We start from the raw sequence: 65025 nt of genomic DNA, 5'->3' as shown, positions 1-65025 counted from the left end.
CATGCCTTGAGTGCTAGTATAGACTATGATGGGAGTAGAGAGAACGCTTGGTTGCGACCTTACATTTTGTAGTATGGTTTGTCAGTACGAAAGGATACTAGTGGCCGTAGTGGGATCACTAAGGACCCGGGAGTCCTAAGGGACTGCTTGGGTAACTTCGAGTGTGATTCATGTGATGACACTTGCCCGCTTACATAGTAGGTTTCCTAAGTGTCTTTGTGTGCCTCTAGGAATAAGATGTCGATCTATCTTAGAACCTTTGAGTTAGATTACTTTTACGATTTCTTGGACTTAGAGAATATTTTGATAATGGTTTGATATCATGTTTGGGACTTGAGACTATCTCCTCAACGTGGTGGGAGTGGGCCATTTAGGTTCCATGCGGTCGGGTGGTAGTGCTTTTTACACTCTTACCATTGAGATTCGTCCATAGTCGCCATGGCTGGAGCTTCTTGGGATGCTTATTTATCACATTTAGATGACATTATTTACTAACATATTTTCTTATATTGATGATTAGCATGTGATGGGTAATGTTATCTAGTTTGTAAGGTCATCTTATGCTTTATTCTAGCATGTTAGATTTTCTTATGCAAACGTTGTAGCATGTTTTAGTAGTGAAGTCCCTATTACCATAGTACCGATGATCTGATCAGTGGCTTGGGATGTTACGTGTGGGGGATGGCTAGGGCTCACGATTGTCTTATGATGCTATTGATGGTTGGGAGGAACCGCACACTTAGTTACTTGTGTTTTATGATGGATAGTTGTGTTTTATGATGGATAGTTGTATTTCATGTTGGATGTCTATTTTTTTATGATGGATGGATGTATCATGTATGGTGGATGGTTTCATTTATCCTACTATACTTTGTATCATGGATCCAAGGAGGATGATGTATTTCTATATCTACATATGTATATTCTTTTAGCCTTTCATACCTTGTGACATGTACAGTGAATGATCGAGCATTCTAAATTAATTTGCCAAGAGGCATCTGGAACAAACGTATATTATGGACTTTGGTCTTTTCAAGTATTCTTTCATATGGATGTGGTAGTTGTTAGAGTTAGTAATAGTTAAATTTAAATGTAATTCAACATCATGGGATCCTTAAGGAATGTAACCTGTTATGCATGCTTTAGTTGATTGTATGTTATTGCTTCCGCTACTTTTTGTTTGATGTGTATGTTATTCTTCTTGTTTCAAAAAAAAAATGTTGGCAAACTTAACTTTAGGTCATTTCTTTTGGGTCCCTTGGTGGGGTGTTACATAAGGATAGAGATAGGCATATGATGGTGGAGAGAGAGAGAGAGAGAGAGATTAGGGGTTGTATCTAGAGAGTAAGGAAGGAGAGAGAGATATTACAAAGGGAGATGGGCAAAGACAGAGGATAGATTAAAGGAAATCTCTAGAGAGAATTATATAAGGGATGGTAGAGTCATTATTGTAACATGACTAATCCACATAGAAAATAACTAGACAGTTACGCTAACAGTAGCCTAGAAAGTCTAATAATAGCACTAACATCAGTTGTAATAGAAGTAGAATAATAACAAAAATCACCTTAACCACAATAATAATACAAACCTAATTCTAACTCTAATCCTAACTATAACTCTAACTCTTACTCTAATCATAACCCTAACCCTAATGTTAACTCTAATACTAGCCCTAACACAACCCTAACTCTAACTCTTTCTACCCCCAATCCAAACCCTAACATTTTATATATATATCCCTAACTCTAGTCCTAATTCTAACCCTAACACTATTTTAACTATAGCTCTATCTCTAACCCTAACTCTAGCTCTAACCCAAATTCATATTCTAACCCCAATTCTAACTCTTACTCTAACTCTAACTAGAACTCAAACCCTAACTCTAACTGTAACTCAAATCCTAACAATAAAGATAACCCTAACACTAATTACAATCCTAAATCTAACCCTAATTCTAACCCTAACCCTAATTCTAACTCTAACTCTATCTTAATTATAACACTAACCCTACCACTGATTTTAACACTAACACCACCACTAATTCTAACCCTAACTCTAAATCTAACTCTAACCCTAACTTTAGGTATAAACCTGACCCTAACCGTAACCTTAATCCCAACCCTTACTCGAACCCTAAATTTAAAATTCTACACCTAACTCTAACTCTAATTCTAACCCTAACCCTAATTCTAATCCTAACCATAACCATAAGTCTAACTCTAACTCTAATTCCAACCATAAACCTAACCCTAACTCTAACTCGAACTTGAACTCTAACTCTAACAACTCTAACCCTAACTCTAATTTAATTCTAGCCCTAACTCTAAATGTAACTCTAACCCTAACCCTAAACCTAATCCTAAACCTAACCCTAATGCTAACCCTAACCCTATCAATAACCTTGAACCTAATTCTAACCCAAACTCTAACTTTAACTATAACTCTAAATTTAATACTAACTCTAACTCACTCTCTAAGTCTAGTTATAAAACACTAATGTTAGCCCTAACTCTAACCGTAACCCTAAGTCTAACTGTAAATTATATCCTTAACCCTAACCCTAACCCTAATTCTAGCCCTTATTATAATCCTAAATCTGACCCTGACACTAACCCTAACTCTAATTCTAACCCCAACCATAACTCTAACTCTAAATAAAACCTTAACTCTAACTCCGGTTAACCTTAGCCCAATCGTAATTCTACCCCTAACTCGAACACCAATTTAACCCTAACCCTAATATGTGTCACAAAAGCACTAATCATAGTCATTATAACAGGACTAACCCACAAAAAGGATTAACCTGAGAGTTAGCCTAACACCAACCTAAAGTGTTATAATAGTACTAATGTTAATCGTGATTAGGACAAGTAACCTAGAACATAAACTTAATAGGAATGATTACACAAACCCTAACTCTTAATCCTAACTACCACTATAACTCTAACTCTAATTGTAACCCTTACTCTAATGTTAACCCTAACCCTAACCCTAACTTTAGCACTATCTCTAACTCTAATTCTAACCCTAACTCTAACTCTAATTCTACCCCTAATCCTAACCCTGACCCTATATATAACCCTAACTCTAATCCTAATTCTATACCTAACCCTAATTCTAACCCTAACCCTAACACTATTTCTAACCCTAACTCTACCCCAACTCTAACTCTAATTCTAACCCTAACTCTAATCCTAACCCTAACTCTAACTTTAACACTAACCCTAACCCTAACCCTAACCCTATATAGAAGCCTAACTTAAACCCTAATTCTAACCCTAACCATAATCCTAACCCTAACCCTAACCTTAACTATAACAATAACTCTAACTCTAACTCAGCTTTAACTCTATTTCTAACCCTAACCTTAATCCTAACCCCAACTCTAACTCTAACTCTAATTATAACTCTAACCCTAATGCTAACCCTAACCCTAATTCTAATGCTAACTCTAACCCTAACTATAACTCTAACCCTAACTCTAATTGTAACTCTAACTCTAACCCTAACTTAAGCTCTAACTAACTCTTCATAACCCTAACCCTAACCCTAATCCCAACCCTAATTCTAACCTTATTTTTAACCCAACTCTAATTTTAACCCTAATTATAACACAAACCCAAACCCTAATTCTAATTCTAACCCTAACCCTAACCCTGACTCTAACCCTAGCCCTAACACTAACACTAACTCTATATCTTTGTCTATTTCTAACCTTTACTGTAACCCTAACCCTATCTCTAACTCTACCTCTAACTAGCACTACTACACAGAGGTGGGGTTAAAGACAATTATAGAGACAATTGTTGAGTTAATTGTCTTAATTTGAGATGAAATAAAAGTTGTTTATTGTCGTAAATATTGTCTTTAATTATGTCTCTTGAAGACAATATAAAACCTTTAATAATTGTCTTTTAACGACATAAAACCAAGGTATTTATTGTCTTGTAGAGAAAATTTCTTTATCTAGAGACAATAAATATGTAATTGTAAAGAGAGATGATATCCTTTTAAATATCACCTATATGAACGAATGTAATACTAATATATTTAAAACTATTATTTAATATGTACAAATTAAATTAAAATTAAAATTTTATTATAATTAAAATATTTTTTAATAGATTAAATAAATATTAATTATTTACCTTTTATTTATCATAAACTAATAAATAAATAAAATTATATAATTTGTAACTTTTAATGTTTCCAAATATCAATAATATAATAAGCAAACATGAATTAAAAAATCATATTTATTGCATTTATTATCAATGTTGCCTTACAAAATAGTGTAGAAGTTAATCCATAAGAAAATGAACATCACATAAATATGACATTCAACACTAGCAGTTGAGTGTTTATGTACACACAAGAAAGAGCCTATAGGAGTATATTCTTTTCCACAATGAGAAATAATTATTCACAAGTGATTGAAGAACCATAAAGCCCACCACAATTTATACAAATGATTGAAGAACAATAAGAGTTGAAGTGAGTGCAAGTGTTGTCATCCTCAAGTCCTGAGAGTTGATTGTTTTTGTTCACAATTTTAGAGACTCTCTTATGTATATGTACTACAGTACTAAGAATGGTGCCAACATAAATAAGATTCATGCACTTAAAAGGGGATTTGATTTGCTGGCTATCAATGAAGCTTCCATATCTATCACCTGTATGAAAAAGATAGATTAAAGAGTTTAATATATAAGCTTCATAATCACTTGATAAGCTTGAAGTACAATGATAACATAAGATAAAATGACAATCACATCAATGATAAGCTAAGGTAAATACACTAGATAAGCTTGAAATCAAAGATTTTAATATATAAGCTTGATAATCACTTGATAAGATTGAAGTACAATGATAACATAAGATAAAATGACAATCACATCCATGATAAGCTAAGGTAAATGCATAAACCCAAGCCGAATCCAATCTTAAACAACAATCATTTCTTAAGTTGATGAAAGCTATTCCTACCTACACCCTTCCTATGAAAATGGGTGTTAAGAAACAATGTCAATTCTGCCCACAACCTGCTATTATGATTGGACCATCCCGAATAAAATAGGATTAAAAAGCTAATGGTATTGTCTCCACTTACAACCTTACATGATGTTGACAATCTGCTTGTATACCATTTTTAATACAATATATAGCTTGACAACTTCTGTACTGCAATGCAATTCAAGCCTAGTCATTAGATAATAAAAGGAAAAAAGGTTGCTAGAAATCATGACTTACAACCTTACCATCACGATACAATAAATGAAGCAACATATGATAGTATAATAGTTAAAAGATGAAACATATAACTATTTGAATAAAATAATATAATAGGTGGATATGTACATTTAAAATGGCTACATAATATATTAATGAGTCTCATTTGTTTTTTATATGCCCTACTGTGTGTCATATCCTGATCTTTCAATGATTTCATTGAGATTGTACGTTTTACAATGTTTTGCCCTAATTTGACATGGTCCTTTACCATTTATCTCTCCACACCATGGATCCTCCTAGGGTTTTGATGCATCTAGCATTTCTTTTGGTCATGTTGAATTTTTTCTTTCTTTCATGAAAGGTCTAATCTTAACTATATAGAATACCTTTATCACTGCTCACTCCTAGATTTGTGAAAGTGGCAGTGAAGATGATAGTAGTTATCAAAGTTACAACTATTGATAGCCTTTGAACTGATTCCTTATGGGAGTAGATGTCTTATGTTTTTTTCCTCACTTATTCTCAATCCCATTTGCATTCTCAAATAAATAGACTAAATTTTCAGGGATGACTCCAAATTCATCTTGAGATAAACTGTGATGCAAGGCTTGAAGCTGCTTTGTCCCATAGTAATCTATAGGAGAATAAACAACCCAGCTACTGGAGAATCTAAACATTAGTATTAGTGATCTCTTTGTAAGTTTGTTCTTGAATTTTGATTTGCTTCTTCCTCAATCTGAATATTTTTTATATGTCTAGATGATGTCAACCGATCCTTCCCTTGCATAATAATTCCATGGTATCAAATATAAATTTCCGTCTTTGTGTATGATTTATAGTTGCAATATCATGCATCAATCCTCTACTTGGACTATTGGTGATAAACATTCTAGAATTCTAATCACATCTCCTTAGATACGGTTTGTTTACAAGTAGTTCTTAAAGGACACCATCAAAAATCCTATTTTAAGTTCATTGTCTCGATTCACAACTCAAATTCTCCCTAGGTTCTACTGCACGCATCAAATTTCACTTCAATTTTGGAAAAGTTCTTACTGGATCCTTCTCTGCAAACCCACAGTGTAAATACAAGACCCAGGCTATATTTGGGTCTGAATGTATCCGAACCCATAGTTGGGCTTGACTGAAATCAAACCCATGTTTGGGCCAGACCAAACTGGGACCCTAGTTTTCTAGGGAAGAATTTGGTCAACTTATACCATTGATTTATAAAAAATTACAGCTCTGATTCACTTTTATGTTTTGATAGGTTTGGAATGTATTGAAATACATTTGTACTTTTTGGAGTATATTTGCATAAAATTATCATCATTTTGCCTACATTCTAGTTACATATTTGATGAAAATTGATACAAGTGTGAAAAACTCAATCTCTTGAAATCTACTAGGTGAACATGAAAACTAAACCAAATATTTTGTATTACTGAAATTAGGGCAAGTCAAAATACATTTGGCACGCTTCTGTGGTACTCGTCACTCCTCTCAGGTGTTATTGAATGTGATCAATTGATTGATTGATGAGACTAGTCTTGCATTCGAATTAGTTTTAGCTGAAAGCCCTAATTTACTATAATTAGGTTATGGATAATTGTGACTATGTTTGTGTGAAGTTGATTATTTTACATCCCCATTTGGGTACAGTAGAGAGCATAAAGCCATGCTAGAGATGTCTTGATAAACACTTTGATGAAACATTAAGAGTTCATTTTACCATGATTTTTTGGAGCTTTAAATGTTTTAGGGTGTTGTTGATCCTGTCTAACTATTACATTTCCTGATCCAAAGTCATCTATTCAATATCTAATGTTTCTAAAAACTCACGTTGTGAATTTGTGTTGATGATAATACTTGTATTATGTTTTACTAAATTTGCCCAGCTTCTTTCGATAAGAATGAGAATCTTTCTATAATAGCCCACTTAACAAAGTAGCATTATAAGGATGAAATTTGAATAATTGATGAATTACTAAGAGTCATGTTTATTGTAAGGTAATTCAGTATAGTTTAGCCTAGAAGTCTTTTTCAATATATTGTTCTCTAAATAACATCATAATTTCATGTTGTGATATATGATAAAGGTATGAACTATTTTGACTATAGCAATATTGAATGTTATAATGATACTACTATTAAAATAAAGGCTTAGCAGATCTATCATTTTCATAGCTTTCTTTCTTTGTGCAGTCGTCAATGATTGTGGTTCTTGATGTGCAAGATGTGTACACCCCTCTTCAGATAGAGCTCATCGTCCCAATTTTTGAGGTTTGTGTTTTTGTGTTGTCAAGCCCTTTTGAATTTAAAATGTTTTACCATTTTTTTCCAAGCATAACTTTTCAACCTTTTTACTTTTGAAAACATTAACCTTATCCATTGTTGGACAATCTCAACTTTAACTCTATAGGACACATTAACCTTATCTATTGTTATTGTACAATTTAATCTATCTGGTGAAGTGAATATTGTTATTAACTAAGCCATCCAATTAGAGATGGCTTTTGTGACATACCACTAATTTTCTACTTCTTTGATGACATCCCAATTTAGTTGGTTTTTGTTTAAGGTTTTTCAATTAATATGATGTGTTTTTTGAATTCATGCTAGTCAACTATATGGGCCATCTAGTTTTTCTGGACTAAAATGATCTGTATTATTGCCTATGCAACCCCTAAAGTCGTCCAAATTATACTTATTTTCCATACAACCAATCAACCTCCCTACATTCCTCATGCATTTTTCCTTCTTAGCCTCCACATCTAAAATGCCCAACATAACACTAGATCATGGATACTTTAGGATCCAGCTGATTGATTTGTCCAAAGCATCCTGACACTTAGATTAGATGATCTGCTAAGTAAATTGGAGCATCTAGAAGTCACCTAGCAATTACTCCAGTTGCTCAAATAGAGCCTCATGAATCATCATGAGTTGGTTCCTTAGACCATGCATTTGCATCAAGAATGTTGATAATCATGTCTCTACCTTCACATTTGCATCAACAATGTTGATAATCATGTTTCTATCCTCTTCATCTAGTAGTAAGAAGAGGAACACAACCTGCTCTTCTCTTGACTCCACTACACACCAACAGTGTGGGCCAAAGTAAAAATGCATTCCTTGTGTTGTTCAGTTCCCCTTTCAGTAAATTTTGTGAGCCCTTTACTACATGTTCTTATTCAGGAGGAAGCTTATTCCTGCACCAAATTCTACGATCCTAGATAGCTTTTTTTGGGCTATGAAGATCTCCATTATTGCTTGTGTAGCCCGAAAAATCCTCCAAATTATACTACTTTTCCATACCATTCCCAATCAAGCTCTCTTCCTTCCTCGTGCATTTTTCCTTCTTAGCCTGAAGATCCAAAATGTCCAACATGACACTAGATTCTATATGCTATGGGAGACAATTGATCAGTCTGTCCAAAGAATCCCAACAAACCACCCCAAATGCCCTTACACTTCAATTTTGGCCAACTCTTTAGGAAATTTGCAATGCTCTTATATTTTGGACCCATCTAGTTCAATTCATTAGAAACTACTTGCAATATTGTTTAAGGAAAGGACACAACATTAAGTGGTCTAATGTCACTTTCACACTTTTGCAGAGAACACACCAACTTGGGCCACTCATCTTTGTTTTATGTACCCTTTCTCTTGTAAGGACACCTTTGTTCAAAACGGTCCAAAGAAAAGCACTTGCTTTCACAAGAAACCTCTTACTCCAACAAAGCTCTATTGGCAGTCATCATTATTTTGTGTGTTACTAGTAGATATTGTCATTGTGTAGCCCAAGCAAGCATAGTATTGGCCTAATATGGTAGCACACCATTGAATCTCAACATTAGTATTAGTGATCTCTTCACAAGTTTGTTCTTGGATTTTGATTTGATTCTTCCTCAATCCGAATATTTTCAATGTTTGCCTATACCATCCTACCTTGAATGTGTACTTTGTCAATATAATGCACCACATTCTTCCTCTGAGTTTGAAGTAAGATCTCTTTTAATACTGCAGGAATCCATTCCACAGGTCAGCCCGAAAGTTTGTTATTCTCCAATTATTCACCCACAAGTTAGATAATTTATAATGTTGATTGACAATCCCACTCGAACCTTAATACAACTGAACTAGTGCTACTAACTACCAAAGTGAGTTTCCTACTTGGATTGAGACTATCCAAATACTAGTTTTGCATGATTTCACACCATAATTTCTTAGGGTGTTTGAACAACTTCCAGACCAATTTGGCACTCAATGCATCGCCTTTTTTACTTTATTTCTTTAATTCCCACCCCACCATATTCAAATGGTTTAGTCACGTTGTCCTAGTGCTCCAACGAGAATCTTTTGCTTTCATTCATCCCCTCCCATTAAAATTTCTTCCAACCTTCTTTCATGTTAGAGGCCTCCTACCAAGCAAGACATGATATATATATATATATATATATATATAATCCCATAACTGCTTTTAGCATGATTACTTGATTGATGAGTGACAACCATCTCCAATTCCACGTATTAGCGTTACCCAATTCTTTTCTATTGTATTATTTCATAATGATATTTTGGCAACCCCACTGAAAAATGAAACCTTCAAATGTTTAGCCGGAGTGGAATCCACTGTACATTGAAGTGTTGTAGCAATATGTTGCCTCTATTTAAGAGCACATAAATATACGGAGTGGCCGAGGGTGAATCAATAGATAAATAATTTGTAACCTTTCTAAAACTTGACTAAATATAACAACAATGTTTATAAAGCTCAATCATCACATATGTAAGATTTAACAAATTAGGACACTAAAGAACACAAAATTTATGTCAAACCCCTTAATGGAAAAACCCCATCCCAAGTAAATGTTTTCATATATCTTCTTTTACAACGTTTGTAGGCACCAACCTGCTAAATGCACCAACCCTCAATAAACTACAATTTCTTCACTTTGTAGGCACCAACCCCTAAACATGAAGCACCAACTTCACTAAAATGAGACGGTAACCTCACCAGTTCCATTGTACTGCAATGGTGATCATAAATCTGCCAGAAACTTGATTACAATATCCTCTTTTAATCTGCTATAAACCCCTCACATTCTTCTTCTTAAATATGGAGGTATTATTCTTATGTATAATACCTTCACTTTAATTCTGGTGTGTATGTGTCTGCGTGCGTAAATCTGCCAAAAACTTATTACAATATCCTCTTTTAATATGCTATAAACCCCTCACATTCTTCTTATTAAATATGGAGGTATTATTCTTATGTATAATACCTTCACTTTAAATCTGGTGTGTGTGTGTGTGTGCGCGCGCGTGTGTGCATGTGTGTGCGTGCGTGTGTGTGTGTGCCTGCACCAACTTCACTAAAATGAGACGGTAACTTCACCGATTCCATTGTATTGCAATGGTGATCATAAATCTGCCAAAAACTTGATTACAATATCCTCTTTTAATTTGCTATAAACCCCTTACATTCTTCTTAATTCAGAAGGTATTATTCTTGTGTATAATACTTTCACTTTAAATCTAGTGTGTGTGTGTGTGTGCGTGCATGTGTGGGCATGTGCATGTGTGTGTGTGCGCGTGCGCGTGCATGCGTGCGTGTGCGCGCGCTCACACAATGCACCCTCTCTTCACCCCTCATACAGTATTTATTTTTTACCTTTCCTTATGCTCTTTCATGAAGGGATGCATCCCTTAAAATTTACACACCTTTTACAAAAACACGATTGTTTGTAGACAAATTTCATTTACTCTCATATGATACATGCCTTTTAGTAACTTTATTAATCACCATTGTTTGTGAAAGTGCATCCTTTAATTAGCACATTTTGATCATTCTTGATTGCCATTTGTTTGTATTTTTTTGCTTTTGACAAGTCACCACCTTTATACTATAATCCACATCTCTTTTTTGATAAATATAAATCACTTCTCTTGCACACATATATAATCAAACAAGTTAATATATGTTCTTTATTGTTGTTTCTATGTTGATCATTGTCCATTGTATTTACCACTTTGAATTTTCATATATTATTACCTTTGAACAATTGTTATTCACTCAACCAATAATTTCTTCTTTTCAATGCTTAACTTGGGCAACAATGCTTACTATTATTTGACTGCCATAATTCAATGTAAATGTGGAATCATTGCTCTTCAAACCTTGAATTCTGCCACTAACATAATCTTAATCACTTCTTAGAACATTATCATTGTTCAATAGTTTACTTGTTTCTACCACAAGTACTGCCACAGTTATCATATAACGAGTGATGTGCTTGAGACAAGTACTCATTTAAAAAACACATTTCCTTGCAAACGAAGATCACACGCAAAAGTTTTTGTACTTGCATTCTCACTGCATCACATCAACCACTACAAATGAATGAAATATAAGCAAAACTCATTCCTAAATGCCATATAGCTTTTGAATTTATTTTTCAAGGTTGTGTAAATTAAACTTGTCTTTGTCATGCATTTGTTCAACATTTTTTCTTTCTTTCTAACAATGCGAATGATCATCTTGAGATCAATGAGAACATTTGAATAGCCATCTCTTGTTGGTGTTGAAGAAATGTACCTTCGACTCATCCTTATTTATTATTTGGCCAGAACTTTTGCTATATAGATCACTAGTATTTTAATTTTATAATGGTTTCGGCCCATCTGATGCCCACATCCCTAAAGAGCATTGTTTCCTCTACAAACTAGGTGTGTGTAATTAGATCCATACCTGTAGCCTTTGGAATGCCTCTCCAACAATAAATCCACTACCTTTGTTTTATGAGATATCCTAATTTAGCTTCTATGAGTATAATGAATAAAAATGGGTACATAGGGTCCCCCTTTTGTAATCCCTGTGAAGAATCAAAGAAGCCATAGAGGGGTCCATTGACTGCAATTCATATACGCATGGTGGATGTGCAATAAAATATATTATTTAGCCACTCCTTACAAAAACTAAATATTTTCAATATGCTGAGCAAAAATCTCCACTTAATCCCATTATAAGCCTGATAATGTGGAGTTTGATCATTGTATTACTCTCTTTATCCTAGTTTATTATCCTTAATTGAATTAATTATTCCATTTACTATTATTATGTTGTCCATTGTGTGTCTTCGTGGAGTAAATCCATATTGCTCTTCTGATATCAACTACCCCAAAATCTTTTTAACCTGTAAGTGATATCTTTTGATATGATTTTGTATGATGTATTGCATAGGGATATCGGTCTAAAATCTGCCATTGATTTGCATTCTGTCTTATTGGGTATCAATGTGATCATTATATTTTTTATTTCCTTCACATATTTATTCTTTTTCTTGAATATATACAAAACAAAATACTTAAGAGGAAAGGAAAGGGTTCTGACAAGTGATATATTCAATGTTGCTCCATGTGGTGCCACCCTACAAGTTATGAAATATAAAGCAAATAAGATAAAAATAGGAAGCATATAACCTTAAAATGGGTGAAAAGTGCTTGGAGATAAACTATCGTTTGGATGGTCGCTAATGCTATATGACATCGCTATTGTCTGCATTGCAGGGTTTTCTACCGCTAATGATATTTAAGCGTGAAGCATATCCAATGTCACTGCTAGATATGGACAAACCTTCAATATCAAACTGTAGACATATATTGATCAACAATCACATACTTCAAGTGGATTTTTATTATTAGTAGGTTGGTTGTTTGCATGTACATAATCAAAATAATTGGTTATTGTCGTTGACTCTGTACATCTGCATCACTTGATTAGATTTTGTTCAACTGTTGAAGGCTCCTAATGTCCTCTGCAATTTGATTTGATTTTGCCAGTAGTTACTGGGTGTCTTTCATGTGAAAAATAAATCACAACCTATTAAAATTTCGCTTGGCACAAGGCAATGTCGATTGACAGACTTGCTCGGCACAAGAGGGTGCCGAGTGATAGGAAGATGTTGTCGAGTAAGCTTGGCACAAGGAGTTGAGTGACTCGACAGTAAGGGCAACTTGGCACAATGTATGCCGAGTGAGCTTGGTCACCATTGCAAGGTGATGCTCAGCAACAAACGATGTCGAGTGAGCTCGACAGTAATAGCAGAGAGTGAGCTCGGCCAAAGATTAAACCGAAAGAGCTATTCAGCAGCCTTGCAGTCTGGACATTTCCACCATTAAAACTCAGAGGGAAAAACTTCAAAACTTGCAAGTATGGATACCTTAAATGCAAAACATGTAATGTTAAGTAGAAGGAAGACAACTATAAGCCAAGTATGCCTGCTAGCTTGCTTGCTTATATTCTATTCAACAAAACTATTACAAAATCTGGGAGCATTTGACTTCAACCAGAAAAACCCTAAAACTTTAAACTAATAAAACTTAAACTTCAAACTTACAGCTCTAATGGTTGCATACAACAATGCCTACAACAATCACTGCTTCACAAGTCGAATCAATAAGAACTTACAGAATAACAAAAGAGTTCAACTCGTGCTGAAACTTCCTTCTGTCTTCTGACCTTTCTGCACTTTTCTTCCTTTGCTTTGATCTACTTCTTTTCTTCTCCTCTCTGCTCTGCAACTGATTTAACTCTTCTACTCTACTCTCTTCAACTGATCGAATGAATCAAATACATTCCTTTTTGTCTCTTGGCAAAACCGTTTTCCCTCTCATTTCAAATTTGAACTCACCTATCGTGCATTCAATGTTCTTGATTGTTGTGTAGGCCATCAAGGTGGTAGGTGGGCGTTTGGCTCCAGGGGCAACCGACCTACTACATTAAATTTTTGACACTCCCCCTTTGTCCCGAGCCAAAAAAAAACAAGGATTACTCTTGATCCAAATCAACTACACCAAGACTCTCTCTTAGGTGCACAAAAGTTCCAATGCCTAAAAGCTTAGTGAATATGTCTACTAGTTGCTACTCAAACTTGCAAAATTCCATCTTGATATCCCCGTTCTCCACCAACTCTCTGATGAAGTGATATTTGATCTCTATATGCTTGCTTCTCCCATGAAAAATTGGATTCTTAGATAGTGCAATTGAGGAGATGTTGTCACAAAAGATTGTGGTTCCATCCTCTTGCCTTTCATTCAAATCTATCAGGATTCTGCTTAACCAAATAGCTTGACATGTTGCTGCATTCACTGCTATGTATTTAGCCTCTGTTGTAGATTGAGCAACAATAAGTTGCTTCTTGGATGCCCATGAAATTGCACCCGATCCCATATGGAACATGTGTCCGAAAGTGCTCTTCCTATCATCTAAGCTTCCAACCCAATCACTACCCGTGTAACCAACCAATTTGAAATCATTTTCTATAGTATACAAAATTTCAAATCCCTTGGTACCATTCACATACTTTAGGATCCTCTTTCCTGCTTGCCAATGGGAATCCTTTGGTGTTTCCATAAATCTAAAAATAAAACTTACTGCATGCATCATGTTTGGTCGAGTTGCAATGAAATACATCAGACTTCCAACCATACTCTTGTATAATGTTGGATTCACAATTTTGCTACAATCTTCCTTGCTCAACTTCAGACCTGTTGTTGTTGGTGTTGGGGTTGTCTTGTTGTCCTGCATTTTGAATCTCTCCAAAATTTGCTTTGCATATTTTTCTTAAGAGATGAAGATGCCATCATGCATTTGTTTTACTTCTATGCCTAGAAAGTACTTCAAGAGACCTAGATCTATTATTTCAAGTTCATTTTTTATGACCTCTTTGAACTCACCAATTAGGAAATTGTCATTTCCAGTGAAGATTAAGTCATCAACATACAAGACAAAAATCAACACTTTACCACTTATTGCCTTGATGTAGAAAGTGGACTCACCATTGCTTTTGCTAAAGCCATTGCTCATCAATTATGAGTCAATCCTACTATACCATGCCCATGGAGCTTGCTTGAGCCCATATAGAGCTCTTTTCAATCTATACACCTTGTGTTCTTCACTTGCAATTTCATAACCAAGTGGCTGCTCCACATATACTTCTTCCTTCAATACACCATTCAAGAAAGCGTACTTCACATCTATTTGATATACCTTTCATTTGTGTTGGGCTACAATTGCTATGACAACACACACGGTTTCCATTTTTGCAACCAGGGTATATGTCTCATCATAATCTCTGCCATATTATTGCTTGTACTCTTTGACCACTAAACATGCCTTATGTCTATCTATTTTTCCTTCAACATTGCACTTGATCTTGTAAACCCATCTCACTCCAATTACTTGCTTTTTGGGAAGCAAAGTATTTAACTCTCATGTCTCATTTTTTTCAATAGCATCTATCTCCTCATCCATGACATTACATCATTTCTCTTCATTCACAACTCCCTCAAAATAAATCGGATCATTATGAGAAAATAATGCAAAATTTGCACTCTCATCATACCTTTCATCTTAGTATATCTCCTTTAAACTTTTAGTCTTTCTTGGCAATAGGGAGGCGAGAGTGGGATTTGAATTTTCAATATTGTTACTGCTACTGTTTTGCATTCTAGCTCAAGGTTGCCTTGATGTGCTTGGAGCTGTTGTTGGGCATGTTAAGGGCTACTTGCCTTTTTGCCTTTGTCTGTAATCCTTGTTCGCTGCTCCATTTTCTTGCTGATCACCAATGTCATCTTCTTCCTCTTCAATGGTAGGCATTTTACTTGAAGTGTTTGAGTATTCATCTACCAAGCCATCCCATGATCGATTCTCAAGAAACTCCACATCTCTTGAGATGATGATCTTCTTGTCAATTGGCTCATATAGCCCATAAGCCTTTGGTTCTGAGTTGTACTCTATGAAAGTACACTTCACACCTTTGTCATCCAGCTTTTGCCTTTGTTCTTTGGGCACATGTGCATATGCTACACATCCGAACACTCTCAAGATTTCAATTGTCCATTTGTTTCTTGACCAAGCCTCAAGAGGTATCTTGTCACGAGCTGATTTTGTAGGGACACCTGTTGATCAAATATATTGTTGTCACTACAACTTCTCCCAATATTCATTTGGGAGTCCTTTTGCTTTCATCAGGCTTCTAACCATTTCAAAAATGGTCCTGTTTTTCCTCTCAACCACTCCATCTTTCTGCGGAGCATAACTAGTTGTAAGCTTTTTTCTTATGCCATTTTTCCTGCAAAAATTTACAAATATGTTAGAGGTATACTCCCCTCCTCTATCTGATCTAAGGACTTTTACATAGTGTCCACATTCTTTTTCAGACAGGGCTTTAAATTCAATAAATTTGTCAAATGCCTCATATTTGTTCTTCAAAAAATACACCCATGTCCTACAACTGAAGTTATCTATGAATGTCATAAAATAAGTACCCCTCCTAATAGAAGTAGTTTGCATAGGGCCTACCAAATCAGAATGCACCAATTCTAATGATGCTCTCGCCTTTCTAAAATTTTCAAAATTAAAAGGAAGTCTATGTTGCTTAGCCAAAATGCAAGCCTCACACTTGTCATAAGAATCTACTATGCTTGGCAAACCATCTACCATTCTTTTCTTGGACAACAAATTTAAACCAGCAAGGCCAAGATGCCCATACCTAAGATGCCAAAGCTTGGATGGGTTTGCAATCATGCTTCTAATAGCTTATTATTGATCTGCTGCTGTACATGCATGTTTGGGAAGTGCAGCACTAACTTGAGAAGAGAAACATGTCTCTATCTTCAACAGGAACATCGAGTTCTTTGTCATTTGGATTGTTGCAAGTAGTCTATTACTCCCATCCTTCTCGTGAATGACACACTTGTCATTTTCCATTAGCACTTTACATCCATTTTGAATGAGTTGTCCAACACTCATCAAATTGTGTTTCATACTGGGGGCAAAATACACATTCTGTATCTCCTTCCTCTCACCTTGTTTGGTGCAGACCATGATAGATCCTTTGCCCACTATGGGAACAATTCCATTGTTTCCCATCTTAATTTGAAACTTGAAAGTCTTGTCAATGAAATAGAATATACTTTCATTACCACTCATGTGGTTGCTACGATCGATGTCCAGGTACCATACCTTACAGCTGCCCTGTTCAACAATGTTACACATGATGAAAGTTGCGGGATTGTTTGCATTTCCAATATTCACATCAGCCATATTAGCATTCTGCTTTGACCGATCACCCTGTTTCTTCCAGCATTCACTTGCATAACGCCCATACTTATGACAATATTGGCATTCACCATTAGTCTTATTGGAATTTAATTCTTCTTACCTCCTCTAGAGTTGTTTTGAGAGGTGTTTGCTCCCTCTTGGTTGCTTGCTCTCCCTGAGCCTTCTGCACCAGCATTCTTTTGACCATTCCTTCCACGACCTCTACTTCTTGAGCCTCTACTGGAGTCGTTTCTTCCTCTCCCCCTGCCTCTTGAATTCTCTTGAGCCTTGAAAGACTGCTCTTGGGAGGTGGTTGCTGATCTGTTAATCCGATGCTCATGGGTTTGGAGTGTTCCCATCAACTCATCCATGGTCAAGGTGGTGAGGTCCTTTGCTTCCTCAATGGTCATTACAAGGTTGTCATATTTCTGAGGTAAACTCCTCAGTATCTTCTCTATGATCCTCTACTCTAAATAATCTTCTCCATTTGACTTGAGTTGGTTTATCAAAGTGGAAATTCGTAAGTTGAACTTTGTAATAGGTTCATTGTCCTTCATCTAAAGGTTCTCAAACTCTCTTCTAATCATTTGTAGCTTCACTACTCTGACCTTATCAATCCCCTTGAAGTTCGTCTCAAGGATATCTCATGCTTCCTTTGCATAATTTGTTGTTGCAATCTTGGGATAAACTCTCTGTCATTGTTGTCTCAATCAGACTTAATGCCTTAGCATCCTTTCTCCTTGACTCTTTCAATTGAGTCTTCTGTGGGTTTGTGAAGGCAGCATACAATGTTGGGACTATAACATCATTGAATCCATTTACCACAAACTCCCACAAATCATTAGCTACTATTATGGTTTTCGTCTTCTTTGTCAATGTGTCATAATTTTGTCCATTAAAAGATGATGGTTGTTGTCATATCTTTCTTACATCTCCTGCCATATCAAATATCCCTAAAAACAAATGCCCTAACTCACTGTGGATGTGGGGCCTCAAAGCTCTGATACCATGTGAAAAATAAATCACAACATATTAAAATTTTGCTCGGCACAAGGCAATGCCGAGTGACAGACTTGCTCAACACAAGAGGGTGTCGAGTGACAAAAAGATGGTGCCGAGTAAGCTCGACAGAAGGAGCCAAGTGACTCGGCATTAAGGGCAACTTAGCACAATGTATGTCGAGTGAGCTCGATAGTGAAGATGCCGAGTGAGCTCGGTAGTGAAGATGCCGAGTGAGCTCGGTCATCGTTGCAAGGTGATGCTAAGCAATAGAGGATGTCGAGTGAGCTCGATAGTAATAGCAGAGAGTGAGCTCAGCCAAAGACTAAACTGAGTGAGCTATTTAGCAGACTTACAGTCTGGACATTTCCACCATTAAAACTCAGAGGGAAAAACTTCAAAACTTGCAAGTATGGATATCTTAAATGCAAAACATGTAACGTTAAGTAGAAGGAAGACAACTATAAGCCAAGTATGCTTGCTTGCTTATATTCTATTCAACAAAACTATTACAAAATGTGGGAGCATTCAGCGTCACCAGAAAAACCCTAAAACTTCAAGCTGATAAAACTTAAACTTAAAACTTATAGCGCTAATGGCTGCATACAACAATGCCTGAAGCAATCACTGCTTCACAAGTCGAATCAATAAGAATTTACAAAATAACAAAAGAGTTTAACTCGTGCTGAAACTTCCTATTGTCTTCTAACCTTTCTACGCTTTCTTCCTCTACTTTGATCTACTGATCTACTTCTTTTCTTCTTTTCTTCTCCTCTTTGCTCTGCAACTAATTTAACTCTTCTGCTCTACTCTCTTCAACTGATCAAATGAATCAAATATATTCCTTTTTATCTCTTAGCAAAACCGTTTTCCCTCTCATTTTAAATTTAAGCTCACCTACCATGAATTCAATGTTCTTGACTGTTGTGCAGGTCATCAGGGTGGTAGGTGGGCGTTTGGCTCCAAGGGCAACTGCCCTACTACATTAAATTTCTGACATTTCAGATATTCTATGCACAACATATGGCATTCGAATGGTGTACAGTCCTTGAATACACTTTTGCACCAATAATAATTTATCTCTATATCTCTGTGTCCACATATGGCATATGCATTTATCTCTCCAAAGTCATGATATGCTCAAAAAAAACTACATCATTACAATAGTCTTCACTTCATGTAATCTATGCTGATTGAGTGATGATTTGACAATTTTGACTCTGCCATATCAGCGTTTGGAAATTTGACTAGGCATAGAATTAACTGTTTACTTTTCACATAGAACTTATTTGTTTACTTTTCACACCAAGCTGCCCCATACAGATCCCTTAATTACATAGTTGCTCATCAAATAAATTTTTTATCTCCATCTCATCTACCAAACAATGTATTTATCATTGTCTCTATTTAGATCTCCCCAATGATACTTTTCACTTCTCCATGTTCTGCCACTAATTCTTCTTCTCAAGGTAATACGCACTAGTGTTATTAATTTATATATTCTCTTGTTTTCAAAACTCCAAACTATATAATAGCTTATGTAATTGAATATGATAGGATTTATTCAACATATATAACTGAAGAATATCTAATTCAATGCATTAGATTATGTCATATGATATGTGTAGATTCACTTTAATTTTAGCTAATCATTTCCTTAAACCTAGATATCTATTGTTAACTCTGCCTTCTAAGCAAAATATACCTTATATAAAGTATAGTACCTATTTTCAGTATAGGATACAGCTTGTTGACTGTTGTTTTGTGTTTTCAGGGTTGTTCGAGAGCCGAAGTTGATGATTTAGGATATAAAAGTTACTCTTCCACTATTTTTTAATATGTTATGTATTTTCATATATCTCAATGCCTATTTATGTAATGATACTAATAAATATGATGCTCTTTGCTGTGCCTTCACTATGAATATTGGAAATTATTTTGGCAACACTTACCAAATTATTTTGACAACACTTAGTAATGAATATCGTATTTGTGATTTATTATTTATTAGTAAAATATTCAATCTAAATTTGGTGAACAAACTGTCTAGACTATTCTGGTTCGTCATTAAGTCATTGATTATAAGAGACGGTCATATTTACTTTTTTGATTAGGTATTGTGGTGTCTAATTTTTCCATCAGTTTCTGTCCTTACAGGCTTAACTCAGCCTTCTCATTTGATGACTATGTATTACTTATGTGGTCTGTTGGGTGCACATTTCTGTATGGGGCATATTTTTCATCTTCAATATTATTTCAGCTACCTTAATAATTTTGATTTTACAGTACTACATTAGATATAACTTATAAGGTTACAGTTCTCATCCTGATTCTTTATTTGTTGTATAATTTTGATTATTCTCATTGTTGAAATCCATTGCTTCACACACTGCATATTTATAGCATCAACTTCTTTTAATATAACAAATATATCAATACCACACACCATAACTACCAAATGTTTTTAAAGTATGTTTGTCCTACATGCCACAACTAGTAGAATGGATTGGCCTGGCATTGGCACATAAAAGCAAGTCATGCTGCAATGAATCAGGTCTGCACATAAGAAACATATAGTTTAGAGCACAATTCTTCATTCAAGCCACTCTAAACAATATAGTCTTTTCTTGTACTTTAGCTGATTACCATTTTAATTGACTGGAAAAGAGAGATCCATAATTTATGAAGCCATTTAGAAAAACAAAGATAGGAGCCAGTAGAAAGAGTTGTAGACTCAATGAAATGACTCACCATCAATTACTTTTGAATGAACTCCAAGCCTATGCACATTAACGACAATAGCTTCACAACCTATCCAGATAACAAAGTTTGTCTGTTTCTGCTAATCTAGTCAGGATCTCATTCCACAGTCTGTTTCCCATATGTTAGTAAGGCCTTCTTTAATCTACTCAAAGTTACCCCATAAATAAATAAAAGTAATGACTTTATTGAGAATATTCACAACTGGTCTTGGAGGCTGATTAAATAGATTAAAAAATCATGCTTTTTCAATTTCTTGGTCAAATGCAGGCTACCTCAATAGTCCATGAAAAAGTACCTTTAAATCTTGAAGTCACAATTTCTTTTGGCTGATTAAGATAAAAATGCTCCATTTTATCTTACAACTGTTAAGATCATGCACAATTTTCTTTTGACTACTAATATCTGCTAAGATGGATTCAAATCAATCTTATGTTTAATCAGGTTATAGGAGTGGATCTTGTAGAACTTAATAATATAGGGGTGCATACGATATCTTGTTTAGTAATTGTAATAAAAAATGCCAGTATTGACATGTTGTGATGGTCTGGTATTTATTTTGTTGGTATTGTCATCAAGGTTCAAACCCTAGTGGGGGATGCTATTGTTAAATGTTTAACTGGGGATGATATCCCCCATTTGTGGCCTTACAGATTCGTAGCTCTGGGTCAAATGCATTCACCATTGATTCCAAAAATGAAGACTGATAAAATGATTGATATTACCGTGTCCATGCAAGTATAAGGAACAAGAGAACTTCTATGATAAACAATTTCAACTAACACCAAACTCAGGCACAAGTATTCCAGACCTAGGTCTCTAAAGATGTGCTTCAAATCGCTTAATAATCCTCAGCTACTTAATAGAAGATAACATAAAAGGAAAAGCTAATCAAAGAACAAATCTCAAAAATGATGTCTTTTTTTAAAATACCATTTCCCATATGATGGGATCAATTTGAGTGGAATGTCCTATTATATCACATTGCTATGTTCAAAAGCAATAAAATATTTGAATTTTCCTTGAGTAATCATATATTATTGCTCATGCCTATCATAATCGCAACTCAATCTTTGGGACGAGGATAGAAATCTGATGTCAGACTAAGCACAACTAGATATAAGTGGAGATAGTTTACATCAACAGCTTTATGTTTAAAACAATTCACAAAAAGAATATGACAATTTGTCATATCCTTGCTGTGCAAATCATATTTGAATGTCCAAAGATGAAGAAATTACATTATTAAGAGCAACCTTTTAGGTGACAACAATATGCTAATCATAAATGTGAAAAACCTTGCTGCTCTGTTAAAGAGTTTGAAAATAAAATTAACTATCACAAAAGATACTTGTACAATTTTTGTTCTACCTTATCCCTTTCCAAGAACTCCCATTCAAAAAGTGACTCAATCCATTTCTTTATCACTGAAGGGTATGGCAAAAAATGTGCCTCTAACTGTGTGTTTACCTCAGCAACAATATTGTTATGGTCTAAAATATGCCTTGCTTTCACAATTTTAACAATGACACTGTTAATTTGGGGCTTCCTATCTTCCTCCACCCTCTGATGGGTCTCCTATTATTCTATTTCACTCTCTCTTTGCAGCAATCATGCAAATTTCTACCTCGTAGAATTTGCAAGTAAAGTTCTTGTCGAAGTAGAAGTTATATTCTTCATCAACCTCCCTACCCATAGGTTCCTTAACAAGCACATTTCTTCCTCTTACACATGCAAGAGACAAAATGCATCTTTTTATGTCTGAAGCAGGCATTCCATTGCTTCTGCAATTTCATTATAACTCAAGTGTTGTGCAGAGTCAAAAAGAAGAAGGATACACATCTGATAGGTTCATGTCTGTGACAATTTGCAAAGACTACCTTCAAATCTGGTGTACCCATGTTTGTCTGCCATGTCAGGCTATGGCCAGTGTGAATGCTTAAGATAGTATGCCTTGAACTTGTCACACACTGCCAAAATTTCTTTTGGAAAGTTGCACTTTACACCAACTTGTCTTGGCCGTGAACCTGTAGTGAGATCCTGGACAACCAAAGTAGGACCTTCATTCACATCTCCAGATGCTCCCACCATTGAATTGAAACCTTGCAAAGCATCATTAGATATCTTCGTGTCTGTAAACATGCCTTCCAACTTTGAAGTGAACTGATAACCACACTCTGTTTTTAATCTCACCATAAGGCTTCTCTCTGCATCATCTCAAGCAGTCTTTCCTGATAGAAGTCTCTCAGCTAAGTGTTGCTTGTAATATTTTTCAAAGACATCCTTCTCTTGAAGATTAGGAAACAGTACCATCACTTTCTCCAAAAAAGCCTCCACATCATCTTTATTATTTAGCAAGCTGTCGCTTGATTCATTATTATTATGAAAGTATTGAATCTTGTAATAATAATTTTTTTAATCCACTCTTATGCAATGGGGAATGGATGTCGTGGTTTCTCCTTTTATCTTTCATCGGGTTTTATTTCGGTATGATGATTTGGAAATCTGGAAGTCTGATATTATGGGACCCGTCATCACTGAAAGATTCTTTTATATTCCTTATTCTTTATTGCTGTGTGAGACGATCTTTTCCACTCATGTGTGTCCTGGGGGCCGGAATAACAAATGCAAAGTTATAGTCACGTGTAGAACTAGGTATCTTTTTCCAATGAATGTCCATATATATGAAAAGGAATTTCTATCAAATAACGATAGTTGGAAGTTGTTCGACATTCATGCTTTCCCTAAGTCCAAGGGAAATAGACCACCAAAGTACACACTTTGGCTGGTTGCTGCATCTATGTCAAACTACAGTCTAGAAGGAGAGTGGGAGTTAAAATTGAAAGAAATGCTGATATCAAAGTAGCCCATCTTGAAAATTTTGAAGCCGAGTTATGACTCCCTGCATCGACATCTAAAAATCTGCTTTGCCTACTTTTTTTTCTTTCCCAAGGACTATATTATTGCACGTGAATATCTCATACATTTGTGGATAGAAAAGGGACTTATTACTCAATCACATCTAGGTGAAGATGAGTTGGACATTGGGTTGAGTTGCCTGAGTCAGCTTGCAAATATATGTTGAAAATATTGATTGGGTTTTCCCTATGTTTATGTGATAACAAACCTTCATTAGTGTCAATTTTTTCAAATTTGCCAAATGGATGAATTCTGTCTGAAAGCTGAAGCTATTTGTCTGGGATTTCCCTCAGCTGTATTAGAATTAGGCTAAGTTACCGATTCGGATGCAGATTCCAGAAGCGGATACGGGATGCGGGGATTTTTTTTTTTTTTTTTGGACGTGGATGCGGAAGGAAACGTGTGTATATATATATATATAGTATAATATTAACATATGCAAAGAAATGCAAGAAATATACAAAAACAAATCATTTGATAAATCATAATATGACTATGAATCTATGATACTTAACAGTTAACTGAACCCTTAAACAAAATTCAAGATATTTCAAAATTCATATGATATTCATATATCAATATCAATATGTGCTTGTCCAACATTAGCGTTTAGTCTTGACTCTTAAACAATAAGTTCAAACAGGTCATGTTCAAGATTCCAACAAAATAAAATTTAAAAACATGGTAAATGATTGAAGTTTGAAAATTCAATCAATCAGAGTCTGACTCTGAATCATAGGGATTTGCAAGAAAATCCACATTCTCATTGTCATCTCCAACTACTGAAAGATCATTTGAACCAAGCATGGTTCCACTTATGCTAGATGCACCACGTGCCACACTAACATCATCACCGTCTCCAACTGTAACAAGATCATGAAGTGTTGCATCCAAATCTGCACACTCAGGGGCTACATCCCAAAGCTTTGTTGCCCCTTCCTTGTAATGATCATTCTTACGTGACAAAAGACACAAGTTGGTGTGGACAAAGACCAAGTCCTCAGCTTTCTTGGAGCCTAACCGGTTGCGCTTCACCGAATGGATAAAGGAGTATGTACTCCAATTCCTTTCAGCAGCAGAAGAACTAGCAACCTATATAGTTGTCACAAAACATACAAATGAAAAGCAAATTAATTTTATAGAATGTGTGAAACACTAAATTCTACAATGCAAATGTAAACATAAAATTTTAAAACAAATTTACAAAACAAAATAAAAAATTTACTTGTGATGGGACTTTGATTGCAAGAGGTTGAAGATGCTTGAAAGGTTGACCATACATGTACCACCATGTGATAGCTCCCATTCTATTTTGGTCCTTTAGTGCAAATGGAGAATGCTTTAACCCCGAAGCAAACAACCCAAATTCTTCCCTCACTTTTTCATGCATTTCTTCTAGTGGAAAGAGTCTTGAAAGGGCTTTGTGGCACCCCTCAGCAACCTCCTCATCTGCAAATGGTGCAACTCTACCCGACATACCAGCTATCTCCTCACTATAGTACCTAGGAGATAAGGCATATGCAAGGAGGTGCAATGGGGTAGTCATCTTATTCCAGCGATGGTTGATAATTGCTTGCACTTGTTTGCATAAGGCTTCACATTGTGTGGGGTCACTCTCATGTGCTTGTATAGAATGTTTTACCTTCTCAACCATGGTGTCCATGCCATCATACACATCCCCTAAGCAAGGTGTATTTGTATCAGCAAAACGGAGCATAGTCATGATGGGCTCGGTGAAATCCAATACATATGCCACACGAGCCCACCAACTCTCATTCAAGATCACATTCCTGATCCTTTGTGCTCTTTCTGAATTTGAGATCTTCCATACACCCCATTGATGACCGATGACCATTTGACTTAATGCATCTTTTACCTTGAGGAGTCATCTCATAACGATTGTATGAGATACAAAACGGGTCTCAGCAACCTAAGCAAGTTAACAATATGTCAACTGACAATATAATTATAAATTTTAATTTTTAACTAAATTACAAAACCATGAAACTTAGTAATTTAAAAAAATTAATTTACCTTTAGCAACTCCAATTTGGGGTATGTTCTAAAAATGGATTGTGACATGTGGCGGTTGGTCACAAACATTTGTATGTCCTCCCCCTCTTCATATATTTTCTTCACCCAATCTACTTCAGTGCCAATCCTCTGCATGATCAAGTTAAGGGAGTGAACAGTGCATGGAGTCCAAAAAATATGATCCTACCGACTCTCAACTAAAGCACCCGCACCCCTGCAATTTTTCTCATTGTTAGTGACCACCTGTACCACATTCTCACTACCCACCATCTCGATGGCCTCAATGAGAATTCTAGAAATGAATTCTGAATCCTTCACTTGCCCTTCACAATCAATGACCTTCAAAAATATTGCCCCTTTGGGGGAAATTGCAATCACATTAATTAGTGGCCGGTTTCTTGTATCCTTCCAACCATCTAACACAATAGTTAGACCCAAAGTTTTCCAAGATTTTTTGATTGGTTGAAGGTCTCTCTATATGTGCCCTCTCTTGTTGCAATAAAGTTGTACGCACCTTTTCATAGCCTGGGCTTGTGTAGTCAGCTGGTGATTCTTTGATTGCTGCCACCATTTCCTTCCAATATGGTGATCTCACCAAGTTGAAAGAAAGCCCATTCGCATAGAGGTAACATGCAATAGCTTCATCAGCGCGGTCTCTTGCCCCCATTTTAAATGCAGTGTCCAATGGGCCTCTTTTGCGAGTTAAAATTTCCACTTCTTCCTCATCCTCTTCTAGCACAGTTACCTGCGAGAATGGGTGTTGGGAGGATGCAATTGGTTCAGTGGTTGTCTGTGGCTTGCTCTTTGAGGAAGGACCTTGATAGTAGCTTTTTTTTTTATCTATTGATCAATGCATCAGCAGCTTCTTGTTCTCTTACAAATGAAAGTATTTCCGCGCTAGTCATCCTAGTACCATTTTTGCCTTTGCACATTCCAAATCCTTTGCCAACAGGGCCCATAAAATGAAGCTTCACTCAAGAATATGAGCTACTGAAAGGTTTTCCTTTGTTACTTTGACAATAATTGCACTTCCAATAGTATGAGCCACCTCCTGAAACCTGTGATATCCGTGTTGTATGTCTCCACAAAGGAGAACCTACATCAATTTTGAAATTATCAGTCCCTTCCCCTCCTTGGCCCCCCAATGAACTTTGACTAGCACTACCACCGGTATCCATTCTTGCTTAGTTTTTTGCAACCTATTTTATAAGAAAATGAATAAATTTTAATTAGTTTCTAACAACTATGAACATCAATGATCATGCATACAAGTGGAAAGAAGTGAGAAAAACTACTAAAATAGATACCCAAAGTTGCTTCTACATATCTTTCAAAAAACAAAAAAATGGAAAAAAAACTTTAAAAAAATCTTCAAGAACTTGAAAAAAATCATCAAAAACTCAAAAACAATCATCTAAATACTCAAGCAAAGGATTGATCACTTACCTTGAATGGTTCAAACTTCTTTGAGAAAGCTATCTCTCCCTCTTCGATCGATCCTCTTTGAAAATGTTGAACTTAGCTTCACAATGAAGGAGTGGCTGTAGGTGCAAAAAAAATTCTAAAATGGCTCTTGTGAATGCTTCTATGTTGACTTCTAGGGTCGTTTTAGGGTATTATTGTGAAAAAACACTTTAAAAATGCTTTTAGTCACATGTTGTTATGGAAGTTTACGTTAAAATAAACTATATTTTATTGCTTTGCCAGTTAAGCCCCGCGGATGCGCCCGGATGCCCTGTGGATGCTGCCCGGAAGCCACCCGTAGGCATTCGGATGTGGGTGGAAGCTGAGGGCAGCACCCGCAGCGCATCCGGAGGCTTCCCGCATCTGTCCGCATCGGATGCGGAAGCCAGGCCCTATTGGCACGAATCGGTATCTGAGGAATTAGGTAAGGGTCGACTTTCAGTTTGAGGCCTAAAATCATATTCTTGAAACTCATCAACAACAATTTTGCTGTTAGAATTAAGGATCATCTTCAACTCCGTTGTCCTTTATATTGATGATTAATTGGGAATGAGCCGCCATTCAATGGAGTTGCCACTCATTGTTGGAAGGAGATTCATTACTCTGGTTTTTAATTTCAAGGCTTTTCCCCTTATCTAGAGTTGGGCTAGTAGGATCATGATTTCTCTGTCATTGCATAGATCTTCCTTTTTCACAGTCATTTTGAGTAGAATTTTAAATTATCTATTTGGTTATCTTTTTCTATGACTTATTGAGAAACTTATCTTTTTGAATCACCATCATTTAAGTCATGTAGGGTTACCATCATTTAAGTCGTGTAGGGTTAAAGCCAATTTAAGGCTTGCTTTGACATCAAATTCTTTGTATAGTGTGGACATCATTATGCTTTCACTTTTCATTGAACAACTAACATTAGTATGTTCTAGATCCTGTTACTAGATTTTATGAACATAATAGACTTATATTTATCTATAGATCCTTGCTAGGAGGATATCTAGGATCAGTTTATGAAGAACTTTTGCACTGCGCCCTCATGAATACAACTATTGACTATTCTCTTTTAAGCCTTAGGTATTCCTTATTTCAAGATATAACTTCTGAAGGCACCAACTACCCTTCGATTCTAGTTTAGTTTGTTAGCCAAGATAAAACACACAAGTAAAGGCAATGATTATGCTACATGTCTATAAATTATTTTTGTTGGCCATAGAAATTTATCATTTGCATAATTATTAGTTGGTATCGTGCTGAATTTTGTGTCTAATCTAAGTGCATTGTATGTATGATTTGAATAATAAAGCCATTATATCATTTTTATAATATAACTTCTGATTGATTCTCGCAGTCTATGCTTTAAAATTCAATTGCTGTTACTTGATTTGATTTTAACAGATCAAAATCATCTTTCACCATATACTGAAGCGTTGAGAATGCTTATGCATACCTTTAAAAGATTATGATTTACCCCTCAATTTCTAACCCAAACCAGTTTAGCAGTGCATATCTCTTGTCAAATGCAACTCTAAAAGAGCTCTTTGATTTCATTGAGGAAGGGTTGTCTGGGTTGTCTCTCATATTATAGGCATCCACAGACCACGTTTTATTCAGAAATATGTAATTAAAAAAGCCCAGAAAAGGCCTTATAAATTTATAATTTTGAGTGCCAAATCTTGAACATATGTGATAAAAACCATGCTTAAAAAAAAGAGCCTGAGGAACAGTAATAAAACCTCTCAGTCTGAATAGAAGCATTTTGTTAATGTTTATTTTTAATGAAATGGCTGTCAAAGAAAAGATAAAAACAACCATAGGGCCACAGAGAAATAAATTGAATGCTGAAGAAATGAGAAGAGTGTTCCTAGATTTGCGTGGAGATTAACACTCAGGAAATAGTTTTAATCTAATTCTTTTGGTTCGATGTGTGACTGGAGAGGCAATGAAGGGACTCCTTTATTTAGTATAACGATAAATTTTCATAAATGTTACAACTGGCGCATGCTATTTGTGATGTGCTCGTGGGGATTTAAACTTACCTGGCGCATGCCATTTGTGATGTGCTCGTGGGGATTTAAACTTACATATTGACCACAAATTTCACACATTAGAGCATACCCTGGCACCTTATAATAGGACTTATGAATAACCAGTGCCAGCGTAGTGTGGTTGTAGAACCTCAGCCGTTACCTCCTCTTAAACAAGAACTCGCCACATTTTGGCCTTTCACTTGAGAAGAAGTGGCCAGAGCCTGCAATAACTTCTCTAACGAAATCTCATGCAGCAATGGAGGTGCAGGGCCCATTTATGCTACTTCCTTGAGCAACACAGATGTAGACATTTCTCGCATTTCTTCGCCCGTCTCTAAGGAAGTATCCATTACATATAAATTATTAATATAGTTACATTCAATCCTTTGAACGATTCATTTTTTATAAAACACTTGGTATTCGGTATTTGCATCATCACATTTATTATTAACACTACTTTACAAATAGGTGGAAAAAGTTGTCATGTATGAAGAGATTGTGTGTTGATGTGTACAAGGAATTTTCGCATATCATCGATAAACATAATTCAATCCCTTTATTTTAATGTTTTACTGTTTCTGATGATGTGTAGCATAATATTGCAGAGTTTCTCTGTAACGTGAGACTTCCTGGCACATAGCAATTGACTGAGTGAACAATCTCTGTAGCATTCAACCATGCCGCTCTACGTACTCCTCAATCGCTGCTTCAATATATATTGATGTTGCAGTTATGTGACTGACTTGGCCTTTTCTAACTCAGGATTTGAAGGACATATATTTAAATTATTTGCAATTCATCTTCCCATGGTTACCGGATGTCTTTTCTTGGATGGTTTTCACCATATCTGACTTCATAAATGCCGCTTATTGTTATTCTGTAAAATGATATGATTCACATCTTTCACACAAGTTTTTGGTAATAGTCTCTGCCATTTTAAAACCTGGGATTTGTTATCCCGAAGAAGGGCTAAATCATGCATATTCTCTGTATGGTACTGGTTCTTTTCTATTCTTTCTTGACCTCAGGTGATGCCTCCTGCATGTGCTCAATTTCTGATTATTCTGTGTAACTGCAAATGGGTCTATATCCCTTTGAAAGTGCAGCATGTTCTTCATTGTCAATACTTTCATTTTCTGTTATGGCAAGTATGCACTATAATATTTTTCATCCACTTTTAACCCATTCTCCTCGGTGACCTTCTTAAACCCAATAAGAGCATTGTTTGCAGCCAGCTAATGGAGGTTTGGGCAAGATTCATAGATTTATTTCACTTTATTGGAATGAATGTCAGCCATTATTATTTCCTTCTTTTCCTTTTCTATGAGGGCTGGAAAGCTTCAAATAGTCAGGACCTCTGCAATGATTTCTTATCAACAAAACTTAGATCCTCAAAGCACAACTTTGTCTTTGTATGGATCTCTGACTGTGTAGTAAATAACTCAAGGAACTTGAGATAGACATCATCAACAGAGAAAAATGACTGCAACATCATCAGGAACCATTTCACTAAAACCATCAAGTGAACCCTATCCTTATCACCATGCTCCCCTTTGACAAATTTTGAACAGTTTTCTCATTCATGAAAATGGAGAGACTTTTAGTTTGTGAAATGATATCATGATGTATTCATAACTTTCTCCTTAACATCTGCTCTGTGATAACCTTATTCGTTTACTTATTTTCTCAACGCTAATCAAATAGAATCTAGATTTGTACATGTATATTGCAATTAAATTCTTACACTCACACATGTCTTGAAGATGCTTTATATATGGCAGGGGCCCTAGCTCAGTTGGCTAAATCTTCCCTGTTGCAGGGGGTTGGTCACGGGTTCTAGTCTCCCCCGTCCCCGTGGTACTGGTGGGCGTGTCGCGCCAGTGCTACCGGTCACGTTAAAAAGTTTATCCGGCACACTGCAGTTTATAGGGGGGCTGTGCTGCACCCGATTCCTGCAGTCTAATAATAATAATAAAAAAAAAAAAAATTTAAAAAAAAGATGCTTTATATATCACTTCTATATATTCATATCTCACTATGGAATTTGATGGAGGGATCACTTGTATAAATTGATGTGTTCGCTGAACTGCATTGCTCATATCTATTTCTGCATGCTTGATCATATTTAAGCAATAACATACTAATTATGTATTCCTGCACAGAAGCTTAAGTCACAGAGACTTTGATTTCCAACACTCCCTTATCACTGCTTCAAGCCTTTTAGACGTTTCACTCCATCTACTCCCAATAAAGACCTTCATTAGACTGTATGAATATATATTCTTTTGTTCTGAAATATTCCTTTTGCATCTTGGATAATGGTTTGGACACTCTTCATGATATGTTTGATATCAGTCAACTCTGTACAGTGCTGTAGTTCATATATATGTATAAAACAGCTTTCTCATACAACAATGTTATACAAGGGCTCTCATATCTTAAGAAATTGTGATTTTTCAAATTGAAATATTACCTCCCTTCCATATATACACAGCGATAAACAATAAGGAAGATAAAAGAAACTTTCAGTGATGACTGGCCCCGTAACATCAGACTTCTAGATTTCCAAATCATCTTACAGAAATAAAACCTGATGAAAGATAAAGGATAGTACACAAATGGAGGGCCATAGGATCAATATCTTTTTAAGTTCAGTAATAAAGTTCTGATATAGCTGAATAAGTGTATCACCATCTTGCAGAACCTAGGCAACTTTTAGGAAAATAATGGGAGATGACATTCAAATGGAAGCGCTAATTTGTCCAAATTAGGGCTCGATCATGCCCAAAACCCTGTATATGTAAAGTATGGTCCTATGTTTGTTGAATGGAGATGTGTACCCGGTCCTCAAAACTGGTGTCCCTATCTCCATGGAATTTTTGGGATGGCAGGACAAGAGGTAACATGCCCTGGCTGTCCCATTTTTTCCCCAAAACTTTAAATCTAAAAAATGTCCCCAAAATGGTCGAAAGTGTTATGAAATGTTTCTGATATGCCTGCCGATTTCAAGGGAGGACAAGGAGATCTAAGACGTGCCTTGACTAATTGGCATTTATCCAGGCATCATAGATGGGATAAAAGGCAATTTCCCATGTTCTAAATAGAAACACTTGAATTTATTTAAAATTCAGTTTTAAAAGGGGCATTATGTAAATTAAGTAGTTTGTGATGTTTCTGATGGGCGGTTCCCAAAAAGATAAGTCATAATCTTTGATTGATTATATTATTTCCATTAGTCATTATAAAATTTTAACTTTTCCGATCTGAGCATAACCATTTATTGAACTGCACTCTAAACAATGTTGCTTGATGATGATGGATTCTTGTTATTAAAGTAAAAATAGTAAGGTTCTTCGCTGAGTTATATTAATTAAGAGATGCTCTATATGGTGTCTGATCCAATTCTTTCTGTACACAAGTTGGCACAAAGAATTTTTAAAAATTTCCTTCCTTAGCATGTCGCCTTGCATAAATGTGGAAGCACAATGTTTGGATTGATGAGGCCTCCTTGCAAATAATCCTCTATTGATAGCCTAACTGCCATGAATGATCGTGGAATCTGAAGTAGCCTTTCAATTGTTTGCTTAGCCTTCCATTTCCCTATAGTTCCTAGCATTGAATCTGACAGTTAAAACCCCTGGAGCTGCTCCCTCCCAGTGATTGCTCCTGACTCTCATTTTCTGGTCATTGCAACAACTAACCGTTCGTAGTGTTGTGCGCTTGCCGACTGTATTTCTACATGTTCTTCAACTGCTATGAGATGTTCTTCACCTTGTTAAGAAACGATTTTTTGAAGTACAGGCATTGTATTGGAAAGATTGTTGCATCTTTTAACTATTGCTACATTTTTTATTCAAATAGTTATATGTTGCATCTTTTAAGTATTGTTGCATAATTTATTCAAATACTTGTATGTTGCATTTTAAATGTACATATCCACCTATTATATTATTACCTCAGTTAATGTGTTTGAGATGGTCCGAGGCTGTTAGCAGTCGACGTTTTCCAGCCTAAGCGATCTTTTCCGTTTGATTGAAAACCCAAAATCCCAAAGACTATATTCATTCCGCCAAACCAGAAAACTGTAATGCAAATACAGAGGAAATCGAGCGGAAAAGATTAAACATACAAGAGATCTTTAGGGTATTTACCTGTTTATTGTGCATATCAGAATCGTTCACGTTGAAGGCGCCGACGGCTAGGGCACGATAGATCAGGAAAACAAACGTGATATAAATGATGAACTCTCATGACTTACAATCTTATCCATGATGATCAACCCTTTTGCTTCTGTTGAGAACTGCCGATGACGGCTAGGGCAGGATAGATAAAGGGCAAAAACGTGATATAGGTCATGAACTTGTCATGACTTCCGGTCATATCCATGAGGAACCGGCCTTTTGCCTCTGTTGAAATCTGCAGATGATGCCCTGTTCAGAATTGCGGATGATGCCCTGTTCAGAACTGCAAATGATGCCCTGAATGAGCGCCAAAAGTTTGCGACTCTTAACCTAAACCTTATTCTAAATCTGACTCTAATGCAAATTCTAATTATAATTTCAACCCTAACTCTAACTATAATATTTTCTTTGATAGAGGGCTCAGACTTACGAGGCAACCCCAAGCCCGTTAGTTACCAACCAGTGAAGGGGCACGATCCCGGCCTCATTCCTTATGATGTCGAAACTTTGCACTCAGCAAGACTTGATCCCTAGTGGACTCTTTGTGAGGTAGACTAGACCAAGGACCCATTGACCTAACTATAATATTTTACATAAAAATTTCCTTAAATTAATAACAAATTAAAGTTATGCAAATTTAACACCATTTATATAATTAAATAATAAAATGTTGAAAAATAATTAATAGTAACTTTATACAACTACAATTTTAAGTAACTTTATACACCTATATTTAAAAATAAATAAATAATTTAATACTAACCTTATCAAAATTAGAAAAATGAAAAACTACTTTTATATATATATATAGAGTTCTCCGTACACCTATTTTCATATATATATATATAGTTCTCCATACACCTATTTTCATCAAATTGCAAGATAATTTTTTCACTGAGAATTAATGAAAAAAATAAACACCTAAGAACGAATAGTCATGTATCTTTCATTATATCTATATATGTGAATGTTTAAATAAGGCGCATATCTCTACTTAGACGCGTCACTTTCTTTCAATTCTAGCCGCACAAGTTAAAAACTATAGTTGTGCATTCGAGGGGAAAAGCTAGGTCATAATATTAAATCCGATACTTTAAAACGAGGAGGAACCTCTTATTTTTATTTTTTTATTTACAAAGAGCTACGTACGTTCAATAATACGTAGAGTTGGTCATAAAACATAGAAACTTTTTTACATATATGTTGTTCCTCCAACAAAAGCTGCTAGGAAAAGAGACTTTCTACAGCAACCTTTCGAAAATATACAATAACATTTCTGAAAATGGTTGAAAATTGTTCAAAGCTTGAAGAGATCGGCAACCATTACACACTAAATCTTTTACGTCTTATGCTGAATATGAGTTGTTTGGAAACATTGGCAGGCTTTCTCTATCAAAATACTCCTTCATTTGCTGGTTTGCCCATGGTGGTATTGTTTGTGCTTGGAGTCCCTGCGGCATGCTCATAAACCCATCATTCCATTGCCAAGGAATATTGTTTGTGCCCATTCTCCTCATATTCCTGCAACTCTGTCATGGGCAAAAGAAAGTATCCACAAGACGTAAACTAGCAATACATACATATTACTCGTTTTGAAAACATGATCAAGAATAACTAATAAACATAGAGCAACTTACCTGTAGCTGAAGTTGAAGCTGTTTGACGTACTGGATTGCTTCTTCAAGAATGGAGGCCGTGTCAGTCTATGCACAATAGTAGAAATAATTAGTAACATGAGAGATATTAGTCCAAAGATTCTGCCACTACATCATTAGATAAGAACCAACCTTATTACAACTGGGAACCAGAAGTTGAAGAGCTTTTATCTTCTCACTGATTCTCTTCCTTCGCCTCTGGTTTTCATAAAAACAAATATCTTAAATCTTTCTTCAAAAACAACACGTACGTGTCCAAATCAAATCTCTAAACTTGTCTCTAGATTTGATTGTGAATCAAATTTCTAAACTTGTCTCTAGATTTGATTGTGAATCAAATCTCGAAACTTGTCTCTAGATTTGATTGTGAATAAGATCTCATTAACCAAGTTTTCTCACATTCTATATATTATTAACTCTGTAAACATCTCTTTTACCTTTGAATATATGTTCATAACTATAAACATTATATACAATCAAATCACAAACAAACTGTAAGAATGTATTTTTAACGTTGAAATCTACATAAATATTGATAACTCAATAAAGGGTATGGGAGTTAGAGAAAAGGCCTGCTCCGACAAATTATGAACGTGAGGGTCTCTCTGTCGTTTGGATGAAGATTTTTTCTTCTCTCTTCGGGTACTGAGTGATTCAGTAGAACTCAGATGTAAATGCTGATTGTTGTCTTCTCCATGGATATCATTCATCTCCAACAAACAATCTTCAACTATGATGGGGTCGTTGTCTAAGAAAGCCATAATGTCGGCTTCATGTCCTCCTTCACTTGCTGTAAATGGATTTGCAGCCATTGCGATATCCTTTCATCTTGTTAGCAGAGGACATTTCATATGTATAAATAATCAGTTCAGTCACTCTGTGTCATTGATCCACCGCTTGAAGAACCATAGCTGTACAAAGGACAGGCAGCCTTTGGCAGGTATCCCAAAAAACAAAAATAAAGGTGGTGATGCTCCAATATTTCGCAAGATATTTTTAACCTGTTACAATTTCGATACTTTTGTAGATATTGTAGAAGTTTGAACAGACGCGGTGATGTTCTTAAATTGTGTTTTGAGTGATCAAATCTTGAAGTTGCTCCCAAATGATGATTACAGGTTAGCAAAACGTTTTGTAGTATAAATTAAAAATTAAAAGGAAAAGTTGTGTCCTTATGTTGTACATAAGATTGTTTCAATTAATATGCTCATTCTGTTTATAACAGTACTATTATGAAAAGACATAATGAAGATTAGGATTGTTATATTAGGTGATTAAGAGATTACAATTAGGTTTCTTATTTTGTATATTTTTTGAACATTTGTTAGGAATAATAAATGAAGAAACAATGGAGATAAGATTAGTAAATTTATTATTGTACAATTATTTAAAAGAATTTCAACTATATATTGACAATAAACAAATAAAAAATCAATTGAAAGCCTAACATATTTTAAGAATACCACCACTTTAAGTTCTACACCAAAAACACCAAACCCATGACAATCAAACCTATGGACATTATAAATTATACCATATCAATTTTCTCTATGAGAGACTTGATCCTAATTTGAAAGAGAGATTGATGTACTTCTAGTTATTGTACAATTTTAGAGAGGTTGAAGTAACTCTAGTAATTTTTCAAAGATGATTATTTGAGTTAAATTGTATTTGTAAAATTAAAAAATGAAAAATGAAAAGTAAGTTGTCAATTATTATATATAAGTTGATTAACTTGACATAAATATCTATTCTTCTACTTCTATTGAACATTAATAAAGAAAACAAAGTGCAAATCACATTAATTATGAGTTCGTACTTCTCAAAACGAAAAGTGACAATATATGACCATAATATCAAAACATTCTACATCAAAAGAAATAAATTATGCGTAGGTATGTGTTAAAGGGACAAATCATCATCCAGATCTTAAACAACATAATCTTGTGCATCATCCTAGTTTAAGATCAAAAGTATACATTTCATAGGGGACAATATTGCTAGAAACAATCTCAGAGTTTTTATTGCATTGATCCATTATGTGTGTGCGGTACCTATTGATGAACCAAATCTTGTTCCTCTCATCCACTATCCACTCTTTTTTAGTTTCTGTATGAATTCAACTAGAGTAATATAAAGTACACCTTTGTCTCAAGCTGAAACATAGCCATGTGTAATCTTTTGTTTCTCCACTACTTCTTTGCCTTCTTTTTGGATATGAAGTAATTTACTCTATTTAATTTTTTAAATTGAAATGACATGTAAGAAAATGTTAGTATAAATGAGTCTCTAAAGAGACTTTGTAAGGTGTCTCCCTACAAATTCATTATTATTCCTAATTTTTCAAATGTTCCATAACTAAATAAAAGAAAAAAAGTACATTGGAAGGTGTTAGAGAATTTTCTTCTATAGACAATGCTTCCATAGATATTATTATGTAATGAGAATCTCATTAAGAAATAGAACAAAGAGAACCCATATTTCTATTGGAAAAAGTACATTAAAAAAAGTCATAAAAAACTATATTATTTCTACAAAAAGAGAAAATGTTGTGTTCCCTACCAGAGATTTTGTAAGTGCAACTTGTGTACGAAAAGATTTCATAGAAAGTAGGACAATTTCTATTCAATGGGGCAATGTCAAAGATAAAATAAATACTTACATGAAATATATTCCTTGAGGTATACATTGTACTTGAGGCTTAGATGATTGATTATGTCTAGGTTATAGGTAAGAAAATACTACATATACTTATCTTTCACAAGGTGTAGGGGGTATTACTATCCAACAAAGATGAAGGGAATAAATATATTGGGAGAAAAAAATTATATCAAGGTTGAGGTTAGAGAAGGTAGCATTGAAGATAGAATGGGTTCTCCATTAAGGAATTAGGATGGCAAAGTCATTCATAAGAACAACCCAAAGAATTACTTCTCTACCTCTCATAACATAAGAAAAAGTTATGATACCCTTATCTACCCATTTCTTAGTTGAACAACCTTGAAAATTGTAAGATCCACTAGATTAATTTATGTCCACAAACAAGATGGCTACTTATAGCTTATCCACTCTCATAAAAGAAATTTTTGACATATCTTCATCCCTTCCGCATTAATTAAAATACATTTGATCCTTGAACCTTAAAATTGGAATACATAGCTAAGAGATTAGATATGTTTAAGCCAATCCAGCAATTGACATTTCAAGGATGGGCATGAGAAATATTATATCTAACAAGAACTTTGCATGTATCCCCCCTTCATTGGCTTCATAGATAAATTTAAAAGCAACCTCAATACCTTTATTCCTTATGTATTTTAGTTTCAAATTCCTTGTGTTTAGTACACCATTCTAAACAAAGAACATGGGTGTTCTTACTCCCTTTTCCATCCAACCACGGGAAGTCTCTTATAATATTTTGGGTGAATCCAAATCAATTCTAGTTAACTAACTAGGCCAAGGAGAAGTGAATTGAATAAGAGGATCTAATCTTTTATTTCAAATAATAGGAGACACATTTTTTAGATATAGGGAGAAAATGACATTATTGAAGGATAAATTAATTACTAATCAAAAGTATGAATATTAAAATGAATGTATATATTAAAATAAATTAATAAATAGAATTATGGTAACACATCAAATACTTATTTCTTATAACTCGTGCAAAAGGTGGTTAGTCTTTCCTAGCCGTTGTTTTCTTTGTGAAGCATAGTCTGAATCTTTTGATCATTTCTCACTTATCTATCATTTTACTAGGGAAATTTGTACTTATATTTTCCCGAAATGGAAACTATGTTTGATTATGCATGGCTCTCTATAAGAGTTCTAGATGTTGTGGAAATTGCACCATCCTAAAGTGGAAAATAATATTTTTATGATGGCAGCACCTCATGTAATGTGGAATTTATAAAAGGAGACAAATAATAGGGTTTACAAGTATTTGCCCCCATCTACCTTTCTCCTTGTCAAAATAATCAAGGAAAATATTATTAAAAAATTCCAAACTAATGTCTGCCATGATATTGGCTTTGATGTAGGTATTGGTGTTGGATCAATCATCAAAACCAAAAGGGAAGTGTTAGGTGGAGTTGCCCTTGTAGGGATGGATAAAATTGAAGCTTCGACTAGAGGTAATATCACCTCTACGGGGTGTGGGTATACTATAAAATATGCTAAAGGAAACGTAATTAAAGTTATTCAGAGGCCATAGGCCTCATTCGGGGAAATTAATTTGTTGAAACATTTTGATTTTGAAGTATTTGGATTGAGGGAGATTTACAAAATGTTATAAACTTCCTAACTAATAATATGTCTCCCTCTTGGATGATTGATAATATTACTATAGAAGGGAAAATTATAGTTAAGAATATTGAGAAAGTGTATGTATCACAAATGTATAGGGAAGCTAATGGGGTCATTCAAATATTAGCTAATGTGGTTGTCACTATCAACATTGTCATTCATTGGAATGATGCAAAATGCATTAATAAAAATTTAGAATCCCTTACTTATAATGACAAGACTTGCACAAAAAGTATCAATTCAACATATCTTTTTAATTGTGAAGAGTATGTATTGGAAGAAACATTAATTATTCCTCTATTTCAGAGGGTGTTAACTCAAATAATTGGAAATATTCCCACACTTTATGGGTATTAGATGACTTATTTTTACTATTTGCAATAGCTACATATTGTGATGAGCGAAATTTCAAAGCAAAGACAAAGATTTACTCGTCTAAATCTATTATAATTGGTGGGAATCTAAAAAGAAGAGAGCCCAATCTTGCACGAAAAAAAAATGAGATGGAAATCTCGAAAAAAATAGGAGAGTGGATGACTAGTCCCATATATTAACACAATGAAAGAGCCTAAGTCAGAGGTGGCATTACTATTTATAAAGTATCGAGATAATTGTTATATGACATTGGCAAGAAGGCATCTTCAATTGATAGGAAATTTCATTGCTAAGATAATTTGCTCGAATCCTAAGGGTATGCCCTTCATCTATGACACAAGTGTTTTTAAATTAGTGGTTTATATTTTTCCTAAGAAAGATGATGGAAAATTTTGAGGATGTTAGAGGTGAATGTGGTTGATTCTTTAAAACTTATCTAGTAAAAATTTCATGTGGTTGTGATGGAATATATAACCTTGGATGTCTAATATGATAGAGACCAATCCTACCACTTTGTGTTTCTTAATCACTTCAAGCACAAAATTGTGAGAGGCCTTCCTATTGTATCTTTTATGTTTGTTATCATACAATTTTAAGATTCATTAGGAGAATCCCAACAAGGCTATTTTGCATGAAGGGTCAATTATTTTGATTCTTGATTTCATAAGGAAAAGTGTCCCAGACCCTTTCTCTCCTAGAATTATAGAAAATAAGGATCTCCCTACTTGTAGTGGGAGTAGTAAGAATAAGTAGAAATATATTATCATTTAGTTGGAAGAGGTCTCATCTATCTCAACAAAAAATGGAAGCTTGTAGTGAATTATAAGAAATTGGAAATGGATTTAAAGGGGGAAAGTGTATAAGACATAATAAAGGGAAACTCTATTAAATAGGGTATCGACAACATCGATTAAGAGAAAGTTGAATGGGAAAATGCAGACTCCTATAGGTTAATGGATATATTTTTTCATCCTACCCTTTTTGCTCCTACCCCCAAATATCATCACTTGATTTAGAAGGAAGATATGAACCTCCTATTGGGAAGGATGATGACAAGACACAAATGAATATTGAAAAAAACATTGTCAATGAGGAAAAAAAGGTTTCTATTTTGGTGGACTTTATGGATTCTATGAAACATGATATACTTATTTCTCATTTAGGGCCATTAATTTGTAGAAACATTTTGAGTTTGAAGTATCTAGATGGAGTGAGATTTACAAAATGTTATAAAATTTCTAAGTAATAATATGTCTCCCTCTTGGATGATTGAAAATATTCGTACAAAAGGAAAAATTATTATTAAGAATATTGAGAAAGTGTATATATAACACATTTATAGGGAAGCTAATGGGGTCATTCAAATATTAGCCAATTTGGTTGTCACTATCAACATTGTCATTCATTGGAATGGTGCAGCATCCATTAATGAAAATTTAAAATCCCTTATCATTACAAGACTTGCACAAAAAGTATCAATTCAACATATCGTTTTAATTGTGAAGATTATGTATTGGAATAAAAAATAATTATTCCTCTATTCCAAAGGGTGTTAACTTTGATAATTGGAAATATTTCCACACTTTATGGGTATTATATGCTTTTTTTTCTTCTTCTTTTTCAATAGCTACATATTGTGATGAGGGCAATTTCAAAGCAAAGCCAGAGGTCTACTTATCTACATCTCCTATAATTAGTGGGAATTTAAAAAGAAGAGAGCCCAATCATTGCAAGAAACAAAAAAATGAGTGAAAAGTCTCAAAAAGATAGAAGAGTGGATGACTAGTCCCATATATTAAGATAACAAAAGAGCCTAAGTCAGAGGTCACATTACAATTTATAAAGGATTGGGATAATCATTATATGAAACTAGCAAGAAGGCATCTATAATTGATAGGAAATTTCATCGCTAAGATAATTTGTTTGAATCCTAAGGGTATGCACTTCATCCATGACACAAAGGTTTCTAGATTAGTGGTTTATATTTTTCTGAAGAAAGATGATGGAAAATGTTGAGGATGTTAGAGGTGAATGCAGTTGATTCTTTAAAAATTATCTATATAAATGTTCATGTGGTTGTGATCGAATATATAACCTTGGATGGCTGATATGACAGAGCCCAATCCTACCACTTTGTGTTTCTTAATCACTTCAAGCACAAAATGTGAGTGCTCTTCCTATTCTATCTTTTATGTTTTTTATCATACAATGTTAAGGTTCGTAGGGAGAATCCCAACAAGGCTATTTTGCATGAAGGGAAAATTATATTGATTCTTGATTTCATAAGGAAAATTATCTTGAACCCTTTGTCTCTAGAAATTATAAAAAATAAGGATCTCCCTACTTGTCGTGGGAGTAGTAAGAATAAGTAGAAATAGATTATGGTTTAGTTGGAAGAGGCCTCACCTTTCTCAACATAAAATGGAAGCCTGTAGTGAATTATTAAGGAATTGGAAATGGATTTAGAGGGGGGAAACTATATAAGACATATTAAAGGACAAATATATTGAATAGGGTATCAATAGAAATGATTGAGAGAAAGTTGAATGGGAAAGTGGAGACTCCTATAGGTTAGTGGATATATTATTTCATCCTACCCTTTCTGCTTCTATCCCCAAATATCATCACTTGATTTAGAAGGAAGATATTCTTCCTATTGGGAGGCATGATGACAAGACGAAAAATGAATATTGAAAAGAACGTTGGGTAAATGCACAAAGTTGTGGTGCCAAAAGGGGGGTATAAGTGGACACCTTTTTCCTGAAATCTGCAAATTTTGAACTTCAACAAGAATTTGAAGATAGTTACGCTCAAAATTTTCAGATATGAGAAAAAAAAAAGTCGTAGTCCTTTGAATCTAGTTTCTAAACTACTAATTTTTTTTCAAAATGGTTTAGTTTTAGGTCCTCAAAAAAGGGAGCCACAAAAAGTGGTACTGTTTATTCCAAAAAAACATAACACAGTACAAAGTGTGGCCCCCCTAAAATTTTAACTTTTTTTTTGAAATTTTTTAATCGCTCTGGTCAAAAGTTACTTAACACTATGTAGTTTATCCCATATTTTTCAGGTAATTTTATAATGTGTATTTTTTTTTATGATTTTTTTAACTAGACACATCCCAAAAACATGAAATATCTGTGTGCTCCCCCTTGAAATAATTGAAAAAAAATCTAAAATCAAAACTTTTTTTTTTCAAAGTGTGTAGAATGGAGTCTAGTTTCTAAAAAAACTAAGTTGTTATAAAATTCGATGAACGAGCTAAAATCTATAGCCCAATTAGTACGTGGTGGTTTTTGACAAAAAATGAACATACACTCAAAATAAATTATAGATGAAAGGCTTGAAATAGTTCAAATTAAAAATAAATTATATGGTTAGATAGCTAACACAGAGACCTATAATGCTTTGTAACTTGATCTTATCGATACCCAACCACGAGAAATCTTGAAGAGGAGCACAGAAGAAAAAATAATCATTTTTTGTATGTTTGCTGGAAAACACGTCTCAGGCCTGTTCATCAAATCCAAACCTTTGGGTTGGATCTCCAAGGCAAAACCAAGCCTTAGGCTTGGGTTTGATTAAGGTTTAAATAGCACGTGCACCCTATAGCGTGCATGCACTATACTGCGCACGCGCTATTTAAACCTCAGTTCTAAATAGTGCATGTGCGCTATAGAGCGCACACACTATAGTGCGCATGTACTATTAAGATGTAAGTTGCAAAAGAGAACTAGGGGGGGATAGGGGAATGGGTATGTGTGTGTGTGAAAGAGATAGAGAGAAAGTAGGGGATAGGAGAGGGGAGAGAGTACAGGATGGGAGAGAGAGAAAGTGAGAAAGAGTAGGGGTGGAAAAGAGAGTATAGGATATGAGAGAGAGAGAGAGAGAGAGAGAGAGAGAGAGAGAGAGAGTAGAGGTGGAAAAGAGAGGAAGTGTGAGAGAGAGTAGGGGTGGAAAAGAGAGAGTGTGGGATGGGGGAAAGAGATTCAAAGTAGGGGATGGGAGAGAGAGGAAGTGTGAGAGAGTACATGTTGGGAGAGAGAGATTAAGAGGAGGGGATAGGGGAGAGAGAGAGTAGGTGATGGGAGACGGAGTGGGAGAGGAAGAACTTGAGAGAGAGGAGGATGGGAGTGGATGTGTGTGAAAGAGAGAGAGTATGGAATGGGAGAGGGGGAAGACAAAGTAGCTCAAGAGAGAGTAGGGGATGGAAGATAAAGTAGGCGATGGGAGAGGGAGTGGGAGAGGGGGAGACGGGGGGGAATAGAAATGTGTGTTAGAGAGAGAGAGAGAGAGAGAGAGAGAGAGAGAGAGAGAGAGTGAAAATTTAAGAGAGACTAGAGGGTAGCAGAGAGAGAGAGAGAGAGAGGAGAGGGAGAGAGTGAGAGTGAGAGTGAGAGAGAGAGTAGGCAGTGGGAGAGGGAGAGCAAGTGAGAGAAAAAGTAGGGGATGGAAGAGGAGAGAGGGGGGATGGGTGCATGTGTGTGAAAGAGAGAGAGAGTCAAGAATGAGAGAGGGAAGAGAGAGATAGAGAGAGTAGGCAATGGTAGAGGGATGGGAGAGAGAGAGAGAGAGAGAGAGAGAGAGAGAGAGAGAGAGAGAGAGTAGGGGATAGGAGAGAGTGTGAAAATTTAAGAGAGACTAGAGGGTAGCAGAGAGAGAGAGAGAGAGTGAGAATGAGAGTGAGAGAGAGAGAGTAGGCAGTGGGAGAGGGAGAGCAAGTGAGAGAAAAAGTAGGGGATGGAAGAGGAGAGAGGGGGGATGGGTGTGTGTGTGTGTGTGTGTGTGTGTGAAAGAGAGAGAGTCAAGAATGAGAGAGGGGAGAGAGAGATAGAGAGAGTAGGCAATGGTAGAGGGATGGGAGAGAGAGGGACAAAGTGTGTGTGTGTGTGTGTGTGTGTGTGTGTGTGTGTGTGTGTGTGTGTGTGTGTGTGTGTGTGTGTGTGAGAGAGAGAGAGAGAGAGAGTAGGCAGTGGGAGAGGGAGTGGGAGGGAGAGAGAGGTGGAATGGAAGCATTTAAGAGAGATAGAGTAGGGGATGGGAGAGCGTAGGCAGTGGGACAAGGACTGTGAGAGAGAGAGAGGGGGGGAATGGGAATGTGTATTTATTTATAAGAGAGATAGAGTAAAGAATGGGAGAGAGTGTGAGAGTTTGAGAGAAAGTAGTAGGGGATGGGAGAGAGAGAGAGAGTAAGGGATGGGAGAGAGAGAGAGAGAGAGAGAGAGAGAGAGAGAGAGAGAGAGAGAGGAAGAAAGAGAACTTGAGAGAGATAGACAGTAGGCGGTAGGCGTGGGAGTGGGAGAGGGAGAGGGGGAGGGAGAGAAATAGGGGGGATGGGAGTGTGTGTGACAGATGTAGAGAGTAGGGGATGGGAGAGAAGAAGAAGAGTGGGGGGATAAGAGTGTGTGTATCTATGAAAGTGAGAGAGTAGGGGATGGGAGAGAGTGTGAAAGTGTGAAAGTAGGGGGTGGCAGAGAGAGAGTACGACGATGGGGGAGAGAAAGTAGGCGGTGGGAGAGGAAAAGAGAGAGGGGGGATGGGAGAGAGTGTGAGAGTGTGAGAGTAGGCGGTGGCAGAGAGAGAGAGTATGACGACGAGGGAGAGAAAGTAGGTAGTGGGAGAGGGAAAGGGAGAGGGGGGATGGGGGTGTACGTGTAAGAGAGATAGAGTAGGGGATGGGAAAGAGTGAGAGTGTGAGAGAGTAGGGGATGGGAGAGGACAGAGAGAGTAGGGGATGGGGGAGAGTGTGAGAGTGAGAGAGAGTAGGGGATGGGAGACGAGAGAGAGAGAGCAGGGGATGAAGGAGAGAAAGTAGGCAATGGGAGAGAGAGTGGGAGAGGTAGAGAGAGCTTGTACAAGATGGGGGAGAGAGAGAGTAGAGAGGGAGAGAGAGAACTTGAGAGAGAGAGAGAGAGATAGTAGGTAGTAGTAGTGTGAGTGTGAGAGAGAGTAGGGGGTGGTAGAGAGAGTACGACGATGGGGGAGAGAAAGTAGGCGGTGGGAGAGGGAGAGAGAGGGGGAATGGGAATGTGTGTAAGAGAGACAAAGTAGGGGATGGGAGAGAAGAGAGAGAGTAGGGGATGGGGGAGAGAAATTAGGTGGTAGGAGAGGGAGAGGGAGAGAGATGGGGGGGATAAGAGTGTGTGTGAGAGATCTAAAGAGCCGGGGATGGGAGAGGAGAGGGGGTGAGAGAGGTAGAGAGAGTAGGTGGTGGGAGAGGGAGAGTGAGAGAGAGTAAAGGATGGGAGAGAGTAGGAAGAGAGAGAGAGGGAGGGGATGGGAGAGAGAGTAGGGAGGATAGAGAGTAGGGAGGATGGGGAGTGATGTGTTTTGAGATAGTGTGTACGCACTATAGTGCGTACGCGCTTTATAGTGCATACGTGCTATAGTGCATACGCACTATCTCAAATCACCAAAAAATGGTCAAAAACCAACCTTGGGGTCCATTTCATCCATTTTTTACTTTTGGTCTATTATGCTCTTTGTTATTTTGACAGAAAACACGGGTTTCAACATCTAGCAAACACTATTTCAACACTTTTGGAAGTTAGCAAACACCAAATTCAATCATTGGATACGCGATTTGAAGAATTTTTGAATATTCCTTTAATAGAAAAGGTTATTGCAATCCATTTTAAATATTGTTTGTCGATATATAGATACAAATTTGATTATAATTTGATATGTTATGTAATATATAGTGAATTCATTGAAAATTGTATGTTTGAATGAAATGTTATTTTGAAATGGTTAGAAATTTGACAAGTCGTTTGATATATATTGTGTATTCATTCAAATAATTATAATTTTTAGATGTAATTGAATAATTTGTAATTTACACATTTTAAGTAATTCGGATGTTTGAATAATTTGACATGTAGAAATCATCATCATGCCAAGGAAGAAACCAAAGATTCAAACAAATGCAGATAGGGAGAGAGATTTGACAATTAAAAGAGATAAAATGAAATTACTATGTGAACAAAGAAAATTGCAAAGCAATGATGAAGAATTAACTTTCGAAGAGGATCAAGAACCACCAGTACAAAGAAACAAGGAGGAAGAATTAGAAAGACAAAGAGAACGAATGAGATTGTTACGCTCAAGAAGACAATTGAATTGTGAAGCTACACCATCCTCCAATGTTGGAGTCATATTGTCTGCTACACCATCTTCAAATGTTGGAGTCATATCATCCACTACACCATCTTCCAATGTTGAAGTCATATCATCCTCTCATGTTGAAGAGACACTGATTTATAGATCCAACGATATACACACTCCATCATGTCATGTTGAAAGCACAACATCAACACATCAAGTAGGTGATATTCCATCTTTTACATCTTATTGCCAAGGCACGTCATCTTCGGTTCAAGGTACGCAATACACTCAACCTTATATTGATGTTCAAAATGTTGAGAGAATTGAAGAGATTAGAACACCTTCTAGAATTCGTTTTAGAAAACTAAAATATTTGATTGATATTGATACTAACATTTTGAAATCAATGCTTGACAAGATTAGTAAGCATACTTGTCAAAGAAAAGTTAATCATATGTGGAGTTTTTTTTGAAGAATTAAATATTATAGGTCAATGCCAATTATTTGTTGAAATGATGAGGAATTTGAAATTTAGGCCTATCATGAAGATTCTTGGGCTAAGAACGATGGATGATTCAAATGAAAGAAATATTGTAAAGAATCTAATGAGTGCTTTTGACAAAGTGGGTTCTAAATCACACACCAAAGATAGTAATATCACAAGACGAGTACTCACATCGACAATAGTAAGTAGCCAAATGAAGAAAGCTCGACTCATGAGAAAGACAAGCAAAACATTAAAAATTGGTAGAGGTACCTTAAGGAGAGCCATGCTAAGGCATGAGAGATTAGAAGATCCAACAAAAAATGAGTTATGGACATTTATCGGTAGACTACCGTGAAAGGATAAAGAAATTAGTGAGGCCTTGAAATCATTGATCGAAGATTTTTGGAAAAATAACACACATGTTTCTCCTAATCAAAGAGATGTTGTAAGAAGGAGGATTGGTAGCCGAAATCACGAGCCACATGTGAAACATTTTTTCGACTCAACTCAGACATAATTTTTTGCAAAATTTATTGGTATGTATCCTCAAATTCGAATAAGTCAAAGATTTTTTGAGATGGGTAAACCTTTTTATGTGAAAATAAATCATGCACAACTTGTTGTTGTAGGATACATATTGAATTTTCTAAACATTTTGATGTTTTTAGGCACATATGTGTAGTTTTGCATTCTCAGTTTGTTTTGCAGGATTGTGACATAAAAGAGCCACCAAGATCTTCAAGGGAATTCATATCCAACATTTTATGTGAAATAGGGGATGGCCAACAATTTTACAAGACATCATGTTTGGATGGTACATGCTTATTTTGTGGTTCTTTGCAACTTTTATCAACTTGTCAACATATGGATAGTACACATGCGATTGGAAATGAAATAGTAGATTACGAAAAATTCAAGACAGTGACATATGCTCTAAAAGATGGGAAACATGGTAAAAGATGTGATCTAGTTATTGAAAAGATTCCAGTGTATGAGTTCATGAAAAGATTATGTACGAGTATGCAAGGCATACCCATAGAGCTCGATGGTTGGATTTGCAATTCAAGTTGTGCAAGGATATGTTTCCATTGGATACCATTGTTTCGGTTGTAGATTTTGCAAAGAACTACACACTACAACCACAAAATGAGGTGCAAGTAAAGTATTATACATCTCAATAGGTTTCCATATTTGTTCACATAACATTCATGCATTCACCTACAAGTACAGAGGATGACAGGAAGAGTTTGAGGGAGTACCATTTTTACATCAGCGATGATTGATCACATGCTACAGAGTTTGTACATGGTTGTTTTCAACTATTTTATGGAGATTTGGCTAACAGGGGCATATCATATCATCAACACATTATTTTGTCAAACAATTGTGCATCTCAATTCAAGAATGCATGGATGTTCTATTGGTTGAGCAAGATGCACAGGTTGTGTAGAATTCAATATATGTGGAATTTCACAGAGGCTGGTTATGGTAAGGGAGAGCACGATGGTGCAGGCACATGCATTAAAAGAGCCTTGGCTTGTGAAGAACTAAAGTACAAAGATGGAGCAATATTGATAGATGCAAAATTCGTCATCCAATGGTGTAACGCTATAATGGGTCTAGGTAAGGAAGGTGAGTCTATAGTTCATAGATTTTTTTTGTTGATAGATAATCCTAACATTGCACCATATCAGGATTGTTGTACACTAACAAGATCTAGTGAGTTACACTCTTTTAGAAGCTCTGATGCAGGTTCATGGAGTATCCACACATGAAAAATGGCATGCTATTGTCCATCATGTGCAGAGGAAAATTGGGATGACTGTGAGTAAACTGAATGGGTGGACAAATGGGATATACGGGTTATGGACCCAATTGACACCTATCGTCCCCCACAAGCATTGGAAATGGTAGAGATGGATTCATCTATTGACTTTGACCGCTTGTCAGATCTAGTGCAACTTGGTAATATATATATATATATATATATATATATATATATATATATATCTTTGTAATTTCAATATGTAACTTTATAACTTTTACCCAAGTATTTTCTAAATTAATGACCGCATTTTGTTCATTTGTCACTGCAGGCCATGTTTTTGCTGTTATTGCAACTGAAGACAATGAAGAAGGGACAGATTATTATTTGTGTCATTGTGTTGAAGCCAAACAAAAATTGGATCACTCGGTTATAGATGGTGAAGGTTTAGAGTACCATGTCAGTGCAATGGTTGTAACAGGCACATGGCTTAGATGATATCCTATGAAGAATCCTAACTTGTGGTTACTCGAGGATTGGCAAACAGAGAGGAAGATTCTTCATTATTCAAACCTTGTTGTCGCATCAAATGTCCACTTGATAAAATATGGTGGAAAACCACATAATAAGATTCTTTGGAAAGTTCGCGAGTCAGACCATGAGGCAATACTTGAGACATTAAAATGTTGAGCAGATCCAGTTGGCTCATTAGATTGAATTAGGAGAGAGAGAAAAAGTGATCAATTAGATCCAAATACAATGTTACAAGTTCTTCCCCAAGACTATCACATGACTAAGGTCGACCGTATTGTTATGATGTGTAAGTGATGAGATTTAGTTTTGATTTGTTTAGAATCTAGATACATTATTTGAATTTATATTAGATTCTTTAATAGGACCCTTTTTTTTAATCTTATCTTAGATTTTTTATTGTGCTAATTCTTCATTTGTAGGTCACCAAAGAAGAGGGCTAATAAAGTTGACGCACAAGTGATAAAGGGTGAGATGCCAAAATCATCTGCGAAATGGTATTATCAATTTACATCCTCAATATTCATTAGTGTTGTTTGTTCAAGTACCATTGTATGCTAATCATCTTATGCCTAGAGTTGCAGAGGTTAAATTATGTCAATACTAAGGTTTGTAGCATCAATACTAAGGTTTTTTGCATCAATTGGTCATGCTAAATATAGTAGTTGTATCATGAATCCTTCTGAACCAATATGACTAAGATTCTCGGAAGAAGACTAAACCATATCATTTGTCTACTCCCTCTTTATATAAGAGTTTTTCAAACAATGAGAATGAAACATTGATTATTACTCCCCCCTTAATGTAAAATTCTCATTGATTGAATTTTTCAAAGTTTTAAGTCACTATCAACCTCTATTTCATTGTATTCTTCTTATCATCAAATTACACAACAATGAGAATATGAACAATGGCTTCTTTACATGAACCTGACAATTATAAATGCTACACCTTAATAAATGTTTGGGCTTGGTCTTTACCATTCGAGCTTATAATACAATACATTGGCTTCATTTGTATTTGGAAGTATTTATTATGTTTGTTCCAAAAGTCATTCTTCATTTACCAATATGAAAATGTGACTATCATGAAAGGCATAGTCTTATAATTTGTAATTTGTATAATGGTATAAAATCTTGGTTGTGGGTTTGAATCCATACAACCTATGATGAGTGAATAGTGTCATGCAAAACACCCTTCGTTTCTTTTTCTATTTCAAACACATTCAACCATAATTACCACCATTACTACTACCAAGGGATGAAGTCTTGTAGGCTTATAGGTAAAATTCTGATTGGTAGTGATCTCCTTAACAAGGTCATCACCAACATTGATGATCTTGCTACGAGGTGGACTAGTATTAGTGTCCAATGCAATACTCTCCTTCTAGTTGAGAAGCATATTTGACCAATTCTCCTAATTGCTTCCCTCCCAAAATTTTCCATTGCCCCCATGACCCTCCTTCTCATGCATTTATTCTATTTATTCTTCTACCTCCTCCTCCGCTTGGCCATTTTGCAACACCATCTGGATGGAACTCTAGCCTTCCTCAAAACCATTATACATGACCTCTCCTTCTTCAAGATATTCTATAAAAAGTTCCTCAACCCTTGAACCTTTCAAAACCCCAATCTCAATGGAAGGCTTCTAGATCAAAGGAACTAGTAGATCCAGTTCTTTAAGAGAAAGAGACAACAAATCCAATTTTCTAGTGACTAGATAGAAAATTGGGGAAATCATTTCAATTAGTTGTGAATTGAAAGGAATTATAAGTAAACTATATCAATATAATAAGTAACTTAGTAATTATATCAATATAATTTAATTACTAAGAAAATGAATTTATTACTCTAACATATAGTACATTATTTTGCACACAAAGGTGTTAAATTTGATGCTTAACAGATTTACATACATGTGTAATAAATAATAAGTGTTGTAGCTTTGGGATCAACACTATAAAATGAAGGATGTCATACTACATTCACAGAGGTACCAAAATATTTTATTTGATATGGAGACAAAAGAAAATGTGTATTCTTCATAACTGCATTTGAGTCTCATGTATTATCATTTTCAGCTATTGACATCAGAGATTCCTTTACATCTTCATCATTGTATTGATCAATGAGTCCTTATTGCACTCACTAGTTCTAAGCCAATGACTAAGGTATGAAAGAGTTTACATTAAAATTTCATTAGTACTGAAATTCAATATAAAATTCATATATAATTTTAATTGTAACATGTCGAGTTACAGAAGATTCTAGACTAATGGACTAGTGAGCATGTTAGGAAGACCTCATTATATACACCATATCCCACTTGTTGGAAATTAAAGACAATTAGGGATTTATTTTGTTCCCCTAGTTGGAAAGAGTATATATCTAATGATGTACATTTTACACCTATATGGCGTTATTGGGCATATGTTTTGTATAATTTTTTCTATGTATGTCATTTTTTACATATATTTCATGTATGACATTATTAGAAATATTCTTATGATGTTTCAAATTATTGATAAATGAATTATATGATATTGTTAGACCTTATGGAATCAACTTTGATTTTTTGTTATCACATTGGTTTGATGCTTGTATTACTGGATTAGTTGATTGGATGCTAAGATTTGATGATTGTGAATTTTAAGATATAATATTTTGGAAAATCAAGAAATTTCATAATGCATATTACCTTAGACCCATACAAATGTTTTTATATTTAAAGATCAATAGTTATCCATAGCTTACAAAGTTTAGCACCTTTATGTTGGTTGAATTCTTTGTTGAAATTTGTGACTATGGCTACAGGAATGGTTTGAACATATGATTTTATCACATGTTCTAGATGTTTTTGCATGTGAATGGTTTTATGCCACTTTAATTTTATGCCTATAAAACACTATATACAATGATGCTTCTTGTTAGCTTCAATAAGACTCTATCTTGCGCAACATGCTAAAACCTCAATAATGATGTTTTTTTTGTTCATAGTTTGAATACCCATGTTTGTAGAGTTTGATTCTATTAGTTTGATTTTATTAATAGCCCCATGATATATTTTTAAATATTCCACATGTTTGGTTTTATATTCAATCAATCAACATATTTTCCTTTTAATTCTTCCACATTTGGCATATCCATCTAACAATGAACTTATGATACTCCCATCAAGAAGTGCATGATTGCATGATTTTATGGTGGATGTCCCTCTCTTTTTTAAATTCCAATTTTATTCATCTACATGAGTAAGGGAGATCAATTCCATTTCTTTCAATTGTATTTAAAGGTCATTAAAGTTTTTTCAAACAATGTGATTAAATAAATATTATTTAGCATTTACCTCTATCATCAAGGTTGATTCATTCCTCCTCTTATTTTACCAAATAATTTGGATGAATCACCCATGGCTCCTTACATTTCTTGAAGAAAATTTTCAAAGACTTTGCAACATGTCTTCTCTTCTTCCATATAGTTCATGTTCATTGAAGACATTTGGTCAAACAATATATATGCTTTGTATATTCTCACAACACCAATAGTCATGGTACAATGCTTACAAGATCCATAGTTGAAGAGAAGCTATGTGAAGCTTCTAGAACCATGGACCTATACTTAATTTAGTATTATTTCATCCATGTTACTTATGAAAGTGGAACTTTAACACAGATAAGTAGGGAAACCAAAATTGAAAGCCAAACTTAACATAGAAAAGTAAAGCAAGCCTCAACTATATTCTCATTAAACACTCTGAATTCAAATATCTTTGACGAGGCATATCTCGAAGCTCATGCAAGATATGGATGAGGTTCTAGTTCCTACAAGACTGTGTTGCAGAGACCTACAATAACCTTGCTCACCTTTTGGAGATCTCATTCCATTTTCATTCTACAATGCCATATCGGGTGGTGCTGAAACTTGCAGTGTTGGCCAGTACAAAGTTGCCAACTGCCAAATCTCTTTCATCTTTCATCGTGGGATCAAACTGTCTACTCCATTAGCTCCAGGTGGCTGGGTAAACCCTATCCCCAACCTTTTCCTATCCCCTTCAATGCTCGAACGTTATCCGACATGCCGCCAGAATGTCCGTAAAGGTCACTAAATGCCACAGGGCTGCAATCTTTGATGGGGCATATCTCAGAGCTCGTACAAGATATGGGTGAGATTCTAGTTCCTACAAGACCATGTTGCAAAGACCTACAATAACCTCTCTCACTTTTTGGAGATTACATTCTGTTTTCATTCTACAACGCCATCTCGGGTGATGCTGAAACTTGCAGTATTGGCGAGTACAGAGTTGCCAACTGCCAAATCTCTCTCATCTTTCATCGTGAGATCAAATTGTCTACTCCATTAGCTTCAGGTGGCTGGGTAAACCCTATCCCCAACCTCATCTTGTCCCCTTCAGTGCTCGAGCATTCTCAGGCACCTTGAACCGAAATGTCCCTAAGGGTAACTAAATGCCATAGGGCTACAATATTTGATGGGGCATATCTCAGAGCTCATGTGAGATATGGATGACATTCTAGTTCCTATAGGAGCATGTTGTAGAGACCTGCAATAACCTCTCTCACTTTTTGGAGATCACATTCTGTTTTCATTCTACAATGCCATCTCGGGTGATGCTGAAACTTGTAGTGTTGGCAAGTACAAAGTTGCCAACTACCAAATCTCTCTCATCGTTCATTGTGAGATCAAACTGTCTGCTCCATTAGCTCCAAATGGCCAAGTAAACCCTATCCCCAACCTCATCTTGTCCCCTTCAATGCTCAAACATTCTCAGGCACGCTGAACTGGAATGTCCCTAAGGGTCACTAAATGCCACAAGGCTACAATCTTTGACGGGGCATATCTCGGAGCTCATGCGAGATATGGATGACATTCTAGTTCCTACAGGACTATGTTACAGAGACCTACAATAACCTCTCTTGATTTTATGAGATCACATTCCATTTTCATTCTATAACGCCATCTTGGGTGATGCTAAAACTTGCAGTGTTGGCTAGTACAAAGTTGCCACCTGCCAAATCTCTCTCATCTTTCGTCGTGGGATCAAACTGTCTGCTCCATTAGCTCCGAGTGGCTGGATAAACCCTATCCCCAACCTCATCTTGTCCCCTTCAGTGCTTAAACGTTCTCGGGCACGCTGAACTGGAATGTCCCTAAGGGTCACTAAATGCCACAGGGCTGCAATCTTTGATGGGGCATATCTCGGAGCTCATGCAAGATATGGATGAGATTCTAGTTCCTACAAGACCATGTTGTAGAGACCTACAATAACCTCTCTCACTTTTTGGAGATCATATTCTGTTTCCATTCTACAATGCCATCTCGGGTGATGCTGAAACTTATAGTGTTGGTGAGTACAGAGTTGCCACCTGCCAAATCTCTCTCATCTTTTGTCGTGGGATCAAACTATCTACTCCATTAGCTCTGGGTGGCCGAGTAAATCGTATAATCAACCTCATCTTGTCCCCTTCAGTGCTCAAATGTTCTCAAGCATGCTGAACCAGAATGTCCCTAAGGGTCACTAAATGCCACAGGGCTGCAATCTTTGATGGGACATATCTCAAAGCTCGTGCGATATATAGATGACATTCCAATTCCTACAAGATCATGTTGCAGAGACCTACATTAACCTCTCTTTCTTTTTTGAGATCACATTTCATTTTCATTCTACAATGCCATCTCGGGTGATGCTGAAACTTGTAGTGTTGGCGAGTACAGAGTTGCCAACTGCCAAATCTCTCTCATATTTTGTTGTGGGATCAAACTGTCTGCTCCATTAGCTCTGGGTGGCCAGGAAAACCCTATCCCCAACCTTGTCTTGTCCCCTTTAGTGCTCGAACGTTCTCAGGCACGTTGAACCAGAATGTCCCTAAGGGTTACTAAATGCCACAGGGCTGTAATCTTTGACAGGGCATATCTTGGAGCTCGTGCGAGATATGGATGACATTCTAGTTCCTACAAGACCGTGTTGTAGAGACCTACAATAACCTCTCTCACTTTTTGGAGTGATGCCAAAACTTGCAGTGTTGGCAAGTACAAAGTTGCCAACTACCAAATCTCTCTCATCTTTCATCCTGGGATCAAATTGCCTGCTCCATTAGCTCTGGGTGGCTGGGTAAACCCTATCCCCAAACTTGTCTTGTCCCCTTCAGTGCTCAAACGTTCTCAGGCACGCTGAACCAAAATGTCCCTAAGGGTCACTAAATGCCATAGGGCTGCAATCTTTGATGGGGCATATCTCAGAGTTTGTGTGAGATATGGATGACATTCCAATTACTATAGGACTATGTTGTAGAGACCTACAATAACCTCTCTCTCTTTTTGGAGATCACATTCTGTTTTAATTCTGCAATGCCATCTTGGGTGATGCTGAAACTTGAAGTGTTGGCGAGTACAGAGTTGCCAACTGCCAAATCTCTCTCATCTTTCATCGTGGGATCAAACTGTTTGCTCCATTAGCTCTAGGTGGCCGGGTAAACCCTATCCCAAACCTCATCTTTTCCCCTTCAATGCTTGAACGTTCTCAGGCATGCTGAACCGGAATGTCCCTAAGGGTCACTAAATGCCATAGGGCTGCAATCTTTGACTGGGCATATCTTGGATCTCGTGTGAGATATGGATGACATTCTAGTTCTTACAGGACCATGTTGTAGAGACCTACAATAACCTCTCTCACTTTTTTGAGATCACATTCTATTTTCATTCTACAATGCCATCTCAGGTGATGCTAAAACTTGCAATGTTGGCCAGTACAAAGTTGCCACCTGCCAAATCTCTCTCATCTTTCGTCATGGGATCAAAATGTCTGCTCCATTACCTCTGGGTGGTTGGGTAAACCCTATCCCCAACCTCATCTTGTCCCCTTCAGTGCTCAAATGTTCTCAGGCACACTGAACCAGAATGTCCATAAGGGTCACTAAATGCCATAGGGTTGCAATCTTTGACAAGGAATATCTCAGAGCTCGTGCAAGATATGGATGAGATTCCAATTCCTACAGGACCATGTTGTAGAAACCTACAATAAACTCTCTAAATTTTTGGAGATCACATTCTTATTTCATTCTACAATGCCATCTTGGGTGATGCTGAAACTTGCAGTGTTGGCCAGTAGAAAGTTGCCACCTGCCAAATCTCTCTCATCTTTTGTTGTGGGATCAAACTGTCTACTCCATTAGCTCTGGGTGGCCGGTTAAACTCTATCCCCAACCTTATCTTGTCCCCTTCAGTGCTCTAACATTCTCAGGCGCCCTGAACTGGAATGTCGCTAAGGGTCACTAAATGCCACAGGGCTGCAATCTTTGACAAGGTATATCTCGAAGCTCGTGCGAGATATGGATGACATTCTAGTTCCTAAAAGACCATGTTGGAGAGACCTACAATAACATCTCTCACTTTTTGGAGATCATATTCCATTTTCATTCTACAATGCCATCTCGGGTGATGCTAAAACTTGCAGTGTTGGCCAGTACAAAGTTGCCACTTACCAAATCTCTCTCATCTTTCATCATGGGATCAAACTGTCTGCTCCATTAGCTCCGGGTGGCATGGTAAACCCTATCCCCAACCTCTTCTTGTCCCCTTCAGTGCTCAAATGTTCTCAGGCACGCTGGACTGGAATGTCCCTAAGGGTCACTAAATGCCACAAGGCTACAATCTTTGACGGGGCATATCTCAGAGCTCGTGCAAGATATGGATGAGATTCCAATTCCTACAGGACTGTGTTACAGAGACCTATAATAACCTCTCTCACTTTTTGAAGATCACATTCTATTTTCATTCTACAATGCCATCTCAAGTGATGCTTAAACTTGCAGTGTTGGCTAGTACAAAGTTGCCACTTGCCAAATCTCTCTCATCTTTTGTCATGGGATCAAACTGTCTACTCCATTAGCTCTGAATGGCTGGGTAAACCCTATCCCCAACCTCATATTGTCCCCTTCAGTGCTCAAACATTCTCAGGCACGCTGAACCAGAATGTCCCTAAGGGTCACTAAATGCCACAGGGCTGCAATCTTTGACAGGGCATATCTCAGAGCTCGTGTGAGATATGGATGAGATTCTAGTTCCTACAAGACCGTGTTGTAGAGACCTACAATAACCTCTTTGACTTTTTGGAGATCACATTCTATTTTCATTCTACAACACCATCTCGAGTAATGCTAAAATTTGCAATGTTGGCCAGTACAAAGTTGCCACCTGCCAAATCTCTCTCATCTTTCATTGTGGGATCAAATTTTCTACTCCATTAGCTCCGGGTGGCCGAGTAAACCCTATACCCAACCTTGTCTTGTCCCCTTCAGTGCTCAAACGTTCTCAGGCGCGCTAAATCGGAATGTCCCTAAGGGTCACTAAATGCCATAGGGCCGCAATCTTTGACGGGGCATATCTTGGAGCTCGTGTAAGATATGGATGACATTCTAGTTCCTACAGGACCGTGTTTTAGAGACCTACAATAACCTCTCTTTCTTTTTGGAGATCACATTCTGTTTCATTCTACAATGCCATCTCGGGTGATGCTGAAACTTGCAGTGTTGGCCAGTACAAAGTTGCCAGCTACCAAATCTCTCTCATCTTTTGTCGTGGGATCAAACTGTCTACTCCATTAGCTCCGGGTGGCTGAGTAAACCCTATCCCCAACCTCATCTTGTCCCCTTTAGTGCTCAAATGTTCTCAACCACGCTGAACCAGAATGTCCCTAAGGGTCACTAAATGCCACAAGGCTGCAATCTTTGACTGGGCATATCTCAGAGCTCGTGCGAGATATGGATGAGATTCTAGTTCCTACAGGACCATGTTGTAGAGAACTACAATAACCTCTCTCACTTTTTGAAGATCACATTCTGTAATGCCATCTCGGGTGATGTTGAAACTTGCAATGTTGGCCAGTACAAAGTTGCCACCTGCCAAATCTCTCTCATCTTTTGTCGTGGGATCAAACTGTCTGCTCCATTAGCTTCTGGTGGCTAAGTAAACCCTATCCCCAACCTCATCTTGTCCCCTTCAGTGCTCAAACATTCTCAAGCACGCTGAACCGAAATGTCCCTAAGGGTCACTAAATGCCACAGGGTTGCAATCTTTGATGGGGCATATCTCGGAGCTCGTGTGAGATATGGATGACATTCTAGTTCCTACAGGACTGTGTTGCGGAGACCTACAATAACCTCTCTCACTTTTTGAAGATCACATTTTATTTTCATTCTACAATGCCATCTCGGGTGATGCTGAAACTTGCAGTGTGTGATGGAATGATCTTAATTATATTGTTGGAAAGCGTATCTAGCATGTCATTTTTGGAAAAAAAAATCATGGAACTTGGTAAATGTTTCATAAGTTAATGAAATGTGTTACTACTAGATTATTTAAACTTAGGATTATATGATCTCCAAGAGTTTGGTTATGTTCTTTAGCACACCTTGGACGCAAGGTAGTGTGTAGCTTCTACTCCCTCTTTGTGAGTAATGTTAGTCACTTTGTATATGTAAATTGGTTTTCAATTGGGTATGTTATTTTCAACCTTAATGGTGATGAAGGATTAGTTTGAATCAGCTTGTAACTACCTAGCCACCAGATTTTCTATGATTCCATCAAATGTGGGTTTTGTTCGTATTTATTTATTAATTTTTATTTGTTGTGCTCTTGACCTTTGAGGCTTTGAATTTAAACTTGTGCACTTTGGTTTTTGAAATTTTATGTTCTTGAGGTGGCTAGGAGGTATGTTCTATGTTGCTAGTTATGTGTTGTGATGTTCTCTATCAGGTTCAATGTGGAACATTGATAGAATGTATAAGGGAGTAGATTGCGAAGAACATACCATTCTCCTTTTTGTAATACACTATTTATTATGTTTTAATTAAACTCACTTCTAAATCCTATCTTCCACTTGGACCCATTCCTCTTTTGGAAATCCCTGAGATTGCCAATTCTTATTAATTCAAGTAGAGACAAGATGAACCAGATTAATATAGTGACCTATAGATCGAAGGAGGATGGTTAAGAAATGGTCTACCAGAGATCAGCCAAGGATAAGGATAGCATAGTAAGAAAATGATTATTTATCTGGTGGATATAAGTCTTTTATATAACAAACTATTTATATGCATAGTAAAAGAACTGAATATAGATTTGAGACATATTGATCACCTGCAGTCTGATCATCTTCACAAGTATGCAACTTTTGTTTCACTGTTTCATGCAGGTTTATTGAACTTTCTTTATGAGGTCATTTATAGATGGGATGTTCAAAGGTTGAGTTCCTATGGGTTGTCAATACTTTGACTATACTTTAAGTCAACGATTATCAATATGGGAAAAAATGGAACTTGTTGTATTTTTAAGTACTGAGAAGATGGCCTTGCCCTTCCCCAAGAATTTCAGAAATGGGAGACATTAGGTAAGAGAGTGAAAATGTTACTATCGCTTCAATGCACATGACACAATTGGAAATGCAAATTTTGATGGTAATCATTTTGTGATAAGGGAGAGACTAGGGATGATCATTGTTACTATCTCTTTAGTAGTGGATTTTTGTTTTCTCTTGAATTTGGTGGTGGGGGATTAGTGGTAAGCCTCCTTGGATATTCCTTCTTATGATGTTAGTGACAAGTGTTGCTCTTTGAAAACACTTGTACAATCTTTTTTAAATTATTAGATAAAAACAAAGAATTGTAAGTATTAAACATGATTAGCCTTTAGTTCCTAGAAGATCTTTATTTCCCCATTAATGCATTTAGAAAGTTAAGTTTTAAGAAGATCATAAATCGAAAAAATTAGAGAAGTGATTTAAACATTTATATTGATTGGAAACATGTGAGTCTTGAGTTTCCTCTGCCTTTTAAAGAATGTTCCTTAGCTAGCATACCTAATTTCGTATTCCATAAGAGTGTCATTGTGCTAAAGATTTAGGAAACCAACTACTCTAAGATAAAGCTTCCCAGTCAATAATAATCTAGCCTATTGAGGTACATAATACTTCTCAATTAAACTTGTGTTAATTCAGTATTAATTTTGTAATTAACTACAATTTTAGTATCTATGTACAGGGGGTGACTGAGAAAACTATTTGAGGTCCAATTTGAAAATATATTTGTAAGGATCTCTACCAAGGTTCACAACTTTGATGATTAATACATTCATTCAGGCTAGAACCTCACTACAAAAAGATAATATTTAAAAAAGGTAGTGAATAACGTCATGTCTAGACCCAAATCAACCAATGAAAGTCAAATTAGCATAATGTGGAACAACAATATATGCATTGAGTGGGTTTTGATGAAAAAGCTTCAGAATAAAATTCATGTCTAGAATTAAAAGACCTTAAAGAACATTTATGCTTGTAACACAAATGGCCATTCAAAATTGAATATGATTACAATATGTGAAATAGCATTACAAGAACTTGTAATGCTCTTGTGAACATCGTGTTAATTCTTGTAAGAATCCCTAAGATGCTTTTTTACTCAAAATTTTGTTGAAATTGAATTAATTTTTATCCTGTCGGTTAATTGGCTTAGGGTGATATATGCTTCTTGGATGGAATAATGAGTTTTTGATTAACTCTGTATTAAGATTCATAGCATCTTCTAGTTATTTGCAAAGGAAATTTATAAATTAAGCTAATGTCATATGGCTTGCTTGAGAAAGATGTCCATGTTCTTATTGATGGTTACTAATGACTGTCCACATTTAGTTCTTCAATATCCTATTTGACAAGCTTTCCATAGACATTTCTTTGCCATACTAAGTATTTTTGAAAACATATTTGATTAGAAGCACTACAGTAGATACTACATGATGTTTTAACAAATAAAGTAATGGGTTAAAGACTATTATTTCCAAGGTATTATGTCATAGTATTTTAATTGTAATGATCTTAGACTAATAATATTCTTGAAGGTAACTTCGACATGCAGCAAGAAAGACAACCTACATCCAAGGCTATATTGTGCCTACAACCAAAGCCATAAATGTTCATAGCCAAAGCCACTAGTGCACATAGCCAAAGCCATGGATGCTTATAGCCAAAGTTACGAGTGTTCACAGCCAAAGCCATGAGTACATGAATTCGATGATCACAATTGTTTACAACTATTCACCAGAAACAACTTCTTTACAGTTTTTGAGAAATACTAATAAAGCAAAAAAGAACATCTACTAGTTGGTAGACATAATGGCAACTCTCTAGCAATTGAATTTAATTTCATACATGCACATATCTAATTTAATGTCATACACAAACATATCTAATTTAACATCATACATGAACAAACATATAATATAAAATGATAACCAATAATGTCATATATGAACAAACATATCATATATTAACCAATAATGTCAAACATCAAATAAATGTCATACATCAAATATAGAATGTCATATGTACATCAAATGTATGTCAAATATGTCTCTCTGATGCCTATATATACATGGGGAAGGAAACAACTCTCTCTCTCTCTCTCTCTCTCTCTCTCTCTCTCTCTCTCTCTCTCTCTCTCTCTCTCTCTATATATATATATATATATATATATATATATATATATATATATATATATATATATATATATATATATATATATATATATATATATATATATATATATATATATATATATATATATATATATATATATATGTATGTATGTATGTATGTATCGAATATCTCAACTACATCTTTTCCTTTCCATGAGGGGAAGGAAACAAGTCTCTCGACGTCCTCTGCCATCGTGTGGAGGGAGACAGTGGAGATGACGGGGCCCTCCTGACATGCTCACTTGACCTCTTGTTGAGGCTCTTCTCTAGGTCCAACTGATACAAAGAAAGTAGATATGAATCAATATTTATTATATGTTGAAATCAAATATATGTACACACAAAATTAATTATTTTCTTATCGCCAACAAATAGTCACTTTGTAAGTCCACCTCAAATGCTCATGGACGATCAAGCGTGACAAGACCCTACAACAATTCAATAAATATAATCACTTATAAATGACATTAGAAATTTTGAGATTAACTATTATAAACAACAACTAAAATGAAGAAAATTCTTTCATACCTCCGTTAGTGGCTGTGAGCTAGCCACAGCTGCGGCCACTCCACTATCAACAGACTGTCGCAAATGAGGAGGTGTGTTCAAGATCATGAGCTGCATGTCATACAATACATGTTATATCTAACATGAAACATGGAATAAATATCATCAAATGAATTAAATTAACATGAAACAATTGTACCTGTGTGAAGCTCGTATGATGTCTCTGCTCTATGTTTGTGGTAAAGGTTGAGGGTCCTGTGGAGAACTGATGCACATGCATAATTTTTTTTGTCAATCCTTAATATGATTATGTAATAAATATATGTATTAATTAAAATGATTAAATTGATACATACCTCAAGACTCATCGAAGGGACAAAAAAAGGGCCTAGAGGATCGCTACTAGGCGCAACAACACTTTCACCCTAAATTTTGAATAATGTCAATAAATGGTAATTAATTAATCATTCACTATACATATGAAATGTGATCAAATTAGTAATTTACCTGTGTGTCAATGCCAAATGTCTCGTTTAGGAACTGATCAGTGACAAGCCCATCATCCGCACCATCTCCAGCATGAGTGCCAATGTGCATAGGGATTCACATGGAGTGCACATGTGACCACGATGTATAGAAGGCTCCCCCTCAACTAATGGGCTCATGGAATGGATGAGGGTCTACGTCAAAGCATTAATGGTCCCTAGAGTGCTAGCCTCTACATGTTCCTTCGCAACTAAAGGAATAATTACATGCTCGTGCTGTGGATGGACCACAGGTGCCCTAACTACATTAGGGTCACAACGTGCTCCTGGCCTCTCAAATGATGACCCCCCACCTCTACCCTAGGAGTCTAACATATCAAAATAATTGGGGATCTCTCCAAGGACAAACTCACAATATAATTTATTCAAAAAATACATGGGGACCTCGTGATTGTTGCAAGGAGGGGCATCAAAAACCATCCACCATCTATCCCAAAAATTATTTCTAATAGCATTGTGTATGCACCAATGGATGGGGAATAATTTAGTACCCTCTCTAACAATCTTTTGCTCACTGGATTTTCTAAATAATGCACATATACTACCTTTTGGTATTTCTTTTTTTTAACATCTTCATATGACAATTTATTTGCATAAAATCTTTTTTGTTCATCCCTTTTATCCCGCCAAATATCTAACTGACCACTAACTGAGGCTATCTGAGTGTTAATAGATTCAAGGGATGATGCCAATTGAGCCCTCATTGGATTGGTTTGTTCGGATTCATTCAACCGAGCAATGAGTCTTTCTAATTCAGTTTTGCCTCTCTCTATTTCATTTATTATATTTTCTTGTGTGCCTGGCGGAGGTCTTGCAATTGGTTCGGGTTGTTGAATTTGTTGTTCTTCTTGAGGAGGGTTTTGATTTTGAGGTTCTTGAGGGTTTTGTGGATTTTCCGATTGATTATGGACATTTCCTGATAAAAAATCAATTGAAATTCAATTAAATAAACAAATCTAAATGAAATTTGTAAAAACCCTACAAAAGAATATAAAAAACCAATAAAACAATATGGAAAACATATTAAACAATGCAAAGTTAAGTTTATATCACTTACCTCATCGTTGTGGGTGTGCTTGTTGTCTTGGATTTCGTCGGTGAGGAGGCATTTTGGCAAATAGTGGTGAAATTTCGCTGTCAAACCCGCGTACGTGTTGTTGGAGAGCCAAAAAACAAAATGAAAATGATGGGTCACGGGTTTGCAGCCCATCATATAACTTTTTGGTCATCAGAATAGCATGTACACACTATGGCTTGGGTGACCCAAGCCATAGTACGTACGCGCTATTGAAAATTAGAAAAAAAAAAAAACTTGTCATCTTTTTGGCACCACAACTCGGTGCATATGCCTCATTGTCGATGAGGAAAAAAATGTTTCTATTTTGGTGGACTTTATGGATTTTGTAAAGCATGATACACTTATTTCTCCCTCGAATTTGGTAGATAAGGCTAAGAAAATTAATATTTAGGTTTAGGAGGGTGAAAATTTT

General features: G+C 36.0%; 1 long non-coding RNA gene and 1 pseudogene across 1 annotated transcript; both read right to left on the bottom strand.

Moving 5' to 3' along the window:
* Window positions 1-4436: 4436 nt before the first annotated feature.
* LOC149563306 (uncharacterized) lies at window positions 4437-34259 on the bottom strand. Its single transcript, XR_016364060.1, has 2 exons — window positions 33696-34259; window positions 4437-4676 (listed from the first exon to the last, which is right to left on the bottom strand). It is a non-coding gene; the product is annotated as an uncharacterized LOC149563306 (long non-coding RNA).
* Window positions 22267-23509, bottom strand: LOC149563307 (cullin-3A pseudogene; annotated as a pseudogene).
* Window positions 34260-65025: the final 30766 nt, after the last annotated feature.

The sequence above is a fragment of the Cupressus sempervirens genome, chromosome 4 (genome assembly GCF_028749045.1).
Source record: "Cupressus sempervirens isolate cs-2001-9-10 chromosome 4, ASM2874904v1, whole genome shotgun sequence".
Taxonomy (NCBI): domain Eukaryota; kingdom Viridiplantae; phylum Streptophyta; class Pinopsida; order Cupressales; family Cupressaceae; genus Cupressus; species Cupressus sempervirens.
This window is presented reverse-complemented; position numbering and strand designations above follow the sequence as displayed.